Source organism: Amblyomma mixtum, chromosome 9 (assembly GCF_055824585.1).
Source record: "Amblyomma mixtum isolate Tamu chromosome 9, ASM5582458v1, whole genome shotgun sequence".
Classification (NCBI taxonomy): Eukaryota; Metazoa; Arthropoda; class Arachnida; order Ixodida; family Ixodidae; genus Amblyomma; species Amblyomma mixtum.
The window spans coordinates 27,050,865-27,122,953 of record NC_143020.1 but is presented as its reverse complement, the minus strand read 5'-3'; the positions used below and the strand labels follow the sequence as shown (position 1 = coordinate 27,122,953).

Below are 72,089 nucleotides of genomic sequence, written 5' to 3'. Positions count from 1 at the left end.
CAAATAATATATTAGCTTACCGATATTCAGATGACTTTATGCAACCCTTGCGGGGTCCGGAATAATGTGCTGTAAGTTATAATTTTTTTGTGACGACGGGAAGTAAGGGTGCAGATGAACTCAAATGATTTACAGGCCGAACTTGAGACCACAAACTCAAACAGCTCGACAACAGCGAAAACGGAAAGTGCGCTCGGTGGACAGAGGGTAAAGAATGCCTGTCGCTTTCGGCCAGAAGAGCTCTCTCGACAACAAAACTAGACGAAAACAATATTGAAGATGTGAGAAACTGGTGTTCGCGATGAAAATAGCTCGAGAGAAACTAGATGTCGTATTCTGAACGGTCAATAGTGCATTTATGTCTTTTTTTCAGTCACTAACACACACCAGCAGCTTTCCAACGTTTGTGGTAAGCGACCCAACTGTTTGGTGGTTGGCTACCGGACCTCACCATTGGCCGCCATTGACTCTGACTCTGATATGGATCTGATGGTGACGTGAATCGCAGAGCTCTGTGAACAGCAGATGGCCGGAAGAAACCATTGGCCGCCATTGGCTGAAATAGGCAGTCAGTGGTGAGGTCTGGGTGCCTACCACCCAATGGTCCGGTCGCATCTGACAGACGTTTGATAGCCGCGGGTATGTGTTAGTGACCAATGGCAGAGGACCGAATGGAAATGGACAATAGAAAGTTATAGAATACAGTCCCAGGGGTTCCGCATTCTCTAACGGTTCATTTCCTTTACATTCCATTTGGTGGTCGGTCGTTGGTCGCTCCTCCCACTGACAGCACTTTACAGCAGTCGGTACGCCGGTAGTGACAGAAACACGCTCTTGATACCGCTTACGATATAAACGCGTCTCGAGCCTGTGTAGCACTGACGGACTGGTGCCGCTAAGAATGACGCAGAGCGAGGACACGTTTGGCACGCCAGACAAGCTTTATGGTCGCTAATTCCGTTTTAGCGAAGAGACTGGGTGTCGTTTATGCGGCGAATTGGAGCAGCGTGGCCCGTTTGACTCGGCCCGGGTCGATGCGGGGGCGCCGCTACCAGGCCAGCTGTATCTGTTTTTGGCTGGTTGTTTTCCTACCTGATGCTGCGTTCGCCACATTGACCTCGCAGCCATTTTAAAAGAAAAATGAAATCGATAGTTATAGATAGTTCCCAGGTGCCGTCTTGCATAGCAAATGGTATAATAAGCCCGCGTGCCGGATGAGTTGAAGAAACGATATGAAAAAAAAAATGCGACAGTAAAAATATTTCAGGCGCTATGTTCGGGACAGGCATGAAAATCAGATCACCAGGGGTTTCCAACTGGTTCAGGATAATGCCACTCGGTTATTTATTCTTTATGCCGTCTTTCTACTTGTTATTTTATGTCCGTCTTATTCTGGATATTGTATATTTCTTTAAAAATATTAAGTACTGGGCACCTCTTCACAACTCTTCGCAATGAAGGATGAGTGATAATCATAACTAAATTAAATAGCATTTTGTCCTAACCTGTTATTTACTATTATTCATGACGCTCAACGACGATAATTATACGGTACGATTGTTTGAAGTGACTAAATTTTTCAGAACAGTTTTTCTGGGTTTTTTTTTCTGTCTAGTGCCGAAATACCAGGTCACCGTGTATCCTCACTTTTGGAGGGGCGCACAGATGATGGCACAAGGGTCTTGAAAGTCAACAACGATATAACCCTGAACCTCAAGCCGAGCTCTTTTCTTCCTGAGGATTTTTTTGTGCGAACATATCACAAAGGGGTGGCAGAGTATAAATACGTAAGGACTGTATCCTTCATATTCAACGTTTTTTGAAGGAACACTGCTGATAATCCCCTGATGCAGGAATGCGGCTCTCGTGGTATTTAATGGAATGCCGTCTGAATAAATAAATGCTGTCACTTTCATTTACCAGTTATGTAGACTACATTACTCAAAGCGCTTTGAATTGAGGTGTTACCACAGTTATGTCACAGGTTTTACATTGCTGCCATTTTCAGAGAACACTTGAAATTTGGTAGCAGCTTTATAAGTTATGTAAGAATGCCGACGCTTTTTCAGTTCTCAATCTGTGTCTTTCGAGACCTAGTGACTTGCGGTTGCCAAAATTCAAAGCAGCTAATTGTATGTCCTCGTGTGATTTGCTGGAAGCCATGACAAGCGTTTGCACACTGTGACGCACCGCGATGTGCACGTCAACATCTGTTTTTCCCTTTCTTCCGCCCTGAGCTCAGGCAACTGGATAGAAAAAAGCGTTTGAAAAAGCCATTCCTGCCATTCAGTACTTTTGCCATTCCTCTGCGTCGACGATAAGGGATTGTAGGAAAGCCCAAATTTTCATTCTCTCTCCATTCATACCGGGGCAGAGAGGGTAGCTGTTAGTAGCAAATCTTTGTTAATTTTAATCACAGACAACTATTGGTAAATGTTTTGATTCGCTTGAACAAATAATTGACTTGTCACTAAAGCCTGGCTGCTTTCCTTTGTTTGGTGGGTTTGGCTATAAAGATTACCATAAAGATACAAAATAAGAATTCCACTCCCTTCGCCCTCATCTGGAGTGATTAAGCAACAATAATAGCGAAATGTAGTTCAGGGACCAGGTGTGTTCAGGAACCATGGACAGTAAACAGGCCGCATTCACGCATCACAATTTCCTTTCTAGCGGCGTGGACACAACACGACATCTAGCAGGCTAACACACACACACTACGGAACTCTTACCGCAACCTAGAGTGAGCAAGCAAGGGTAACGTAAACGTCCTAATCCAGGTTCCGGTACGCGTGGCTCCGTCGTCTTGTCGCTGAGTGGTTCACGTGGACCACTGTTGACGGTTGTCGTCGGCGACAAAACCCACAACAGCATGCAGAGCTCTCGAAAACGTCTCCCACGAGTTACTGAGAAGGACAATGCAACGAGCAAATCTAAGATTACTAAAATATTCCTCATTACATATATGTCCCAATCTGCGCATTTCTCCTCTCTGAATACCTCGTATAAAGAGGCAAAGAATAGGTTGGGGCAACCGAAAAGGAAATGAAAATAATAAGCCCCTGCCTGCACCAAGTACGTACAACAGGCTTAACCCAATTCAAAAATAAAAGAATAGGCCCGTGGGTAAATTGTAATTTCGCCACCCGTGGGTGGAAAAGTAAAATAAAAGGGAAAGTTACCATAGCGACCCACAGCCGGGGGAGCGGGCCCGGGCAGACTCCCCTGATCTCCCCTGGGAAGTAGCGGAAGGGATGGGCAAATGGATGGGAAGAATGGTTGTAGGGAATAGGTTGGGACAAAGGCTGGGAATGGGGACAGCGATGTTTTTGTTCATATCCTTCGATTGTCTCGACTCCATTTCTGGCCTGCCTGGCCAGTGCAGGGACAGCACCGAGATTGCCCAATGGTGCGCCCCACTCACGGGATGCCCGACCACCCACCATACGCAACGGGCTCCGACCGTCGGAGACAGGAAAACCTAACACGGGGTCAGTAGCTACCTGGGGCTCCTCCACGACACTAGGAGGCTTTTCCAACCTGCCGGCTACTCGCCGTCGAGTGCTTTTCGCGGTTTTTCAGACACCGGAAGTATGTGTGATGGGTCCGGCCAGTAGAGGCCCCATTTCGTCAGCCTACACGGCAGCACCGGCCCTCTGCCTCAGATCTGACACACTCCGTGACACACTCTGTGCTTCCTACCATCCATCCATGCACTTATTTCCTCCCCTAGCTGGCTCTTCTCCTACTGAGGAGAGAGTGTTCAAGGCTGGGCGACCGGGCCACTAACCAAGAACGTGTCTTAGGGTGAGATGACCCGGGCTTACTCCACCGGTACTCCACAACATCGACGGTTTTTGCCAGACTCTTCCGAGATCGCACTAGGCCCCCATCCCCCAGCGTCCCGCAAGGCCGTTAAGCCTGCGGCCGGCCGTGAGGTCGCTTCCCCGAGGCGCCGTGTCCTCAGAGCCTGGCCACTATAAACCGCCGCATGGACCTGGTTTCTCCGTAACCAGAAACCGGCGCGTCGGTAGCCAGACTTGCACGCCCCCGCGTGCGGAGGAAGGTAGTATGTATTTGAAAACCTTTAGATGTTTGGACATGCCTTCCGGGCCGGATTTCGTGGGTCCAGTCTGAGTATAAACCCAGGCCTGCCTCCGCTCAGGCATCGGACCTCACGCGCGCGACTGGCCCTCAGAGTCGCCTGGGAGTCGCTGCTACTCCCATGGGGTTTTGCATCCCCAGAGGATGGGTCCCGGCCGTCCCATCCCCACCGCTGTCGTTGCACCGAAACAAAACGTAGCAGCCCAAACCGCACCGGTCCGTATTCAGTGGCGGGGGGGGGGGGGGGGGGGGGGGCACTGGCAGGCCGCACAGTCAGATTTAGGCAGTGATTAGCAACGAATATATTGCGCGTTTTACCTGGTGCTCTTACTGAATGAGATTTCCATTCCTTTTTAGGCATAGCTTTTGTCGCTGTACAGTTCGTGTATGTTTTTGCGGAACCATTACATATGCGTGTTCCGTCATTGTAACGCAAAGACGGCGGCACTGCTGATATTTAAACCTTTTTTCTCATGAAATAACTTTTTTTTTCATTATAAGAGCGCTATCTATTTGGGCTGATAGCATTCGGCTGTTGCAAATACGGCCTATTGTCGAGTACCGTTCCCGAAAACCAGTCTTTTTTGGCATACGTACGTACGTACGTGTGTCCCTGAAGCCAGCTTTGTGGCAGGCGGCCCACCATATTCTGCATATCCTGCCCAAAGCCCTGCATAGTAAGTGCCTTTCGTGTAAGAACCTTTAAACGAAATGTCTTTATGGTAAAGGGCTTTATCCCACATGCCTTCAGCATGCAAGGACCTGAAGTGCCCACCCTATCTAGTGCTACCGCGCGATATTACGCGCTCTGCCATGCAAAACCGTCTGCTATTTTCTCGACTTATTGAAGTTTAGGATTAACTCTTTTTTCACCGATTATCTAAGCAAGTACATTTTAGGCAACAGACCGTAAGGTAGTCGGGACACTTTATGCTGTCGTGCTTCCATGCTTCCAGTTCTCGCGAGTTGTTGCGGCTATGTTTATAAAGTGTTTAAGCTTTTTGTATCTGTGTCCGTCACCCTCAGTAATGTTGCGGTACTTGTTTCTGAGCTGCCAAGTTTTCGCTTAGCATTTTTTCTGAACTTTTTCCCTGTTATATTTTCTACTGCACTTGTATAATCACTGCCACGTAGCTACTACGCCTCTCATTTGCCTTTTGATTGTTTCGGCCTCTACATAAATGACACAAATTAGTATCAGGCTCCTCGGTTACATTACTACTGAGATTGCCTTGGTTGTCTCCTGGTGCGTACATCTCATTTGGCTTTTCCATGAATACATCTCTGTACAGTGAGCCCACCAGCATAGTTAAGTATTCGTAAATTCTCTGCATATTATATTTCTTTACTGTGCATCTAACGTTTATTGTTTGCCTTTCATCGACCTGCTAGTTCCTTTCTCGTTCTATTGATGCGTGAAATATATTGCTGGTAGAAAGTGGAAGTGCGTCAGATTTGTTGCGGAAAGAAAACAAAGAAAGCTTACAACCCTCTTTCCTCATTTTAGCTCGAACCTATAGGGCAGCTAAATTGCATATATGGGTGACTAGGAGACTATGCTGACGTGGTGTCTTGCTGGAAGGCCAGTCAAGCAAATTCGTATTGAGTCATGGAAAGTGCTACTTGAGAGAGCAGTGGCTTGCATTTTTCATGGCGGATAAAGAGGGTGGTTTCGTTGTGCTGCCTAAACCCTTCCTGATGTAAAGGGCATCTATCCCTCTTGGTTCGTAAATCCATTGTACCGACCTCGCATGGTTTCCTACGTTCAAATGAGCAGCCAAAATTTCATGCCAGGCACTGAACATAAAAAATTTTGTGCAATGCATAAAAAATATTGTGAAATTTTGAATTTGCACGTCTTCTTGTACGTGCGGGGCCAATAAACACAGAATAGCACTTGGGTGTTGTCAGCCGTTGTTGCATGTGTTGTGCGCAGGACACGCTGGGTTTACTATAATCCAGCCGCTCTAATCCAGCTCTCACCTGCGCAATCCGCGACTGCTCTGTTCCACAAAATTTCATTACCCCCCTCTTCACCTCCCTATTTGCCCCATCAGCTTCATCCTCTTGCTCATTGACGAAATTAACGTGTTCTCTGTATTACTTAATACTTTGAGGAAGTATAGTTCAGTAGGGTGGCTTTTTGGGCTTGTTGGTAGTATGGGCTACCGCCATGAAGAGTGCTCACTGTTATCTTCGGAATATGTAAGGGCGATATTTCATGAAGTATTTTGTAAACTTTTCAGGCTATGCCTTTGTTGCATCAGCCTGCACTAGTCACAGAAAACAGCTCGGTGAAGACACGCCTAAAACTTACAAGATGATCCGCGTCATGGCGAATGAAATGGCACACACGTAAGTCTTCTCCGAGTGCCTGACAACACTGTCCTATCCGCTTTGCTCAAGCTGCGCTGAAAGTTCTGCTTGGTAATAAAAGGGTACCATTGAGATATGCCGCAAATTCATTACTCTTGAGATCAACGATAGCCAGTATTCGTGGCATGGACGCAAGAAATTTAGACTCATGCACTTATTCCTGGTGAACACATGCGAGTTCTCGAGAAGGTGCAACGCGATGAATATTACAATCTGAGCTACAACATTTAAAACGCATGAAAGGTGGTCGTGACCTTCAGTGGGTTGAAATGACAACGTTTTGCTCGCGAGATGCATGGCCTTATTGACTCTGCAGGTCAGTCTAGCTGGCGCTGCTTTTGAAAAGCTGATCTCATAAAAATTTGCTTTTGCTAGTACGTGGCTCTAACACTGAAGAAACTTTCCATGCAGATTCTGACGTCTATCCTGACGGGGCACATTTTAGGCTAGGTTTTGGGTCAGCGATTAGTTAGTCATTGCGTCGATTGTGAAACAACTTCAAATCAGATTACGGAAACAATTGGTCTGTGCAAACACGCGTTTTGTCTCGGCAGTGCCTTGCATGTTCAGTTGGATATTGTTACTGGAGTCAAGAGAATGGCATGTAGCAGTGATTGCTGATAGGTGTGGTGGAGCAGCACAGATCTGGAAAATGTTGATCCATGGCTGGTAAATCTTGTTTTGCACTTCGCCGTGCAACTCTGTGGTACCGTTGCCACCCTTCCTTCATCTATTCCACAAAGACCAACCAGTAGTGAAGGAGACAGCCGAAAAACCATCAATGCCTGGGAAAGAAAATACACCTTCGCAGATTGGTGTTAATATAATGCTTAAAAGATAAGGTTTAAGATTGACACAGGAGGCACTGTACCGGTAGGCTGCCGCGAAATAATACTATCAGTTGTCGGCGGCTTGAGTGGTGATATATGGCATTCTTTCGTGTTACAAATGAGGCCTGCATAGGCGACTCCATGAATCTTGGCCACATCTTTGAGAGACTTCGGGCAGTGCCCTAGCATGCTTCCCTTTCTGCGGCAGCTGGTAGGCCGAAAGGAACGTTTGCTGAAAGCGATGCAATTTGGCATACGGGCCATAGAGCTGTGCACGCGTATCTGCCGTCCGGATACCTGCTGCAGAACGGCTGATGTGAATCGTGGCCCAGTTATCATTTTTTTTTCAGGGAGAAGGTTATGGTGGTGGCATGATGTATTTCAGTTGGCAAAAGTAATTAATCAACAAGTGTTTTCTTCTTATCTTTCACACTGTCGCTTCGCCGCAATGCTTGCTTTGTTACCAAGCCTAGTGCAGCGAATGCTACTCCTCTCTTCCTGCGTTGTGAATTTTTCAACGTACTAGGTTTTGTTTTAGAATTCTCGATGTGGTGATGGGCCTGTAAACGAAAATATTCTCTAGCTATGACTCTCAATGATATACAATCTAATCACTGGATGCGGCCTTACCATCGATTCCCTTGCAGCACAACTAATAGGCCCCAATAATAGAAATGCATTCGGAAAGGCTGGGCCGAAAAAAGACCAGGGTGAAACCATCCATTACCAATATTGGGCCAATTATATGTGCTGATTAGGAGACGTCTTAAGAATTCACATGTGTATGAGGGCAGTGTAATTAGTCATTTAGGAATAGTGAGTTGATGCTTACTGCACTTTGGTTTTTTCGAGAAGCGCATAATCTTTTCCCATCCTTTGTTTTCTTCAAATAAGAATAAAAGTGCATGGATAACGGTATCTACTATGAACAAAGTACGGTCGTATGCAATTGTAACCCATTACGTGTATTTGTAACCCATTAATGGCTTTGCTATTGGTACCTCTGAAGTAGCTTTGAATCTTTAAGCTAGTCGGCACTCAACATAGCTCCCCTAATGCTGAGTTTTAGCACAGCGCAAAGCTCATACCGCTGTCATGGTCCGCTTATATGGCGACTGAAATCCACATGCAAAATGGCAGGTGTGTACCCGCACATGACCGTTTGTGTCATTGCGTATACGCACAGTCGTGCCTTTCGGAGGCGTGCCGATGCAGGGAACAGGAATCGCGTTTTCAAAAGCTCCTTACTGTTGTTGAGTGCCATTAGGCTAGCAGTGTGTGTCGTCGGATTGTGTAAAAAATTTTGATGCTGTTTTCTATTATTAGTTTCCCGAATATTGGACACTGTAAAGAAATAGCTGAAGAAAGGACGGCTAGATAACATATGAATGTTCCGCACAGCTGACGGTTGTATTTGCGAGCATACGCAGTGGTTCATGCGTGCGACGTCTCGTGTGTCGGTGAGGAAACAATTACAGTTACAACGCCGCGTAAAAATATTGTTGTAAATCAAAGCTTTACACATTCTTTACAAGAGTGAAGGTCCGACACAGCTGCGCGCTTTACTCCTACAGGTAAGTACTTGTACTTCCATCCTGACTACTGGCAAATGCTCTCTTGTGTGACTTTCAGGCATGAATGTCCACATGACGGCATGGCCGTCGAGGGAATTGTGAAAGCCTTTAAGCCGGATGCAAACGGATGTCCGTGGGAAGACGGCTATATTATGAGCTACAAGGAGGAGGACAGTCGAAGCATGAAGTTCTCTTCATGCTGCTCTTACATGATAGCTCAGATGACACGGTACGAACGCCAAATCCGCGAAGACCTCTCTGTGCGTGCGGGGAGGAGGAGACTGGGCGACTGTCCATTGGAATAGCTTTATTGCTCGATAACTATCTTTCTTCGCTTGCAGCCGAGAGGAAAACTACTAATTTGCCACGAGTGCGCTTGGAGTTTCCTTAGACAAATATGCCACCGTCAACACGCCTAACACGAACGCTCGAGCGCGTCTTCCACTGACATTAGCGCCACTGCGCCTCGGCCGGTGGGTCTAAGGGGTGGATGCAGGGCACAAGCTGTCTCCAACCTCTGCAAAGACACCGTGCAGCATGGCGTCTCAGCGCCCAGCGCTCAGGGGCTGTAATATTAGTGCAGGAAGCACAATCGAGCGTCCGTGTTAGGCGTGCTGACAATGGTACATTGCAATACAGATAACATGCATTTTTAAAGTTCAGACAATAAGATGTCAGGTTTTGGTTAAAAAGTAAATCTTACGTCTGATGGTAATAAGGCTGGGAGGAGCAGAACAAATTATGAGTAGGGTTTTGAGGCAAAAGCGGGCGCGCTCAGTACGTCGCATGATAAAAATGTAATTCAGAGCTCGACGTCACCGCTTCTGCTAGAGTTAATGTGTTGGAAGCAGCTGTTGTTACTCAATTTTGGGCTTTTACACACGAAATACCAGTAGAATTCGCATATCCAGGTGACGGTAATTACTATCTTGTTATTCTGTCAGGTGTATTGTTTTTTCCCCAGAGCGCGTAGCAAGCTATGGGTAAGAAAATGATAGGTGTAACGTTAAGAGACACGAGGAGGGCAGAGCGGGTCACGGAACAAACCCTGGTTAATGAGATCCTGGTCGAAATGAAGAAGAAGAAATGGGCTCGGGCAGGTGTGTAATGCGAAGGCAAGATAACTGATCGTCCTGAAGAGTAACGAAATGGATTCCAAGAGGAGGCAAGCGTAGCGCGTAGCGTAGCGTAGACGGCGCGTAGCAGGTGGGGGCGGAAAGTTATGTGGGCGGATGACAATAAAAAGCTTGCGAGGATAGAGCGGCCGCAGCTGGCCCAGGACAGGGCTAGCTGGATAGATATGGAAGAGGATTTTATCCTGCAGTAGGCGCACTCAAGCTGATAATAATGAATGTTTCTTTTCACTTTCAGGTCGTATGAAGCCGAATGCTTGCGATGGAACGATACCTCAACGCGGATTAAAAAGACGAAGAAGCCAGTCAGACTACCAGGAGAGTTACTGAGTAAAATAGTCAATGCCAAATAGTGTATCCAGATTTGGAGAAAACTTACGTCATGCCGGTACGCTAATCACTGATATAGTGTTTTCGTTAGACAGGTTTTCATGCACAAAGATGTCAGGAGGTTTACTTTGCTTGCAATATTCCAGGAGTTTGTAACCGGGAACTGTAAAGCTGAGTGCTTCGTTCCAGGAGAGCAGTTCGCTGCGGCAGACGACCACTGGTCCATATTCCTCTTAGATGGCACTCCATGCGATGACACCGGTAGGGTATGGTTTCAGTTTACACTACTGAGCTCCCATTTTCTAGACGAAGGAAAAGCCCGAGAATTGCATGTTGAAAATATAGAATGGCATGGCGGGCGGTGGAAGTTGTTTTTGTTCTGGCCAAAAAATTTTATTACGCTGGGCAAAGAGACCAATAAAAAAAAAACGCCATGTGTGTCAGAATGATGAATGAATACAGAGCATCGATTAATAAGCGTAGCAGTGGCGTGGAGAAGCGCCTTTTCCGCTATGAAAGTGTTATTTAGGTGGACGTAAAAGTAAGAAACGTCTTCATTTTTAATTACTTTTACAAGCTATCTTTAGTGACATTATATAAGGGGTGGTAGGAATTTAGGCCAACAAGTCGCAATGAGCATGCAGGTTTCTGAATGAACTTTTTTGTGCATTTTTGATGTTTGCCATATTGTCACGGCTTGACGTACAGGCCGGCGGCGAGAACACTTGAAGACAGGGAGCACAGAAGAACAGGGAGGTCCACCAGCAGCAACGTCGTCGTCGGCGCGCGGCAAACACTCCTCGTCTTTTTCTTCCACTCGCGACACTACCTACCCCTATAAAGAAGCATCGTCCCGATGCTAACACGGAAGCAAAGGCACAGGGCGGAAAGCCGCACACACGCACAAAAAGTCCTGCTGGCCAGTGTAGAAGGAGGTGGGCAAATCCGTTCGGGGGCAGACGATCATCGCCCGAAGTACGGCTTAAGCCGCACTACGTGCACAATTTCAGGGCGGGGTGAACGACGTGATGACGGTCGTGTTCCTTCGGGCAGCACCTCGTAGTTGAGTTCACCGATGCGGCGAAGAACTGTATACGGCCCAAAGTACCGCTTTATGAGTTTGTCGGAGAGACCTCGACGGCGTACCGGCGTCCACACCCAGACCTTGTTTCCAGGGTAAAAATGGACGTCGCGTCGATGGAGATCGTACCGACGAGCGTCGGCATGCTGTTGGTGTTGGATGCGGAGTCTAGCGAGTTGCCGAGCTTCTTCCGCGCGCTCGCATACTAGTCGGGCACCATCGTCTACGTCGACAGGCGGCTCGTGCGGTAGCATAGCGTCCAGCATCGTGGTGACCTGTCTGCAGTGGACCAGCTGGAAAGGGGTCATACCGGTCGTCTCCTGGACAGCGGTATTATAAGCGAATGTAACGTAGGGCAGTACCGAGTCCCAACTGCGATGGGAGACATCCACGTACATGGCGATCATGTCGGCCATGGTCTTGTTCAGCCGCTCCGTCAGCCCATTCGTTTGCGGATGGTACGCAGTAGTTCGGCGGTGGCTGGTGCAGCTGAGACGGAGGATCTCCTGTGTGAGCTTGGCCAGAAACGCGGCACCCCCGTCAGTGATAAAAACGGCAGGGGCACTATGTCGGAGCACTATGCACTCAATAAAAAATTTGGCTGCCTCAACAGCTGTCGCAGACGGAAGTGCTCGGGACTCCGCGTATCGCGTTAGGTAGTCCGTCGCTATAATAACGTACCTGTTGCCCGATTGCGACGTCGGAAATGGACCAAGAAAATCCATTCCGACAGTGTGGAACGGAGCAGGTGGTGGTTCGAGTGGTTGCAGAAGACCAGCTGGTCGTATGGGCGGTGTTTTGCGCCTTTGACACTCTCGACAAGTTCTTACGTAGTGACGGACGTACTTGGGAAGTGTCGGCCAGTAGTACCGTTCTCGAATACGTGAAAGTGTCCGGCTGTAGCCAAGGTGACCAGCTGCAGGATCGTCGTGGCAAGCTTGGGCGACATCGGAGCGCAGGTCTTCTGGCACAACAAGGAGCCACGACCTCGGGCTGCTGTCGAAGTTCTGCTTGTACGCCGTGCATTATCTTGAACGTCGGCAGCATGCGCTGGAAAACGCGAGGCACCGCAGATTCGTGGCCTTCCAAGTGCGCCATCAGCTGAGCAATCTGAGGATCACTGCGTTGCCGAGCAGCCATATCTGCCGTGTCCAATGCCCCAAGAAAGCCGTCCTCGTCGTCATTTTCGCCTCCCGGTGCCGGCTCCACAGGGGCTCGAGACAAGCAGTCAGCATCATGATGTTTGCGGCCGGACTTGTAGGTGATGGTGACGTCGTACTCCTGTAGCCGAAGGCTCCACCGAGCAAGGCGGCCTGCTGGATCCTTAATATTTGCGAGCCAGCACAGCGAATGATGGTCGGTGACGACACGAAAAGGGCGACCGTACAGATAGGGCCGGAATTTGGTGATGGCCCAGATGGCAGCGAGGCACTCTTTTTCAGTTGTCGAGTAATTGCCCTCCGGCTGCGAAAGAGCTCGGCTGGCATACGCAATAACCCTCTCAGCGCCGTCCTGGAATTGCACCAGCACTGCTCCTAGTCCTTTGTTGCTGGCGTCCGTTGTCGGTGATGCATGCGGTGATGCATGCGGGCCGGAGAGTAAGCGTGCCTATCTAGAGGGAGAGAAGTTCAATGGAACCAGCTGTGGCTATTACTTGTTCGCAATGGGCGCAGTGCACAGTTGAAGGAGTGTCTTTACAGCACGCCATGAAGCCCACATGCATCGGGATTGCTCATCACTGTTAGTTCTGGAATACAAGCTTGGTGAACTTTGAAGCACGGCTGCCACATGACGTGCATGCGTGAATACAAGTTCGTGTTATTGAAACCAAGTCTGTTTCGTAGCGAAGCGGTGGAGGCTAAAAAAGCCTCGGTTTAAAGAGAAGTTCTATACTAAGTAAACCTACACTGATACGCTAGCGTCGCTTGACAGCAAATATGCAATTGTTACCGAGCACAGAGCAATAATAAGAACGAAAATTCAGTTACGTAAATGTGAAGTACGCGTGGCACCACCGCATGCCGATTCCTGAAACTGCACATGGACAAGATTGGCTCTCCGCCGGTCATGTGGTTCGTTTGGTGGTTCAGGTGATTCGTTTAACCTAAAAGGGCGAGGAATTAGCGTTGAATACTGAAAAACTAACGCTTCAGCCTCATGATTCTGATAGACACCACTCGGTCTCATTGAAGCGCCGGTACGAAAAACGTCTCCAAGGCGTCGAATTCAGGGCGAGTTGTAGAAGCCACAACATTTTCCAGCATAGCAGCATTAACAGGCTATCACAAACATTTCTGATTCTAAGACGCTTTGCATTCACTTACTTTTCGTGGCGTGAGGATTCTATTTATTTCAATAAACCGTTTTGCCCCATCAGAGGTGCTTCAATGGATACTTCCTTTGGGTAAATGGAGATTTCGTGACGCCGAAAGAAAAGACAAGGCCTCCACCGACAACAACGACTGAAGAATACCGGCGATTACCTCAAAACAGGTGTATTAATTCGTTCTGCGCTGCAGCAGGGAACATATGCTGTCACCCAGACTTCATGCACTTTTACGTGGGAAGCTCCCAGACACCCTTAGAGCGTGTGGGGGTACCGGTCTCGGACTCAAAGGAGAAGCCCTCGACTCAGCGTGGCAAGCTCAGCGGAGACCAGCTACCAAGTGACAAGAGGTTTTTGGGCGTTCGGTGCCCAGCTTTCGCTGGTCGCAAGCCAGAGAATGGGTCGGAGCCAAAGGTTCAAAAACAAAACAAAGTTTATACAGCAAGGAGACGATACAGAGGATTTCACAATCACTAGTACACGCACATACAAAGTGATTATCAGAACAATGCAACCTCGTGCAAAGTTAAACTCGAGAGAGAATACAATATATATGCAATATTGCACCTAAAGTGCACTAACACAAGAGAGAGAGGTAAACAAACAAAACACAATTTGTTCACCGGGCACTGCGGCAGACCGACGACCAGAGTTCCACGACGATGCCGTCCCGCAGAACTGGCGACCGTTGCCTCGTTGGTCCGATGCTGGCCGAGTGGTGTTTTCCCGGGAGTCGAACGGGCGCGCTTCGATGAAACTTAAACGGCGGTCCGGACCGACTGTTAGCGGTCAACGCCTTCTTTTATAGGCTCGCTTCCACGTCTGTTTGTTCTACGCGCCAGAGTAGGCGCGCACATACACGCAGCATTTGCAGTGCTGTCTCCCTTCCCTCTTCTCACTGGCCGCGCGTCCCCATTGGTCAGAGGTCGGGGGTCGCATCTCGAAGTTTCGAGCGTGTTCTTGAGTGGCGCCGTCGCCGACGGGCGAGGGGGACGTGCCTTAGTGCACGCAAGGCTACGCCCTTTCCCCCCGTCAGCTGCAGAAGCAACTCGTCTGTTCCAGAGAATTCGGCGTGAATGACTCATTCCTTCGGCGCACGCCGTGGCGGTGGAGAGAGAGGCACGCGTTCGGCGGGGCTTTCCGTCTCTCCCGTTGGGCTCGCGCTGGCGAGACGCCGTGCGCGCGGCGGTTTTTCTTTGTTTGGTTCTAAAATGCGCCGAAGTTTGTGACACTGCCCCTTCCTTTAAGAATATTGTGTAACAATATTCACAAATCACAAAATTCGCGCGCTCATGCATGCGCCCACAAAGTCAGTGGCGGATGCCAAAATACATACTACAATACCAGGATGCTTTTCACATACATAATACAGTGCAATGGGCAGACTGCACTTCAAAACTTCACTTCACAACACTTCAAAACACGCCGCATTTCGGCGGTATGATTCGCGCGCACATGCATGCACTCACAAACTACATGTGAGAATATACACGTCAATACCATGATGTTTTCAAATACACAACAAAATGTAGTGTTCACAATACACTTCAAAACACGCCGGAATTCGGCAGTACAATATCTCAACATTACAAATAGGAAGCACACAAGTATGAGGCATACTTTCGCCTATACTTCCAGGTTTGGCCTACAAAGTTGGTTCGGAACAGGAATGTTTCGCTCAAGCTTACAGTCGCGCTTTTAATTCTCTTACGCACGCGACTCTGACCTTTCTTTCTGTCGCGAGCTCTGCTCTTCTTTCGCCTCATGCTGAGGCTTCTCTTCCGAACGCGGTTTTGGCCCCGCTTCCTACTCGTACTCCTGTCTGGTTTTGTGTCCAGACTTCGAGCCCTTCCTCTTTTCTTGCGGCTAGCGCGTCTGTTGCGAACGAATTTAACGTCAGTTCGCTCATGACGGCTCCGCTTCCCGTCTTCTCCTTCCAGGCGTGCGCTCTTCTGTTTGCGTTTGCGCCTCCAGGCGGAGTCCTTACTGCACGCTGGGCTCGTTCGTCTCAGCTTCTTTCTCACTTTGCTGCGATGTTCGTGCAGCTTACTTGCATCCCGCTGAGCTGTCTTCAGCTTAGTTCTATTCCTGTCCATTCTCTTCCTGAATTTTCTCCAGGGCTTCTGTTTTTCGGTTTCACCTGCTTCTGTGGTGGCCGACTCATTTCTCTTTCTTTTTTCCTTCTTCCAAGCTCTTCTACGGAGCACACCTGCTTGAATGTTAGTTGCGTCATCCGAGTTCTTATCTCGCGATGAAGCCATTGGTCCAGCTCTCTCTTCTTCTTCGTGGGCTGAACTGTCCTCTCTTTCCAAGTCCTTTTTCTTCTTTCGGAGCCTTCCTTGTGAGGGGCATTCTGAGCATATCTCATTAGCCCTTGATGACTTATTCTCCTCACTTTCGCTCAGTGTTGCTTCCTCAGCTTTCTCCGATACTTTTCTGAGCTCGTCAGTTTCAGTACAGTGGTGCTCCATTACTTGCACCGCACTCTTTCTTTCCTCAGAGGGAAGAGACTCCTCGCCTTCCTCATAGGCAGAAATTTCCTCGCCTTCCTCATCGGGAAAGCCCTCCTCGCTGCTCGATTGTTCACTCGGAACGGCTTCCGGGTCTTCACTAAGTGCGCTCTCCTCCGTTATTACAACGTCTGAGCTTTCACACTCAGTGCCCCTTAACCACTCTTTCTCGTGGTCTGCACTGCACGACTCAGACGCGTTGCACTCGGACTCCTCCATAGGGATCCGTACTGCTTCTTCGTCCTCAGGGGGCAGCCCTAGGGTTCTCTCTGACTGAAGCGTCAGGTTGGCCTTTACTTCAGTGCCTACTACCTCAGCAGTGGCGACACTTTTACTTCCCTGAGGAAGCGACACTCCGGTCTGTTCTTCACTGTCTGTGGCTTCGGTTGCAGGAATAGGCTGTTCCAGAACCTCAATCTCACTAGCGAAGCTAGTTACAACCTCTTCCGTGGTTGCTAACGAATTAGACTCGTTAGTCTTCCACCCGGCCTCTCCGGGGTTAAGCTCCACTGGATCTCTGACGCTCCTCGAACGCCGAATTTCGGCAAGCTTCTTCTGAATGATTGCCATCTCTATTTCAAAAGCTCTTTCGGCTGCTTCTTCTCGCCTTTTCCTTTCTCTCTCTCCTTTTTCGCGTTTCTTTTGCCTTTCTTTCTCAGCGGCTTCTCTAGCACGCTGTCTTTCTTTCTCCCTTTCTTCTGCTTTTCTCTGCCATTCTCTCTCTCGCTCCAAAGAGAGCTTCTCCGCCTCTTCTAGTCTCTTCTGCCATTCTCTTTCTCTCTCTTCTCGAGCCCTCTCTCTTTCTTTCTCGGCCTTCTCTCTTTCCTGGTCCACCCATTTACGCAGTTCGGCTCCGGTCATCCCCATCTGGAGACCGGCCTCTACTAGCTCCTTTAGCTCCTTAAAGCTCATATTTGGAGACCGAACTCTACATTCAAGGCAATGAATACCTCTACACGGTGAACATCACTAACCGCTTCGGCGCGGCACCTCACAATATCGCTCTGCTGCTAACACTCGTTTACGATTCGTAAACTCCTTCTGACTCTTTCTCCGTTCTCTGTGCTTGCAACACCAAACGTCCTGTCGCGGACTCCAGAATATATTGTCACCCAGACTTCGCGCACTTTTAGTGGGACGCTCCCAGACACCCTTAGAGCGTGTGAGGGTACCGGTCTCGGGCTCAAAGGAGAAGCCCTCGACTCAGCGTGGCAAGCTCAGCGGAGACCAGCTACCAAGTGACAAGAGGTTTTTGGGCGTTCGGTGCCCAGCTGTCGCTGGTCGCAAGCCAGAGAATGGGTCAGAGCCAAAGGTTCACAAACAAAACAAAGTTTATACAGCAAGGAGACGATACAGATGATTTCACAATCACTAGTACACGCACATACAAAGTGATTATCAGAACAATGCAACCTCGTGCAAAGTTAAACTCGAGAGAGAACACAATATATATGCAATATTGCACCTAAAGTGCACTAACACAAGAGAGAGAGGTAAACAAACAAAACACAATTTGTTCACCGGGCACTGCGGCAGACCGACGACCAGAGTTCCACGACGATGCCGTCCCGCAGAACTGGCGACCGTTGCCTCGTTGGTCCGATGCTGGCCGAGTGGTGTTTTCCCGGGAGTCGAACGGGCGCGCTTCGATGAAACTTAAACGGCGGTCCGGACTGACTGTTAGCGGTCAACGCCTCCTTTTATAGGCTCGCTTCCACGTCTATTTGTTCTACGCGCCAGAGTAGGCGCGCACATACACGCAGCATTTGCAGTGCTGTCTCCCTTCCCTCTTCTCACTGGCCGCGCGTCCCCATTGGTCAGAGGTCGGGGGTCGCATCTCGAAGTTTCGAGCGTGTTCTTGAGTGGCGCCGTCGCCGACGGGCGATGGGGACGTGCCTTAGTGCACGCAAGGCTACGCCCTTTCCCCCCGTCAGCTGCAGAAGCAACTCGTCTGTTCCAGAGAATTCGGCGTGGATGACTCATTCCTTCGGCGCACGCCGTGGCGGTGGAGAGAGAGGCACGCGCTCGGCGGGGCTTTCCCTCTCTCCCGTTGGGCTCGCGCCGGCGAGACGCCGTGCGCGCGGCGGTTTTTCTTTGTTTGTTTCTAAAACGCGCCGAAGTTTGTGACATATGCAAATCATTGAATACTACAACATTGTGGGCAACTGAGCGAATGTTCATCCTTCAGAATAAAATGGAGTTCTACCGTTTGGAGAAAAATTTCCTTTTCCTGGGCATCTTCCTTCGAGATGTCTTGCCATTGTACATAAAAGGATCATGCGATAGCTGCTTATCCTGTTTGGACAGTGCGGACAGCAGTTGGCTGTCGAACGACCGTCTGCGATGACCATTCACGCGTTAGAGCTTCGACACTAACAATTCTCATTGTCCGTACTATACTAACAGAATTTCGGCTTATGGTTGACCAAAGCCTCCTTGATATCGATGTCAAGTAGATCATCTTGTTTTGAGGTAATCAAGCTCGCTCCTTCTGCTGTTTCTTTTTTTTCTTCATGCGCTGGCCCTGGTGCCTTCCCATTAAGAGGGAAAACGCCCATAACAGTCGGCATGGAAAGTAAAAAGGAGAACTTCTTGTACTGCTTTTCATCGCGAAGCATTGCCTTACAGACGAGCACTCCGAAGTAATGCTAGCAGCTCACGCAGTGACATAAGCCCCTCTGCAAACAAGTAGCGTGACGACGCATCCCTAAAACTAACGATGACGTCGAAAGTGCTCCCATTGCGAAGTGTACAAAGCGGAAAAGGACAAGACATTTAGTTGGCAAAGAACACCTGCAGTCGCTTGCAAGATGGAAGGAGATAGTCTGCCCGCTTTACTCTCAAGCCTAAAGCTGTCTTTTCCTTCTGATAACCAGGAGACAGTGAATTCAAGACAGACGTTTATTTTCGCAATAAGGTTGAAAGGAATTCACGAACTTAGCTGTGCGAAAGATTTCTCTATCCTGTACCATTATTTTTATTTCAGGCTAAGGGATCGTTACGCCAGGAAAAATACAATGGGCCGTTTCAGCCGAAACCAACACCATAACTTTGAAATTGTGCCAGACTGCCCCTTTGAGCATAGTAGATAGAGAGAGCTCAGCTGTTCATCAAAAACAAGCAGCAGCACAACTGATTTTTCTTTGACGGCACAAAGTGAAATAATCTTGTAAGAAGCTTCCCATATATGGCCTGAAGAGTGCCTGTAGGTTATTCTGCAGCAGAACGTACGTATTGTTGCTACTCAGACGTTCCAGCACATTGTCTTTATATTTACGCAACGCTGGTTGCGTTGAGCGCAACGTTGAGCGCAACGCTGGTGTTACCCTTGACTGCCGAGAGTGGGGGTTAGGGGGCAGGGCGGAGATGAGCTGTATGCTACAGGTGGGATTAGCCTTGCTTATTCTGGGAGTATGGGGTGCTATCGCTATTGCATTACTTGTTATTCAGTTGTGCAAAGGTTCCAGGCAACCTGATAAAGCACCTGGAATGTCTGAGGGTCGAAGGCCCGTTACTCGTGCCAAGTTCGGCGTCGGTGGTGCAGCTTTTGGATCTTTGAAAGTGTTAAGCGCTCAGCGTAGACGTCGAAGATTCGTCCTATTCCCTTCCTGCACGAGAGCCTTATGAAGAGCGTCCAAGAGGGCATTATTGCGCAGAACGTAGAAGGAGCGGTCAGGAATGCCTCCAGAATCTCTGTGGAGTGCTTCCTTGCGCTTCTTTCATCGTATCTTTCATCTACTGTAGTTACCTAGGAGAACAGGGTCTTCGTAGAAAAGTCCGGAGTCTGCATCAGATCGCGAATTGCTCCGGTCCTCAGTAACATCTTTCTCTCGAAGGTGGATAAGACACTGGATGCGGATTTGAGAGATTTCACAGCAGCTGTTTTCAGGTATGTCGACGACTACCTCGTCATCAGAGAGCCGAGCAGTATTAGTACCGCGCCCACCATTCTGAAGATACTTATAGAGGGGTCAAGGGCTCAACGTCATATTTGAGTTGCCAACGGACGGGCGCCTACGATTTTTAGAGCTTGAGCTGAGGCATAGCAGCAGTCATGTTTAGGGATGTATTTACCAAAGGCAGGAAAGCCCCTTCTTTCATTCGGTTCGCAGCTGTCAAGACTGGAAAGGATGGGACAGATTTGTGAGCGGCACCAGGAAGAGACACGAAAGAAGGTCGCGTGCATCCTGTATCGGCATTGTGTCTCGCGTTTTCTAATAAAAGATCGCAGCGGGACACAATGTGCTGGTGGTGCTCTCCGCCCATCATAAAATTTGGAAAGTGTGTGCTGCAGTGATAAAAACGCTGGAATAGGTCTCTTACAGTAAGGAGTTCAAAGGTGCACTGTGCCGCAAGCCGACAAGTTCATAAACTGCAAAAAGGGGTGTTGTAAAGAGTTCCTTTGTCATGCGGAATGATATATTATGGTCAATCGGCTAGGTGCCGAAACGAAAACTTCCTTCATGATGAGGAACAAAACAGGAGCAAGGATTGACTCCTGTGCCACTCCTGAGAGGACATCCAGGTCACCTGGAACGCATTCATTCAAGGCGACTCATTACTGCCGTTTATTCAAATATGGAGAAATTCACGAGCAAATTTTGTTATCAATCCCTACTCCAATGAGTTTATTCACTAAATCTTGTTGAGGGACGATATCAAAAGGTTTAGAGAAATCTAGAAAGAACGCATCTGTTTGACCTGTAATGTTAAGTGCACTGCCTATATCGTGAGTTCTCTGCTAGCTGAGCTATTGTGGAGCGACCTTATATATTTATTGGAAACAGTTTTGGCAATCAAAATACAACATTTCTATGCATTGAGGCATAACGAGAAAGAGACATACAATGGAAGAGAGAATAACCAAATCTAAAAGTGACATTCATTGGGCACAACAAAATCTAAGCGTTGTACTTGTGACAAACACTCCTTTTTATCTTAGGTGTAACTTTTCACATTTAGGTTGTTGTAAGGGTATCTTTGGTTAGGTGAGTGAACAATGAAGCAAAAAAATAGTGGTGGCATTTTTTTAGGTACAAATACTAGTGAATGGCAAATTCACCTACGCTTTGTTCAGCGTACATCTATATGTTACTGCCTGGGGGCATACAGTCCAGCTGCATCGTGACTTATTGTACACAATTTTGTCCGTATTTTGTATTGTACACAATTTTGGTTATGGACAATTGCGGGTGCCTGTTAACCAGTGATTTGTTTAAAGACTGCGCAAACAGAGAGAGGACACGGAAAACGAGAAAATACACACTGCGCTGAACTTTCTATTTAGTTTGTTGAAATATAACCAAGGTTTTTTTATATTATAGGAAAACCACAAGCAAACACATTATCACAGTGGTTCACTTTTCACCGATAAAAATCGCCTCTTTGACGAACGTGAGTTTATGAGTGATTCTCTGCCCTATTAGGCACTTGTTTGTTTAGAAGACAAAGCTACTGAAGTCTGGCTAACACAGCCACTTGCTTTCCTTGATATATGATAAGCTTCTGCGACTTCTCTTGTGTAACGACCATTTCGCACATACAAAATTGGTGTATGGGTGAAAAATTGCGTACACTAGCTCGCAAGCGAAACAGCTCTTTGCCAAGCTAGTCGAGTTTTTCTATAAAGAATTGTGATGATCTGAAAGTCTCACATTAATACGCAGGCCTGTCTATCCTATATAGGCGGTGCCTTTGGACAACGGTATCTGGTCGACGACAGTAAGCTTACAGGGCCCAAACTTGGTTTCGTGATTTAATTTTGCAGCTGTGAAGTGATTTTTATCGGTGACAAGAACAGCGCTGTGTCAGTGCGCTTTCGCTGTTGTTTTGGTCTGACTATATAAAATGACGCACATTTTCCAATAAACGCAGTTGAAATTTCAGCCCAGTGTGTGTCTTCTCGTATTGCGCGTCTTGTCTGTGGTAGCGCTGTTTTTAAACAAATATGAATCACGAACTCACACAATCTGCTGTTCTTCTATAATCAACAGGGTTCATTTAGTAGGCACTTTGAAGAATGTGCAACCATGGAACAAACTTTCCGAAGCTGCAGTCAACGTCCGATACCTAAAGTGACAAAATAAACGTCAATAGCGATGTTGAATGTTATGAAGCAAAGAGGAAAATTTCGAGATATACTAATGCCGTGTCCGTTGCACAGGATGAAAACACTTCAGCTCAGGTATTATAAGCCATAAAGTTATATGGACCAGAAAAAAGAGACTGCCTTACTGGTACAAGAAGCCTACTAAAGGTGTGGCTTTGAAATGTATAAATTTGCGGACAAAGCATTTCACTGGGTTCAGGTAGGGGCAGCGCTGTTTATGCGCAAGATTATCTTGCTGCGTGCTCTGAACTCAAGCTTCACGAACTAAGTCTTTGGGAGCCGCTCGCACTTGGCGCACGAAGCAGCGCCTACCACTGGAATTCCAGCTGCTCTTCTCTGTTCAAAAAGACAGATGATACTGCTGCGAATCTTTGTAGCGTTTGTTTGTTGTGTTTATTTGTTCATGCTTCAAGGCTGCGGGCACGCCGCTTTATCGCTTCGTTTGTGACGCAAGACGCGCCTAGAATTATCTCGATTGATCGCATCCAGGCGGAGCCGATTCTGCTTTGTGCCAGAGAGTTCTAGAACCTTCCACGCTTTATCTCGAAGGTTCGCTATCAGCTTTAAAAAGAGCACGGCCGACAGCGGCGGGCATTCTGTTCGACGACCGCCGAGCACGCTTGTTGCTACGCCGCCGCCGAGTGATTCAGGTCTTTGCGGACGCAAGTCAGCCCGAATAAAGAGTTTCGTTTCGAAGACATTCTCGCTGTGTTCCTGTTCGCCGGACTGCAGTCACCACTACGTGACCCACGCTTGACACAACCGCAGCCGCAAGGTACAATGATCCTCCAGACCTATGCTTGCATTTGTTAACGTTGTGCGTGGAGATATGTTAAAGACGAAAGCAGTTGGAGCACATGAGCATGTCATAACTGCGTGTCCATGCACTCAGCCTGGGAATGAGAAGACCACCGCCGAGTAGTGGCCATACACACAGCGCCTACATAGGCGTACGCCGCAGCTGCCATCGAAGCGCATGACTTAGATCTGCCATCTGCCGACGTGGCACTTTTGGGAGCTGTTTGGCCCACGGTGGCGGTGATTGGCGCGCTTCAAGGCGTGCGAGGGAGAGTATAAATGCAGGAAGACACACTCACCGGCAGTGCCGCCCACGTGGCCACGAAGAGGTAGCGCCAGCACACGCCACAGATCGCGGTTGCCTGCTGTAAGACTGCAGCCACATTTCTTGTAGCTGAGTCTACGTGCCGGTCTACGGAACGGCGGCGGCGTCCGGCCGAGGCGAACGTCCCAGGTTTCCGCGTAGCACGAGCTATCGCGACCTTCTTTTCGGCATTTGGTGAGCGCTGTTCGAACAAGTAACCAAAAGCAGCGATGGTAGCCGAGCGCACTGTCGCTCGTCAACAAATTATAAGGAATTAAAATCTCTAATGACGGAGGCTCCCGAAGACTTTGTTCGGCTGCTAACATCTTCGAGAAACCCTCGAAATCGCTCCTTGTTTCTTGCAGTGCATTTCATGCTTACTTCTGCTCTCGAGGACGAGATAAACGGTAAATTTCCTGTCGTCACGTTTTTTTTTGTTCCAAGTTCCATGACTGAAAAATGTCTATAAAATCACGTCAAAACACTAAATGTTTTGTAGTAATCTGCCTGCATAGTCCTATCGCTTTCTAATGATTTATTGACTCGTGCTGGCAGACTAGCCGCAATGAAATTTTTATCGCCCGTTATGCGAAAAAATTAGAGGAGATATCTTAGGCACATGGCTTTCGCACTGATTCCTCTCGTTACAACCATCTGTTTTCACTGAAGCCTAACATACTTAGCTCGCATTCCGATATGAGAATCAGCCTGTACTCAGTTCGTTAGTGGTTTTATTATCCATTTCATGAATCCCTCCTAACTTGCGCTTTAACGTACAAAGTTGGCGATACATAAACAGATTATGATTTTCTAAAATATACTGAAGCGCTTTGTGATCTTGGGAGAAAGGCAGTCAAGAGAATGGGAGGTGGGGGGGGGGGGGTAAGGCGTGGTTATGAGGAGGTGGCGGAGCTCATTTAAAGTTGCACGGTGCATTCGGTCCGGCAAGAGAGGCATTGGCAATAGAATAATGTGTTCGGTACAGGAGCTGTTATACAGGGTGTTTTTTTAACCGTTTAGCGATAAAAAGGCGCTGATAGTATTGTGAATGCCGCCTTCATGGAATGTATATTCGGCTCGGCGGACACAAGATAAGGACATAGGGGTCAAATTTAATAAATTAATTGGCCAAATTTCGTTACTTACCTTTTTAACTCTTCACTTTACGCTGCACATTGCAATCGCAATATTGGAGACTGCAAAAATCCAAAGCAAATACAATTTCAGCATGTGCCTAAGTGCAACAAGTGCTGAGATTTTCGCGATCGAATTTTCAGCCTTTTCGTATCCGATTCGGGAACTGAATGCACAGAGTGCGCCGGAAATTAAACACATGATACTACGTAAGAGATTGACGAAATGATGACGACAACCAATGGCACCAAGGCTAGCTCCGACTGCGGCAGGCAGGCGCTTGAGAAGAGCGCATAGTCACTTCCTTGGTTAGCAGCATGCGCTCTTTTTTCGTCATTCGCATTGAACTTCGAGGTACCTTTCCTGCCAGATACGTACGATGACGCGCAAGATATCCCTTCCCGCTCTGGCTCTCACCAGAAAGGACTGGTGGCTTATTGGGTTGCTATTTATTGTTTTTCACCAGGATCTCCACTGGTCCGCTGCCGGCTGTCGATTCCGTTAACAGAACGAACACGACTTATGCAATACTATAAATATGAACTCTGAATGCGCCTTGGAATGGCAGGGCAGCTGCAACCATGATACTTGTTTACCGGGAAGGTGCAGATTGTTGTCGCCTGGGAAAAAACGAACGGCAACGCCCGCCTCAAGACTACGCCTCAGAGAATCCTCTCCGCTCGGTTCCGTCACATGCGATGTTCGCTAATATGCACAAACTGTTCCGGACCATAGAATCTGTGCTTCATTCAAGGAAGGTAAAGGGAGCTATCCTGAGTGAAGAATTCGAGATAAATGTTCTCGCCTATGTTCGTGCACACCCGGAAGCCAGCATCCGAGAAATCGTCGAGGCTGTTGGATCCTCCCGCTGTACAGCCTTGGGAGTGCTCAAGAAGCAAAGTTTTTGTCCTTACCACATATCGCTTTATCAGAATATCAGTGAAGACGATTATAAGAAGCGGTATGAATTCAGCTGGTCGGCGTTGATCAAATATTACCAAGACTCACATTTTTAGGAAAGTTATGTGAATGGACGAGACCCAATTTTGCCGTAATCGGAAAGTCAATGTAGACAACGCCCGCTACTGGTCTGATCAGAACTCGCACTGGCTCGGGGAACACTACCACCAAGTCCGGTGGTGAGTGAAAGCCTGGTGTGGCATTTGCTAAAATCGAGTAGTGGGGCCGTACTTTCTGGAAGAGAATCGAACAGCAAAGTCATACGCACAGAGCATTCTAAGTGGTGCTGTCAGCGATTGCATGTCCGGGATTCCGTAAATTCAATTCCACAGCTCGTGGTTTCAGCCCGACGGGGTGCCTGCGGACTTCTCGTCGCGTGCAAGGGATTGGCTCGGTAGCAACTTCCTCGGTCAGAGGATAGGGCGTGGCGGAATCTTCTTCTGGCCACCTAGGTCACCCGACCTAATTTCATTAGACTTCTTTGGGGTTACGCCAAGTACGAAGACTAAGCAACTGAACCTGAATACGTGGCAGATCTCAAACAATCATCAAGGCATGTGCGAATATACCCCCGCAGGTGGTGAAACGAGCGCTGAAGTCCGTGAAGGAGAGATTCATGGCATGCGTGGTGGTTGAAAAATAAGAAAGCACAAGCAAACAACTTACACACCGTTCCTTTCTTGGCCGAGCCAAAGCGGAAGGGAAATTTTCAGCGTTATCACGGTGCTGCTTTTTTGAAGCCACTGATGCCATAAAACGTGCCTGATGGAAACGTGTCTAAACGTTAATAATGCCTTCAAAACAAAAACAATGAGTTTTCGTGTTAGGAATAAAGAGCTTAAAGCGAACCTTACAATTAAGTTAGAAGTCTAGAAATAGAGGTAGTGGACGACAACAAAATTCTTGGAGTATGCTTCTCTCCTAGCTTAAGCTGGGATACTCATAGGAATTATCTATGCAGAAAACTGTCTTTAGTTACGGGGTTGTATCACACTGCTGCAGTGTACTTCATTTGAGAGCCAAACTTCAGATATATCAATCTTTATTTAATTTTCATCTAAACTATTGTACGTTGGTATGTGGTACAAACACTAAGAGAAATTTAAACAAACTTCTAACAATAGAAAAACGAATAATTCGTCTTGTTGCGAACATGGATCCATTGGTCACTACAACAAGTACCTTCAGATGATTTGAAATAATTCGTTTTGAGGATATTTATGAACTCCGCCTGATTGAAAACATTCTAATCTTCTCCATTAATACAATCAACCAACTAATGTCAATAGCATCTCTGCAGCACCGAGACACTAACATAACAACAAGAAACAGAGATTTGTTGGAAATCCCAAGGTTCCGAGCATTTTATAAATATCTAGCCCTGTCACATAACCTATCATTTATACTAAACAAAAATGCACACATGTTAGGACTGAGTACAAGATGTTTGATTGTTTTTTATTGTAATTGCTATGTTCTGGTAGTGCTTTTGTTTTGTTACACCCTTATTATGTTTTCTTTTTTTCTTTCTTTCGGTTCTTGTAGTTCATTTCTACTATTTGATTGTACAGTGTTGTTGCCATGTTCTTGAAATATGTTTTCTGACGTATGATGTTTCACGTAAGTTGTTTGCGTGATATAACTTCAGTACTCAGGATCTTGTATAAAACCTCCATTTACTGTTGCATAATAGAGGTAAGATGCCTGGTTTAAATATATTATGATGTTACTGATACTGCTATGTCACTGTCTTCTTGGCCTTAGTCAAGCTGCAAGAGCGGCTTTTAGCCAAGGAGACTCTTCAGGGACTTTCTAGAAAATAAACATTTTAAAGTTCAATGCGAATGACGAAAAAATGGCTGAGGCTCAACTTGGTTAAGCCTGGAGAATGCGAAGCATCATCGTGTCGCGTAATTTGGAGGCGCACAACCACAGCCACGGCGCGAGGTGGGCCCCCGTTTCTCCACTGCCGTGACGTCATCGTGTCACGTGGTGTGACGTCATGTATCACGAGATTTGGAGGCGCACAACCACAGCGACGGCGCGAGGTGGGCCCCCGTTTCTCCACTGCCGTGACGTCATCGTGTCACGTGGTGTGACGTCATGTATCACGTGATTTGGAGTCGCACAACCACAGCGACGGCGCGAGGTGGGCCCCCGTTTCTCCGCTGTCGTGACGTCATCGTGTCACGTGGTGTGACGTCATGTATCACGTGATTTGGAGGCGCACAACCACAGCGACGGCGCGGGGTGGGCCCCTGTTTCTCCACTGTCGTGACGTCATCGTGTCACGTGGTGTGACGTCATGTATCACGTTTTGGAGGCGCACAACCACAGCGACGGCGCGAGGTGGGCCCCCGTTTCTCCGCTGTCGTGACGTCATCGTGTCACGTGGTGTGACGTCATGTATCACGTGATTTGGAGGCGCATAACCACGGTGAAGGGATGAAGTGGTAGCTAAAGTAGTATGCTTCGCATAAAAAGAGCGCGTGCTGCTCACGGAAGCAGTGACTATGCGCTCTTCTCGAGCGCCTGCCTGCCGCAGTCGCGGCTATAGCCTTGGTGCCATCAGTTGCCGTCATTATTTCGTCAATCTCTTACGCAGTATGGTGGGTGGCATTTCCGGCACACACTGAGCGTTCATTTCCGAATCGGATTCGAAAAAGCGGAAAATTTAATCGCGAATAACTTAATACTTGTAGCACTTAGGAACGTGCTGCAATTTTTATTTGCTTTGAATCACTGCAGTCTCCAATACTGCCACTGCAATATGCAGCGTAAAGTGAGGAGTTAAAAATAATGAACGAATTTTTGCTAATTAATTAACTAACATTGGCCGCTATTTCCTGATCTTGTGTCGGCCGAGCCGAATATGTACATTTCGTGAGGACGGCGTTCACAGTACTATCAGCGCTTTCTTTTTAAAAAAAAGCTGTAAACGGTTAAAAAAAAAAACACCCTGTATATTTTGAGACTGTAACCAGCCACAAGCAATAACCTTCCTTAATTTTAATGATGTCAAGAAAATCTCTAATGCTTTGTTCCGACCAAATGAACATCAGCATTTTACATAGACACTTGCAACTGTTAGAAAATATCTGTGAACAATAAATATAAATAAATCATTAAAAGTACTGGTAGCACGAAGAGTCTTAAATGCAGTCACTATCTAGTTTTCGTTATTGAATATACAATTTCTTCTGATTTGTTCTGTAATGGTGTGTCGTGTTATTAAAACCTGAACTTGTGGAGATCAATGATCTTGTGTAGATCAGTGTTCAACCTTCAGTGCAAAAAGCGTCAGCTCTGCTGTTAGAACAGTGACCTACCTTTGTATCTATTTTGTCTTTTGTATTTTCCTTAGCCCTCCACTACGGCGTCACTGAGCCTGAATATCTTCAGGACATTAAACCTCATAAACCCAAACCGAAACTATAGACGAGAGCGAGCTGACTTGTACCTTTATAGGGCTCTGCAATATTAATGAAGATTATGCGTCCTCTACTCTAATTCAAAATAAGACGACATTAGCGTCGTTTAGGTAAAATGTATCACCTTGATAGATAAGAAGAACAGCAAAATGGGCGAGTAGTTGTCGGTGCATTTTCAAGAATCAACGACATGAGCACGCCAAAGACATGTAGAACCAGTCACGCTGAAAACATGTAGCCATACACTTTGTGGAGTGCGAAAATTATAAAGTGGTTTTGCGTCGGGCCGCATACTTTCCAGAAATAAAGACGAGACTTGAAGGCTGATTTCCGAGGCCTGCAATATACACAGCACTAATAACGCACTCAACAGCAGTTTGTCTGTAGCTCTCTTCCCACAAGAATAGACATTTTTTAATCAGGCAAGATGAACAATTCCTGGTGGCTCTGTAATTGTATGTTTTTTTTTGTTATTCCTGCTCCCCGTGCTTCCTGTATATGCTGCCTAAACTGTTACAATAAATCCTTTGTTTGCTATTCAGCCTAATTGTGTGTTTCGTTCCCTTTGCTCGATTTAATCGCGGTCACTTCCTCTCCTTCAAACCGAAACTTGCATGAACTCGCGCCAATGATTTGTATTTTTCCGCCTCCGACGCATTCATCACACGATAATTTCAAGATCGATGGCACATCACATTCGTGATAACTCGCGCAGGTGACAGGTATTTTTAGCAATCGAAAACGCTTACTTGCTTACGCTACAGGTGAATTACGTGAGCGCAGAATTACGACACTCTCTAACCGCAGTGACAAGAAAGTGGGCTTGTATGCACTTTTTTTATTGCTCCTCGTGGAGTACATGCAGCAATATATGCATATGCACGTGCAGGTGCAGTTGACTGCGGACCGACATCTGTTCTCACTCAACGTCATAAGGTCAAAAAACGAAGAAGTTCCCCTGATAATTTCGTACCGATAAACTCGAAAAGCCATGCCGCGGTCTTAGCGGCAAGTAGACAGTGCAATGACAGTTGACATCTGGGTGTGATGAGTGACATCTGGCTGGGATGAGGAATGAGTGACGTCTGGCTGGGATGAGTGCGGCCGGGCGCAGGCCGGCCACACAACGATAAGACAAGGTCAATTGAAATAGGTCGCGAAGCCGGGGCTTGAATGCGGTCCAGAACCAAGTGCTAGTGAAATCAAATTAGTGGTGGAACTAAAGCGCCAAAATGAAATGAGTGTACAAACACGACTAGAAGAGGAAAATAATTAGGACACATTTTGTGTTTCAAAAGCATTCAAAAACAATTGCAGTGATTCCGTTTTAAAATGTTTTAGTTGTGTGCATTTTGTTAGAAAGTATAGCGCTTGCTTTTTTAAAATTTTATGACAGCGTTCGCTCAGAGCAGCGGCAATGGCAGCGGGACGATGCCAAGGTTGACGGTTCTCTGATGCAATACCTTGGTCATATCTTTTGACCATTCGGGTGTCGGGTGTCGGGTGTCGCGCTGAAGCGTCGCGGCGTTCAGCAGTTTATTTTTCCCGCCAAGCAGCACGTGATGCTGACGTCACGAATATGACGTCACTAAAACACGTGATTTCGACGTCGCGTTTTTGTTTTAATTATGACGTCACTTTTTAGTTGTCCACGCATTTCGAAGACGGCGCTGGCTGCGCACCACAAGCCGCCATGTTTTGAACGTATGGGCTTCTATGCAGCCTACGATACCATAGTACATCTACCTTGGATAAGACGCTAAAATGAGGCGGCGGGTGGGAACCGCCGCTGACGAATACAATTTCACGAAAGCGGAGGAGTCCGGGAAGTACAAACTTTCGGTGAAGCTGCCACAAATTTCCAGTTTGAAGTGTTGGATGAATGCAACATTAATGTGCATACATAATTGTACACAAGCACAGTTGATGACACATTTTAGCTGGGATTGCTTGTACCAATGTCGTTTTTTTTTTGGTGGAAACCAATTATGCCCCGTAGACGTAATATTTAATACTTTGAAAGACCAAAAATACGCTCACTAACTAATAACGATATTCTTTTCTTGTGTGACGAGGCCAATGAGACAACGTGAGCGCTGAATGAGAATTGTTTTCAAAAAGAAGTGTGCTCCGAGTGAAAAGAGACACGCAGACAGTTACGCTATATTCTTTTTTCTACTGGCGGAAAATTTTTACGACGTGACACTGACAATATTATAGCTCTTTTAATACTGAAAACTGTGTCGGTCGAGACACCACCATAAACCACGTCGTATATCAGGACATCATTTGTGAAGTCGAAAGGTTGTTTTCTATATCCAGAAGTGTATCCAGAAGAGTAGAGGCCAGAAGTGTATCAGCGTAATGGCGGCATGCAAAAGGACAGAAATGAATGTCAAAGACATAAAATCCTGGCAATTCTATAAAGTCACATCATTCTGTTCATAAAGGTCTTTCTCCGCACTTTTGGTACGAGCAGCTCATCTCCGTAACAAAAATTGCCAAGCGACATGACAAAAAGTGACAAAAATAAGGCCAAGTGACGTGAATGAAATGGCACTGGGGTATTTGAAATTATCCTACGTGAAAAAGAGAAATTTTTTTCTTCATTATAAGAATAAAATGAGAAACCGCACACAGAGAGCGCTAGAATCAGCCACTGCGTTTGCAGGTGTCTGTAGTGATTGCAAGAGGGCTGCTAGCAATGTCCCTCAAAATAGTAGTTATTTTATCCTTACTTTCACTGCAATCACTGCATGCTGCAATTGGTAAGTGTTCGTTTTGCTTTGCGTATTGCATCTTGCGTATTAATTTCTTTAACAACTACCAGCACTGTGGGGATAAACATTAGAAACTTTAACAAGTTACCTCTTGCGGGAAGAAAATTTGCGCAATATAATATACCCTACAAGCCGGCCAGACCAAATCTAAAAAAAAGTTGCACGAAAACGCTACGATTCGTCCATTTTAGTGTGGCTTATTTTTGAGCTCACTGCGTTTGCAGGTGTCTGTAGTGATTGCAAGAGGGCTGCTAGCAATGTCCCTCAAAATAGTAGTTATTTTATCCTTACTTTCACTGCAATCACTGCATGCTGCAATTGGTAAGTGTTCGTTTTGCTTTGCGTATTGCATCTTGCGTATTAATTTCTTTAACAACTACCAGCACTGTGGGGATAAACATTAGAAACTTTAACAAGTTACCTCTTGCGGGAAGAAAATTTGCGCAATATAATATACCCTACAAGCCGGCCAGACCAAATCTAAAAAAAAGTTGCACGAAAACGCTACGATTCGTCCATTTTAGTGTGGCTTATTTTTGAGCTGTATTTGTTTATTTATGACATACTGCAGGCCATGAGGCCCAAGCAGCAGTGCATAGAGAAACAAATCACAAATTGAGCAATAATAGCAAAGTGCAAACAGAACACGAGCAGGGCGAAATGACATGGAAGAGAAAAAGAAACTAACAAAACAAACTAAAAAACAAACTAACAATGGTCACTTATCAAGTCAAGAGACCGTACACGCGAAGCTGGTAAGCTGTTCCAGTCACTGATGGTATGCGGAAAGAAAGAGTGCTGAAGTAAGTCAGTCTTTGTAAAGTACGGGGTCATAGAAAGGGGTGGGAGTACCGGGTTTTTCGGCGAAAGGGCCCAACAGACGGGTGCGAGATATTAAAGAGGCTCCCTAGGGGCATTTTTATTTGAGTCAAATAGCAAGTGCTTGATGAGAGCACAGGGCATGGCCGGAGCACCCTCGTTATTGGATTTAAAATGTTTATGAGTTGTAAGAAGTGCGACATTGTTGGTATTAATGAAAAAAGAAAATTCGCGGATTACCTAAACGAAAACGACATAAAGCTGGAAGGTTGCGTTAAAAAGAAACGCTGACTTTAAACGCGAAATGTTTAAGCAATACAATATCAATTTTAAGACCAAGGTGTCGCAGTGTTCTATAACTACCGCCAAGTCAAGTGAAGAAGCGCACAATGAAAATAAAGGCAACTCACACAAAACACGCACATTGCCTCGGTTCATAAACTTTCAAAGTATGGCTGCGCTCATACTTTGTTTTTGAAGCGTATGTTTTAATTTTATAGCACTTTTTAGGCACATGGCGTAATTTTAACAGCACGGGCATGAACCTTGCATGTTTTCCGTCTCCTGTGTTACAATATGAGGGAGCATAAAATCATTAACTTACCCAGCCCATTGATGTTTTTTGGTGACCTGTGAAGCTGGGATATAAAGACTCCATACAACGCACTGTGCTTGGGGCTCCCGTAAACTGCTTTAAAAAATTTGTTGTGTATTCGGCAAATAGAAAGGGTTCACTCTATCACTTCCAGTACAAGAATCGAGTGCTCACTGCTAGAACACTTCGCATGAATTGCCGCCGTGGTGGCTCAGTGGTTACGGGGCTCGGCTGCTGACCCGAAAGACGCGGGCTCGATCCCGGCCACGGAGGCCGTATTCCGATGGTGGCGGCATTCTAGAGGCCCGTGTATTGTGCGATGTCAATGCACGTTAAAGAGCCCCGGGTGGCCGAAATTTCCGGAGCCATTCACTACGGCGTCCCTTATAGACTGAGCCGCTTTGGGAAACTAAACCCCGAGTAATCAGATCAACTTTGCATGAATGGAACTGAAGCTAATCGGAACGAAGCGACAGTACGTTAGGATTGCTGGTTGACTCTGTGGTACGCGAACGTACGGCTGTGAAGGTTCTCTTATCTTGTTTACGAGATTGCTGTGCGAGATACATGCAGTTTTAAGGACGCTGGTCGCTGATTACATCCAAAGGGGCTTTAAAAAAATTATCTTAAAAAAATTTTAAACAAGCTGACGTATTTATATGTTCTAAACTGTTCAGGCACGTGAGTGATACAATTCATCGTTGTAAGCATACTACTGTGGCTGGCTGCCGTTTGCAAGAAAACAAACACAGAAGATTACTACAAAATAAAAAGACATGACAAAAATATACTAAAAAACAAAGAAGGAAAGTGCCAAGACAAGAGAACTCTTGAAAAATCTAGAGACGATCAGGAATGGAAGTGGCATGACCGGCGTCCTCTGCATTTGCTTCCCCGTAAACATAGTTCCTACAATGTGCGGTGGGCAGTTAAAGTCCTTGCGTGTTCTGAACACGAAAGTATCCTTTCACTTAAAGATGTTTCCATAAAGGCATTTGGCTTAAAGGCCTTCATCACAAAGATGTCTGATCTCAAGGCCGTTACCCCGAAGGCATTGACCTTGATGGCCTTCACCCAAAACGTCATTATCATTGCCATTTTTTATTAATGACCCTCATCCCTTTTTAGGAACCATTTACCAATCTAAACCTACCATAAGCACTATAACTGCTAATATCGCTAAGTATTACTCTCTCGTCTAATGTCTTTGCCCTTTGCTTCATTACCTATGGTCACCTATTGCTATCTTGCGGTAACATCACAATGTTTTGGTGCCACTTTTCTAGGTCAACGCCGCAGGTTTAATTATAATGCTTTATATATGATAGCCATATATTGCTTTCGCATTAAAATGGATATAAGGCCTCGAGAGATACGGTTTTATGAAAGCATCGAACAGTCTCTATCAGACATCTGATGCTTGGTTGGGCATCTAGTCGACAAGGCAGTCGCTAGAATTGCTACTTTTGACCTATGAAATTGTACTTTATTTCTAAATTAGAACCAAACATATATTTAAAGAACTAAGAAAAAGGAAATGTCTTATGCAAACCTCTTAGCTAAGTATCATAAGCTACTACAACACTGCAAAGCAAGATTTTACGGGCATTTCTGTAGTTTATGTCTTAAGATGGTTTCGGCTATAAAAGTGAACGATATCAAAGAGCGCTGCTCATGCGCAGGAATTCTGGACAAAAGTATTTTTGAGTAAAAATGGTTTACGATAATAACTTTTTATATATATTAATATTTCAATATAACAATCAATATCTCCCGACATCTGCGCTCAGCAGGCATAAATGTTTTGCTACTAACGTAGTTGCCATCGTTAAAAGCGTTCTCCATTGGCTTTAGTGGCTGTCTTTATATGATGTGAAGAGTGGAGAAACTTTAAACGAAAGTTTCGCTACGCATTTCGATGAATGGACCAATACTTTGCAGCTTATTAAAATACAATATTCATTTCTTATTTATCCACTAATCCTGGACTTGTGTGCATATTTCTCTAAATATTTTACTCGAGCGGACCTCGCGTCCTAAACATGGTAAGAATAATAACGGCTTAGCATTTCTCGCTGTATCAGTTTTGGAACAACCATAAAAATAAAGCGTATGGGCGCATATTAAACTTCCATGGCTCACAACGCAACTTGTTCACTTCACGCTGTTTGGTCTAAATTTGCACAGTGGACCTAGAGTCCTCCGAGCTAAGTTACGCAGCTAAGTCGCTGCGCAGTTACTAAGCATACCAGTCTAGTTATCCGATTCTATTTCAACATTATTCAATAAATACTAAAGCGATATTCAATCCTGTTTTCTCTTTATTGACCTTTATTTCTTTGTGAGTAGGTTATGAAAGGCATTTGATTTGATTACGTATCGGTTGTTTCTGGCACTCTTACAAGATTTTTCTGCCATAATTCCGCAGGCTGGAAACGCCTTGAATTATTTAAGCACAATGGGTCTTCGCTTCCTGCCTAACTTGCACAGAAGAAAGACCGTACAGGCTCCAAGCCTGCCAACAATATCTGAATGAAATTTTAGTTCCTTGTAAGCCGTTACAAGATGATCAATTTCAATTGAGACTCAGCAAAGGAGCGTGGGGATTGAGGCACGAGTTACTTCAAGTGCTTCAGAAGCCCTGTCAGCAGTAAGGAGAATACAAAGGCTGTGAAACTTCATTTTCGAAAGCCCTGCTTTAAAGCTCTGCTTTAGTCGTAGCGCCTACCTTGCGGTATAGGACGTTGCTGGTTGCATAATTTTTCCTCAGCCTTTACTACCTCCCGTAAGCGTGACAAAAGACCAGGGTAATTTGGACAGGGCACAATAATTGCATGGGAAATGACGAGGGCATCACGTGATTTGCATACACAAGTAACTTCTTTGTAAGTTTCCGTATAGGTCACTGAAGATCGAACGGCGTCTTGCGCCTAAATCAGACTATTGGATGGTTGTGGCCTCTCGGCGCATTTCTAATAGCGAAAAGATCTTTCGGTTTCGTTTCTCGACTTCACTTCTTCTAAATAAAAAAGAAATACTCCACAGCTGTTTCGTACCGGGACGAATTGATTTTGTATTGAGACTAAAACAACGAGAGTGCTACCTTTATTAGCCTAGCTCCCAATTTTTGCGTAACCGGCGGCCTGTTCGCGTCCTCCTATTTACTTTCCCTTCCCCAGACGGGGTGGGGACGTTAATTATTTAGAAATTATTTGGATGTGCGTGAGACGTCGGTCTGGATGTCCGCGCATGTTTCCCTAAAAGCGCTCGCTTTTTTTTATTGTTCGATCTGGCATCCACATGTATGCTAAGCAGCTGTGTGCGTGCGCCTCCTTACCAGCAGCCGCTCCAGTGTTAAGGCTGCGAGTGGTGACGCGGTGGATCGGTTACATTACAAGGATGTACAGGGACGCAGCCAAAACAGAGGTGGGACATTGTATGTGATGTAAGACTTTCTGACGGCCTAGTTAGTACATGATCTTTCATGAAAAGCTGAGCACTGAATACACGCTTTCTTGTGAACGTCTATTTAGTGCACAGCTTTAAAAAAAAAACACATTGTCCCTGTTACGTGTCACGTTAGCTGGAGGTCAGAGCTTGCAAGCTAGCTCACGAACGCACTACGTGATAAGATGCACCAGTTCAAGCGGAATAATTTCTCAGACCATAGAGTAATCATTGCAACTTTCTCACAACGACGTCGCGTGAAAGGGTTACTCATACTTGCGTTAATTATTGCCTGTACGGATTCACGCTGATCACTGACCGTACCGTTGGGCTTCACGCCGGTTAATAATTGAAATACCACTGTGAAAGTGTCGTTAGAAACGTGAGGCATATTTTACCTTACAATTTTGTACAGCTCTCGTTGAACAGAAATATCCGGCCTACCGATGGAATTATTTCAAATGTTATTTTCATTGCATGCCTATTTCACAGTGCCAGAACATGCGGCCGTCGTGTACCCGCAGCTCTTCGATGTCCGGGATGACCTCGGAACAAGGGTGCTTAGAGTAAACGACAAACTTACTCTCAACCTCAAGAAAAGCGCCGTACTGCCCGACGATTTTGTATTAATAGAGGACTGGGAAGGCGTGCCGCGGCATACATACGTAAGTGCAGTAAGATTTTGCATTCATAAGCCACAAGTGAAAAATTTAACCTCAGCAAGCAACGCTCGAATGTCCTCATTGTTAGTACAAGACGTTAAGGCGAGTGTTTATTGCTCATGTTCTGTCCAAGAACTGCAAAGGCTCGAGGCGAGGATAGAAAGTTTACTGATTTCTTCAAGACGGCGCCTGAAATAAAAAGATAGCCAGTGGGTATGTGCTTGAGCATTGGTTTTTGTATTCGGCTTATTTTGCTGCGGGGAACTATAGTTTTGAATATGTGACAAAAGTTTGAGTTTGGAAACTTCTATGGGGTGCCGGCGTTCGAATCCTATCTTTGCAGTAATCACGACAGTCAGCGAAGAAATGCGAGCCAGAATGGTAAAGCGCATAGAAAATTTGACGAAGAGAAAGACATACGTCAACCTAAAAATAAACCGATTGAATGATGAAAGGTAGTTCAATACTGGAGGCCTCTATGAAACGGCCACTTTAGTAATCGAACTGGATACCTGCTCTGTCTTCTACTAGCTTCGGCTAGCATGGGCCCCCTTCAGAGCCGAGACGTTGGGCCATTTCATCGTGTACGCAGGGCGCTCCGCTTCCGCTTGTAAAGACAGCGAAGGATGGGAATGACAATCTAAAGACGTTGTAGATAAGAAGATTGTGAGTTGTTGAAGAAGCGAAGGAAAGGAGCAGAATGCGATAATTCAGTGGGGACCATTTCATCTGTGGAAACGTATCGAAGAGCGAGTGGTAGGGAGGGTGGTATGAAGAAGCTTAAATTAAAGTCCGGGGGGGGGGGGGGGGGGGGTAACAGTAAACTTAATGCACTGAGATGCAGTTCTCGTAACATCCCCCTCTTTCTCGTTGCTGTAAAGTAGAGTCTGCATGCTTCTGTGCGCGCTGCGTAAATCCCGAGAGCCGAGAATGCGTGAGTAGCGTAACGTGATTAATAGGCTGTTTCAAAATTGCAGACTTTTTTGATGTTAAAGGTAGTTGTAAACATGAAGTGATTTTGCAGTGCGACGTAGCACTGTCTGTGATGAATTATAGATAGTGCAGGCCGCATTCATGAAATGGGTCATGTCCATGTCATTCCGCGTCTCCCCACACCAATAAGCATCATTTATGCCGTCATACTCGTGGAAGTGCTCATAAGTCAGCGGCAACAACGTGTGGCAAAACACAGCCATAGTATCCGAGGCACCGCTTCGGCGAAAGAATGTCCGCTTTCTAGGACACCCTTTTCCGCCGCCTTGAGCTTTATTATGAACGGCTCGTGTCTTAAAGATTACAAGATGAAATGGGTCTTACACAGACAGACCCAATCTTCGCATTGTTAGCAGAAGGTTCGAAGACTCGCACCGCATGCTTGCTCTAATGGTACGCTATTAACGCAGTTTCGTGAAGATCGCTCCAGGTTCGGCATCTTGTTCGCCCATAGGATCGCCATAGTTCCCGGACTACGTTGGCTTGAGTTTGCGGATAATATATGGGAGTTGAAAGCATTTCGCGCTTAAAATTCTAGAAAAGAACGGGTACTTTTTGAATAAGCACCCCGAACGGATTCAAGAATGAAGTCTAGCCCATATGCTGTATGCTGCGGGCTGCATGAGCATACGAGCATGAAGATTTATTTATTTATTCGTACCTGAAAGGCCTCATTGAAGGGGTATTACGTGAGGGGGTGGAATACTCAGCAGTACATTTCTTCGATGGAAAATTTGAATGATGATGAGTCGGTTTGATCCACGATGGCCTTTGGCAGGTCATTCCAGTCCCTTGCTGTATGAACGAAAAATGATGACAGATGCGCAGAAGTGCGGGCAGGGGGAGGATAGAGGGCCTTCCCGTGGTTTGTGCGATTGGAGATGCGATGTGCGGGGCTGATAATGGAGTTAAGCAATGGATGATAATCGAACTTATGGAATAGTCACAGTCTGGAAATTTTTCGGCAGTTCGCTAAGGTGGTGAGATGAGCATTGCTTTTTAGTTCAGTTACACTTACATGATAAGAATAGGCTGAGAAAATGAAATGAGCTGAGCGATTTTGTACAGATTCTAGAGTAGTGGAAAGGTTATTTTGATGAGGGTTCCAGACCGCGCATGTATATTATAATTTGGGACAAATAAGTGTTGAATAAGCAAGGGATTTCATTGATGGGGGTGCTTCATGAGCTCTCGCGGCTGACTGCTTGTAGTGAAGCGCTATAGTTTGTCGTCAAGCTCAACGTGTTCGACAGCCTTAGAAGCCGGAGCGTGTCGAAGGGTTCGCGATGTCGGTTGGGGCATGGATCTGAGCGTGTGGCGAAGACAGCTAGCACATTGGCGGCCCTTAGAAAAGACTGTAAAGATTGCTGCAGATTTTGCGACCATCATTTAGGAAAACCTTGACGGTAAAACGCTGCACGGTACGTAGAAAGACTATTGCACCTAAGTACAGACGCCCCGTCTATTACACACAGTAAATTATAACGAGTGTCCCTTTCTCTGCAGTCCTCCAGAAACATCAGCCCACCTCTACATTGAGAACAGCAAATTAGAGAATCATAGGATACTTAGGAAAGTAAAATTTGGCCGCGTAATATTGTTTTGTGTTAACGACTTAATGCATTATCGCAAAGAACAATATGTCTGCCGTATTCAGATAACTAAATATTTTATGTTGCTCATAATACATTGTACTTATAACCGGTTTGTTCGCAACTCCTAAACGCCTGACTTTTCTCCCTGATGCCGATGATTTCCACCCAGATAGCAGTTCGATCAAACGTGGTTCTCTGAGCTTCTGAAATGAAATCTTTCCTGAACAAGCGATTACGAAATTCGGAAAACCGATACAGCTCATTATTGTATTAATATTGCGAGCAGTAAGGAATGAGCAGCCTTCAAGGTGCTCCGCGGCATGTGACCGTAACTATTCCAGAATAATGTGGCAGCTGGATGTGTGGAAAATAAATATTTTTTCTTCTGGCGCGATTAACAAAATAAAATATGAAAGTAGTTGAACATTCTACTTGCAGCGCCGAAATATGTACTGAAATAACGATATTCTCAGAAGATAGGATAACACTAATATCTACGGGATTATAACGGCACAGTCTATATTGAGAAGGGTGCAGGACTTTTTGTTCTATGGTGAATAAAACACTTTACATAAACAATTATGTAGAACGTTGGCGCCGTGAATTTCGCGAAAAAAGAACTTTGAGCATGCTTTACAATTCTTAACCTTATTTTTTATCACATTTATATTGTCCTAGTTTAATGTGGATGCCTTAGAAGAGGACTTGTACCACGACGAAAAGCATTTTGCGTCAGTCATGGTTTCCGAGGAAGACGGCTCGTGGAAAGTTGTAAGTAATCTCTGCGTTTCCTGTGGTATGTATTGAAGGAGCAATAATTCGGCCAGCTAAAGAAATGACTTGATTTTCGTGCTGGCTGCGGCAACTAGCTTTCTCGTAATTTTATCCTTTACTTTGCTCTCTCGCTCTCGAGAGTAAAAGAGAAACACTTCAGAAAAGCAGTGCAGTGCATCCTTGCAGACATTCTTGCGCCTGGCCAAATCAACACTGGCTAATTGTAATCTACCTTTTATCTGTTTAAATTACGAATATTTGTTCAATACTGAAAGAACCAAATCCAAATGAGACTTCTGCGATCGCATTTACTTGATCTTTGAAAGCGAAACGAAAACGAAAACCTTTTAGGTACTTCAAGGAAGTGTGGGCGATTCACCCCCTCGATGCGCCCCTCTAGAGAAGGATACAAGCAAAACTAGGGTCCTTTAAGAGCAAGCGAAGTGATGTTTTGAGCCGCCAATCATAGAGTAAAGTGCAACTGGTAGTCTAGTGTTGGGCAGAGCTTATATCAAGAAAAGAAACATGTTCTAGAAAGGCAGGGGCAGAGGTTTCTGTACAGCGGCAGGCTACACAAATTTTCTGTGACACTACGGCCGAATCTGGTTCATGACAGTTGTGAGGGACAGTAGGAAAACAAGCATTTCTCCGGCAGCGAACTTCTGGGACGATGACGGATATGGAAACGCTCATTTTAACGTTTCATGAATATGACGCAAGAAGCTCGGAATATATCTTTAGAATAGTTGGAGAAGAAATTGAAATTCTGAAGCTGTCAGAATGTTTAGACGCAACGTAGCCTCACGTAGTTCCCCGCATTGGGAGACTACTACTTCCAGTGCGATTTCAAAAATCGGTGAAGAACACTCCACTACATAAGCTGCCACACTGGTAAATTTTACGTACCAAGAGACATTAGAAACCTGCCGTTGTACGACAACAAAGCCGTGTACGTGCTATTTTGCCCAAAAAGGTATCAATATGCCAGCCAAACTACCGATCGCATGAGTCCAAACTATTCTTCATGGAATTTTCTTACTGAAGGGAGCTGTTTGTAGCGGCCTGACAGAAAGTAAAGATACTAATATCCATATAAATCCAAGCAATAATAAAATCATGCATAAAGTAAGAGGAAAGGGTTATTTGTTTTATACAAGAAGACGAACAAAATCTAAATCAGTTACTTGAGGAAGAGCTTGATGCGTTCATACGGCTACCGTTTCTCCCGGCGCTTCGGCCGCTTTGAAATTTGTTCTCGCATAGGGCTTCAGTGCTTTCTTTTGTCATCAGATCGAATGAGTAATATCTTGTCAGTGATTTGTTTCATTGCGATTTCACGTTTGAAAGAGTCGCGCTGAAGAAGCGTTACTACCACTCCTGTGACTTGTGTTTACAGAAATATTTCGGCCAAGTCAAGGCGTTTTGTGTTCTTTACGCTCTACTTTATTCAAAATTCTTTTCCTGTTAAGGAAGGCGTGGTTGGACCGAACTTGAAGATTAGGCCAATGGAGGAGATGGGACGTTCCAGTGAAGGTCATTACGCTCACCTTTTGGAGCCCATTGAAAAGGAGTCGTCTGATACACCAACAGTACTTGGTAAGGCTGTGCTTTACTCTCACTACCGTGCACAGTGGTATACCGAATTGGAACAGGAAATGTGTTGCTTTTGTTGCGTTGTTGCGCAACGAAATGTGTTGCGTTTGTTGGCAACCTGTACTGATTTTGATTTTAAATTCGTCAACGCGAACTCAAGTGTAGCGGCTGGCATTAAACACCGTACTTCGGCACGAAATTCGCTAGGTTTTTCCATGTGTTTGTCGCCTGGCACACAAGACAAAGAGTTAGTTGAATCTCTGGAACATGTCGATAGATATGCTTTGTTTCCTAGCAGAAACAAATCGAAAAATTTTTTTCAATCGCGTTATACTTATCCCACTGATTACTTAAAGAAGAAAACAACCAAAGGCAGGATGCGGGGTGTGGTTGTAGAGGCGGTGAATGATTCACTGAGAAACTCGCTGTGCCCATGGCTGCAGAAGATAGCTCATGGTGTGGAGTGAACAACTTCACAGATGACCCGAGCTTCTAAACGCGCCCAAGCTTCTGAACCTGCTGAATACCACTTTATATCTTCAAAGAGTACAAGTAGTGAATACGTGTTCAGTGCGCGTACATTCGAGATATTTTATCTAATGTTGAGCAAAACAAGGAATGATTATCTGTACATTCTATAATTTGCACTGTACGCCTTGTTTGATGAAGTCATGAGCGGAGACGTTAGGCAATAACCTCTGGCTAGTTTTCTAATTTCACTATAATGCTCACAACTAAACGCAACTTAAATATTGGTATGTGCTAATTGCATATAATACATTCAATTCAGAAAACTCACATATTACTTCAGATTCAATACACGAGTGTAGGCACCAAGAAAAGCTCCCAAACGATTCATTTTTTTGGGAGAGCTGAAGTGGCTTTAGGTGATTTGATCGTCTCGTCGAAAGAAGGTTATAATTCAGCTTGTCTTTTTTTCTCCCAGGGGAAGCCATCCAGCAACCAAAAGCAGCGCCTACAGAACGGGCAAGAAGTAAGCGATCGTACATCAGTATCTTTCAATGATACTGAATTCTTATTAGCTGAAATTCATTCCCACAAGTTTTTATGCCATGCTATGTTTGGAATAAAAACCTATTTCTAATTTTAGGCTTATATCATATTCCGATTATATACCCTGAAGTGAAAGTGGTTGTGGACGCTACGTTTCGTGCCGGCTTCAAGAGCAAAACAAGAATGATGCGCTACCTAGTGATTGAATTCAACGTCGTAAGTGACGCCTTTGCTATGTCTGTACATAATGTGCGAACGTTTTGTAAAACAGCACTCGTAAACATAAGACAAATCAATGCTTCATGCGCTGAGAGTTTTGTTTGTTTTTCAGATCAACCTTCGCTATCGCACCGTATCTCAGCCAGAAATCAAGTTAATATTCCGTACTGTGCAAATTACAAAGGTGCGTTTAGTTTTTTCTGAATGATCAATTTAAGCAAGTTAAAACATTATTGCTTGTAAATTGGGTGAATAATTGAGAGAGTGTTTCCTGTTGGATAATCCACATCTGCTTCATCTCAGAGGGAAAAGGAGACGTACTACAAGTTCGTTTGGGAAGGGCGCAACGTGATCAATGGCCTGGATTCTCTTTATGCCTTGGTTAACTTCACTGACGGAGAGAAGAAGAAGGATTACGAAAATTTTGACATAGTATTCTTCATCACAGGGTATGTATAACGCACGAATGAAGCTCCCCTTTGAGACCATATCCAGCTATATAATCGCTGAAGAATGAAGCTTTCTGCTCGATATCGTCTACTGATGTACGCATGAATCCTAGTGTAGAGTAACCATTGGCCAAGAAATGTGGAATGGAGCCAAGCATGCCAAGAGAGAGAGTGATTTTATTGAATAGTAAAGGTATGCCTGGTTGTTAGCCTAGCATGCTACTCGAGAAACATGCCAAGCTACAACAAAATACTTGATTCGAAGGCAGGAGGTGCTCTATTTAATTAAATGGAACAAAAAAGAAGAAGGCGGAAACACATTACACGGCGAATGTGCGAGCCTAAGATGCAGTGTATTTGCGATGAAAAAGAAAATAAGTTTAGTGCAGAAAACAATTCATACAAATTTGCAGAAAAAAAATCATGTATTACAGATCAATTTAGATGCGCTTGATTTTGAAGAGAACACATTGAATCGTAGAATGTAATTTCACAGTGTAAGCTGGACTTTATTCATGACCCCTCTGAAGTAAGCTTTGGTAAGTGGAGCTTCTCTGTCACCTACCACATTACTCTTCAGGGCCACTGTGAAACATTGGGGGGAATTTAACATTTGTGCTATTGTTGTATAATTGAGCATGGTGTATAAGTGATGAAGTACAGAGAGCACTTAATAAGAAGAAGGAAGGTCGGATTGCAATGCTCTGCGACCACGTACTGCTGCCTGCACTCACGTCATTTAAAAATCAATTTCGCTTCTATTTGATGGCCAAGAAAAAGGGAGACTGGAAATATGTATTCCTGTAATACAGAGTTTGTCGTCCTATTTAAGTGATACAAAAAATCGCTGATGGCCCTTTTGATCACGGAGAGTGTTCATATTGTATCTCTGGTGAAATATGGTTTCGTCTACACCAATGCAGCACCTGTCACGCTGAATGAGTAATTTAGCTGCGTGGCTTCTAGGCTCTGTACACGATCGTGCTTGGTTTAACAAATAACTTTGTACAAATTAGAGAATTTAATAAGCTGTGCTTAAAGAGGCAGGCAGATTCGCCATTAGCATAGCCTCTTTGCATGTTGTGTTTAGAAAGTAAATATGCTTTCTTGTAAAATCAGCAATGAACGAAATAATTCTTAGAGAGCTTTTCAACTCTTCTTATGAATAAGCCTAGCTGCAGACATTTTTCTAGGAGGTAAATGAACTTGACTTATGTTGTCAAATGCAACACAAAGAAAAATCTCATAGAATAAATAATTTCTGAATGTTACGCTATCGCAACGACACATCACAAGCGAAGAAAGTTTGTTAAAGGTATGTCTTTATTTCCGGTATTTCAAAAGCAGACGTGCTTGCTCACAGTCTTCTATCGATAATTTACGTTACATAAAAGTTAGAAGGGAAAGTACGAAGGTGAATTTTTTAGTATGACTCACTCCATGCTGATATTAGCTTTGCTTAAATAAGGCTGTAAATGGGCAGAAATCCCATGTCATGCAATATCGTCAGATGTTTGGTCAATAGTTAAGAGTGATTTTTGCTGCGTAACTGATGAAAAAATGACCACATTGTCTCGAGAAATTTCCGCTGGATTTCCGCCATGCTTTTGCTCTCGCAGGTACGATATGGCGGCTGTTCAACTTCCTAGAGTGGAACAAAGTCTGCAAGGTGAAGCTCAATTCCGTTTTGATCAATGAAAGTAGCATTTCCTTCTGAAAATGTGCCTCCGTCACGGTATACCGTTCTTTGCCAATGCATTAACCCGCAGTCACGATTCTATGAAATCTAGTAATACCAAAAAACAAATCTTGCCGCCATTTTTTTATGAAGGCTAAAATATATTCCGCCTTGCCGTACGTCTTCGCTTAAGAACTTGTACCCTTAAATCTAATCCAATGTATTTGATTAAAAAAAATCAAATTTCTTTCCCAAAGTTATGTTCTAATAATTTACAGTGGAGGGTGTTGATGTAAAGAAAACGGAAACTCGACTTATATTGAGTCTTTCCATGAAACAGCGAAGGATGTAAGTAGTGACATGTTTAACCTGAGGTCTTATTGAGAGGGCCATAAGTGTTTACTGGATCATGTCAATGCCTCATATCAAAAACACTTTTTTTTCTATTTTTTCTGCTTATTCTAAAATCTACTTAAGGCTATGCCTTCGTCGGATCGGCGTGCCTGAGAACAAGAGTGGGACTTGGAGAAGACGTCGCCTACACGTATATCGGCATTCGGATCATTGCCCACGAAATAGGACACACGTAAGCTTGATCCAGTATTTTGAAGTTTTTTTTCTCTCTAAGGATTCATGATGTAACTAATGATGTAAGTAATGAATTGGCACAGATGTACTAAAAAATGAGCTGAGCAGTTAGGAGGCCGTTAACAGGTTTGAATAAAGCAGTAAACAAGAGCAGCTAGCAGTGCACATTCTCATTGCAATGGTGCCCTTTATTTAAGACAGCATTGCATGAACATGTGTGTAAGCCTCATGGAAACCCAAAAGATTCACACTAAACGATTTCAAACCATAAGAATAAGCAATTAATCATAATGCGTGGTGTAGTGGCGAATTACGGGTCGGTATTGATGCAGTCAAATAGAAGAGTAGACATTTCCTCCGTCCTATTTGCTCCTCACAGGCCAATGCAGTATACTTGCCTCCTAGCGCTCCTGTTCCATCCTGTAAAGTTCGGTCTGATGAAGACACGCACCATGCTTATCGGCACGCGTACACAGTCCAACATCCATAAAGATCTCACGCTGGTCGACTAAAGGCCCTGCCACAGTATGCCCGAATTGTCGCCTGAATTCGGCAACCTTGCCATTTTAACATGGGCGGGGAAATTTCAGACGTCGCGTCCAGTACACGTGGCCAATAAGAGGCTACCGGCGGCTGTCCTCTGCCGACCGCCGCGCACGCCCAGATCTTTTCACAGCGATGTATTTGAAGGGGCTCAAGACGGTCGGAGGCCTTCGAGCGAGTACCCCGTTACAAAGGCAGTAGCGAAGAACGTAAGGTAAAAAGCTCTGCTGTTGTGCTTGAAGAGTCAGCTCGAGCATGTTAAAGAAACCGTGAGGCCACCCATAGCTTCTAAGAGGCGTTTTGCTTCAATCTTCTGGCCATCTTTCGGAACGCTGATTGCCGGGAGAAAGGAAGCTGAATTACACTCTGCAAACCGAAAAACTAACGAAAATGTGCGCATGTAGTTCGAAGTCATCGCCCGTCAGCTCAAGCGAACGGATATCCACAAGACGCAGGAGAAGAAACTTCGCCACCTAAAGCGTGGTGCGAAGCAGGAGCTGTTTTCGGGACTCGCGCACTGCCCTTGGCGTACTGCTCCTGCGACGACAGTGGGCCCGGCATTGCAAAAGAGGCTTCCAGAGCCCGACGCCCAACGCATTTTCGACATCCTTTCGCAGCAGTAAAGGCGCCTTGCGCCAGCTCGTTACATGCGTTGTCCACGGAGAACTCCAACGGTTCACTCTGCCTCAGATCGAGCCTCTTTTCTGTCGTTGGACAACATTGTCATGGATAAGATGAGCACGGCTGCGCATGAATAAAATGTTCCCGGTGCCCCGACAATGGTTACACCCACTTAATTAAGCACGTTCCACGTGAGGCGAAAGTTTATCGAATCCCTAACCGGACGCTTCATCACGGTTAATCCGACTGCGTCCTATCCCATACCTATGAGAGTAACCCTGTCCTATGCCAGCTACGACCACCTCATCCCCGAAAATCCTTTATGTCATGCGCCCACCTAGCTTTCTGTCGCGACTTGCTACGCTTGGATCCTCTTGGTATCCTGTCCATTAACCTTAAAGAGCATTTGCTATCTGGCCTTCGTATTACTTGCCTGACACAAAACACTTTCCAGTTCTTAGGACTGGTACCTGCCTTTGTTCTCGAGCCTACTCTGCCTTCTTCTTGTCCCTTACCGTTACACCTATAATTTCCCTTTCCATAGATCGCTGCGTTGAACTCACTTTTAGTTAACCTTTTTTGATATCATCCATGTTTCTACCCTAAAGGTGAGTACCGATAAAATGCAGCTCTTATATACTGTTCTCTTGAGGGACATGGGCAAACCGCCATTCATGATCTGAGAGAGCCTACGAAATGCGCTCCACCCAGTTTCCTATTCTTCTAGTTATTTCTCTCGCTATCCGGGTCTGCGGTCATCTCGTGCCCGAGGTACACATATTGCCTTGCCACTTCCAGCAGCTGGCTACCAATTCTTAAATGGTGGTCTATTCCGATAATGTATTTTGGTTTTCATCATATTAAATCTAAGACCCACCGTTCTGCTGTGCCTGAATAAATAATTGCACTTGTTTTGGAGTTCGCCTCCAGAGTGATTTTTCAAGATAATGCCATCAGCGAATTGCAGATTAGTGAGCTGCTCACCTTTAGCTGTTATTCGCGACGGCTCCGAATCCAGGCCTCTGAATGCACTTGGCAAATAGATGGCGAATAGCATTGGCGAGATACTGTCTCCCTGTTGGACACATTTCCTTATTGAAATTTTATAGCTGATTTATGGAGCACTATGGTAACTGTGCAGCCGTTGCAGATACCTTCCAGTATTTTTACATAAGGCTCATTTACACCCTGGATCCTTAATGCCTGCATGGCTGCTGAGGTTTCTACTCAATTAAATGCTTTATCGTAATCAATGATGGTTATATATAGCGGTTTAGTATATTCTTATGTTCTATATTCTTATTTCTCATGTTCTCTCATCCGACTGAAGGTGCGAATATAGTCCTTTGGCGACAAGCCTTTACGAAAACCTGCCTGATCATTTTGTTCATTAAAGCCGAAGGTTTTCGTGACTCTATTAGCGATTGCCTTAGTAAGTACCTACACTCATTGGAAATAAGGCTGAATATTTGTAATTTTTCAAAACCATTTACGCCGCCTTTTTATGGATTGATATGATAGCTTTCATCCCAGCGTCTGGTACGCTCGAGGTCGTAAGGCATTGAGTACAAGCGTGGCCAGTTTTTCTAGCACAATCTCACCAAAAATCTTCATCACACCTGCTGTTAACTGATCCTCACCAGTTACTTTCTCGCCTCGCATAGCTTATGCGCCTTTCTTTACGTCCTAATTCTTTAGTGCCGGGATGTCCCATTGTTGTGCTCTACTGGCTCTCTCATTAATGTTCTGATTGCGTTGGCTACTGTATATACTTTATAGAACTGTTCGGCTATTTGTACTATCTTATCCATATTGCTAGTGACATAGCCCTCTTTGTATCTTAACCTATGCATCTCGCTTCTACCAATGCCTCATTTCCTCTTATCGTTTTTGGGCTACCTCCGTTCTTTAGAGCATGCACGATTCTCTACATATTAAGTAGTAGTATAAAACTTTATTCCGCAAAAAGGGACGGGGTTTATGGGTCGGGGTCTTGAGCAGCAGGTGGTGTTCCTAGGTACCGGATAACATTGGTTCTTGCTGCCTAACACCTCAAGGCGCGGTCCTGTCTCCCCTGCTCTTCAATTTGGCAATGCTTCGTCTTCCCTCCAAATTGTCTTCTCTGCCCGGGATACATCACTCTCTTTATGCGGATGACATTACAATCTGGGCCACGCAAGGTAACCTGGGCCACATGGAGTCCTGCCTGCAAGCAGCGGCAACCCTAGTCGACGACTACGCGGCCTACTGCGGACTCCAGTGCGCCCCAGCTAAATCAGAATTTGTGCACTTACATCCCTCCCCTCGGGACACAACACCGCTTCGCATCAGTCTCCCCTCGGGACCGATCCGGGAGGCCAAGGAGATCCGCGTCCTTGGCCTCTTCATACACCACCAACGCAGAGTCGACACCACCCTAGCCAAACTTCGCACGGTGGGAGACCAGGTGGGCCGCATGGTCCGCCGGGTCTCCAACAAGCGGGGCGGATTACGAAGCAAGGATGCACTGCGGCTTGCCCATGCTTTCGTAACGAGTAGAATCCTCTACTCAACTCCCTACTTGCACCTGCGCAAACACGATGATGACCAACTGGAGGTCATCCTGCGGAAAGTCATCAAGCGGTCTCTCGATCTCCCGGTCACCACGTCCAACCAGAGGCTTCTGGCTTTGGGCGTGGTGAACACATTTAGTGAGCTTCGAGAAGCGCACTTAGTCAACCAATACACGCGTCTTTCACAGACCACGTCCGGTCGCCGCCTCTTGGACCGGCTACACATCAAACATGACTACCACATTGAGGAAAGGGAGAGAGTGCCAGAACCCTGGAGACGCGCCCTCCGGGTTCGACCCCTTCCCCGCAACATGTCCAGAGAAGACCATAGCGGTCGTCGCCAGGCGCGCGCGGAAGCGTTGGCGCGATACTATGGTAACCAAGAACACGTGTATTACGTGGACGTTACCGCCCACACCACGGGGGGTGGTACACGGCCGCAGTCGTACACAACACAAACGCAGTTAACGGGCTCACTTTCAAAGCCTACAACGCAACACACGCGGAGGAGATTGCCATTGCTCTGGCTCTCACGAATCCCAAGTCAAAACACATCATCACCGACTCGCGAGGGGCCTGTCGGAACTACGAGTTGGGCTGGGCTCCCCCGCTTGCCTGGCGCATACTGGAATATAGCTGTCGATGCGAAGATCCAACTCCACGCAACCTGATTTGGGCCCCCGGTCACCAGGGACTCCAGGGAAACGAACAGGCCGATCAGGCCGCCCGCGCACTCTCTCCCCGGGCTATCTCCCTGTCCTTAGAAGGGTACTCCCAATCAGACAATCTGGCCCTTACATTCAAACAAATCACCGATTACTACAAGGAGGAGCACCGGCGCTACCCGGCCCCTTGTAAGGGTCTGGATCGCGCTGACGAGCGCCTCCTCATCAAAATTCTTACTAACACTGTGCTGTGCCCGGCGGTGCTTAAATATTTCAATACATCCGCTGATGGCGCGTGCCAGTTCTGTGGGGAGGTGGCTGACACCTTCCACATGGTTTGGGCGTGTCAGTCAAGCCCATCTATCCCCCCCAACCTCAACCCCACCAGAGAGGACTGGGTGGCGGCCCTGCTCGGCTGTCAAGACCTAAAAAGCCAACAGGCTTTGGTTCAACGGACGCGGGCGGCGTTGCTTGCCAATGGGGCACCGGAATAGGGGCTCCACCCAGTATTGTAAGGGGAAAGGGCCAATAGGGTCCTACCCCAATCATCTTTGTGTAAAAAACTTAATTTCCCATAAATGTTTTTCACCACCACCACCACCTCGGCCCGCTCAACCAGCGCAAGCTGAGCTTGCGGGTCGGAGCTGGACAGAAGCTCCTCCCACTGCTCGAGTGACGGGTTTGTATTCGGCTCTATCGGACTCGCCCGACAGCCCCATGTAGAGTGGTAGAGGGTGGCTATCGCTCCGCATCGCACGCACTCTGGGATATGCAGCGTAGGCCAAATCTTACTGTTTATGTAGCGACTTGGGTATGAGTTTGTAGCCGTCTCCATGTAGTTGCCTGATGTCTTGTGAGTGTCTTGTGGGGAAGCGGGTATTACGGCGTCCTAACTTCCAAAACATGGTGAACTCTCCGTAGCTGTTCGGAGTAGTGTTGGTTTCCTCCTCCACAACTTCACCAGCGCTGCGACGAGGAACAAAGACAGAGAAGGAAGGACAGGGACAAGCGCTACTAACAACTTTGTTGTTTTTAGTACCGCTTGTCCCTGTCCTTCCTTCTGTCTTTGTTCCTCGTCGCAGCGCTGGTGAAGTTGTGAAGATGTATCAACTAGCTCAAACCACGATTTTGCTCCAGTTGGTTTCTCTCTTGTCGTCGCTCGCTCGGTCATATTAAACTTCGTTAAGACGGCTACTTGCGGTTTAAAGGCGAAAGCCTTTAATGGCTCATGCTCGCGGTGTCCGTCCTTGCTCGCGGTGTCCATCCGAGCGCTGGAATTGTGCTATCTGTGGCCTCTCCTCCACGTAGTGGCGCAACCTCCTCCGTAATTTCCTTTCCTCAAATTCATTTTCTTCATTATGTTTCTTCTTTCACTCCCACTTCCTCCCTTCCTCTGCAAACGGATGACGGGTGTCCACCGAGAAATGCGAGACAATTACTGCGTAATTTCCTTTCCTGAAATAAAATTTTCATTTTCTTCACTATGGCCCCTGTTCGTCTTTCTGCTTTCCCTCCCTCTTCCTCCCTTCCTGTATGGTACGGTTCGGGTGTCCGCCACGACGGTTGCTAGGCAACGGCTCATACGGCCGCATCAACAACACAAGCACGCGATTGATGCGTCCACTGACCCAGGGAGCCAGCAGTTTGCGCACTTCGTTTCGTTAAAATGATCGGAGTTGAAAACGTCAACGCCAACGCCAATGAACACAATGAGCGCCGAACGGGCAACGGCGACGGCAACGCCGCGAAACGGGCGCCAAAGAGCTGCGCTCTCAAACCAATAAAAAAAATAACCGAATACAATCTGTAAATTCTAAACTGTGCTCGGCGAAAGCCTTGTAGTCAGCCCACTGCCGCTTCCCCGAACCGCTTGACGTGTGGCGGGCTTCCCGCATGTGCGGGTTTTATTAATATTCTTTGGCGACTGCGGTCGCTTTTTCGATTGTAGTGGTTGAGACCGCAGCTCCTTGGCGCCCGTTTCGTGGCGTTTCCATCACCGTTGTCCGTTCGGCGCTCATTGCGTTCGGTGACTTTGGCCTTTACGTTTTACACTCCAATCATTTTAAGAAAAGAAAATGCGCAAACTGGCTCCCTGGGTCACTGTACGCCTGAATCGCGCTGTTGTGTTGTTGATGCGGCCCTATGAGGCATTGCCTAGCAACCGTCGCGGTGGGCACCCGAACTGCACCGAACAGGAAGGGAGGAAGAGAGAGAGAGAGAGAAACAACTTTATTGCCATAGATTGGCGGGATTTAGGGCAGGTGGGCTTGGTGTGGCCCCCAGGTGGGGGCGACTTCCTGGGCCCACGAAATGAGTGCCAGTTGGATGCTCTTGTCTGGCCTTTTGAGGAGTTGGTTCCATCCGTCTTCGGAGGGAGCTGGCAGTAAGGTTCGAGATTGCGGATTTCCCGCGCAACCCCAGAGGATGTGAGCCTGGGTGGCGATTTCTCCCTGGTAACAATTTTGGCAGACGGGGTCGTATTCCCCGTCTGTGATAAGTGAAAGTCTAGAATGGCTAAGGATAGAGTGTGTCTGTAACCTGCGGAGCAAGGTGGCTTGCGCTCGATTCAAGTCGGGGTGTGGAGGCGGGAACTGGCGTCTCATCTCTCTGTAGAGGTTGGTAATTTCGGCAAAGGTCTGGGGAGCCTCGGCAAGAGCGTCTGGGTCCGTGGGGCCGGCCGCCCGGTTGGTTAGCCCTCGGGCTAGTCGGTCGACCCCTTCGTTTCCAGAGTTTCCCGCGTGGGTGGGTACACAGACCAGGTTGATCTTATGGTCGGGAGTGCAGCCGCGAAGGATGCGTGCAGCGGGGTGGCAGATAAAACCTGCCGAGTAATTTTGTATTGCTCTTTTGGAGTCGCTGAGGACTGTGCGCGTACGTGGGTCAGCGATGGCCAGCGCGATGGCGGTTTCTTCTGCCGCTGTCGGAGAGTGAGCTAGTACTGTGGCGGCGGTGACGAGAGTAGACTGTGGCGTGGTGGGAGTGAAAGAGGGGCCATAGTGTAGAAAATGAAAATTGTATTTGAGGAAAGGAAATTACGCTGTAACTGTCTCGCATCTCTCGGAGAACACCCGTAATCTATTTGTGAAGGAAGGGAGGAAGTGCGAATGAAAAAAGAAACAGAAAGAGGAACCGTAATGAAGAAAATAAATTTCAGGAAGTTAATTTATGGGGTTGGTTGCGCTGCTGCTTGGAGGAGAGGCCACGGTAAGCACGATTCCAGCGTACGGATAGGCACCTCGAGCACGGACGTACACCGCAAGCATGGACGGACACCGCGAGCATGAGCCATTAAAGGCTTTCGCCTTAAAAACCACACATGCGGGAAGCCCGCCAAGCGCCAAGTGGTTCGGCGAAGCAGCAGATGGCTGACCACAAGGCTTTCGCCAAGGACACTTTAGAATTTCCAAAGTGTCTTTAGCATTGTTCTTTATTGACTTTGATAGCTCTGCTAGTACTATTCTGTCTGTAGAGTTAAACGCCCTTTTGCTTTGGCGTTTCTTAATCTGAACTTTCGTCTCCTGAGATAGTTTGCCGATCTCCTGTCCAAACATCTTACCACCTACTTCTATGGCACACTCCGTAATGATATCTGTGAGATTATCGTTGATCGGCTCAACATTGATGCCGTCTTCCTCAGTTAAATCTGAAAATATGTTCTGCAGCGAGATCCTGATATTCCTCCACTTTCCCTCTTACCATTCTCGTTTATGGGCTTCCGCCTCACTATACTCAGTTTCATACATCAGGTGTTACGCTTTGAAAGATACGGAAGTAGTTCGTACAGAAAAGGAAATGGCAACCCGCTAGTTCCTCGAACAGCCTTGCTCAGCTAGCCCCACTGGATAAGGATGTAAAATTATACGTTGCCAGGTTAAATTTCCGATGGCTGCCTGTCCGGAGCCAGAGATTCTTAGCACCCTCCGCTGGGTCACTGGCCTGACCACTGCCTTCGACAGTGGGGACATAGGGCCGAGTGTTAATTGGTGTATTCATGTAGAAGGTTGTGGAAAAGTACAACATCAGGTCGTCAAATATTGCTTTGGTGAGGGAGTACTTTGTCGGTTCTGATCAACGATATCAGGCCGAACCCCAGTTCTAGTCATGGAGTGGCATCGACACGTGTTTTTTTTTTTTTAAGGCGAGAGCCTTTAATGGCCCATGCTCGCGGTATCCGTCCATGGACGCGGTGTCCGTCCATGCTGGCGATGCCCATCCGTGAGCTGGAATTGTGCTTACTGTGGTCTCTCCTCCGCATCAACAAAACAGCTGCGCGATTCAGGCGTGCACTGACCCGGGGAGCCAGCTCCCGCACTTCCTTTTCTTAAAATAATCGGAGTGTATAACGTCAACACCGAAACCAATAATCACAATGAACGCCGAACGGGCAACGGAGACGGCGACGCTGCTGAACAGGCGGTAAAGAGCGGCGCTCGAAAGCACTACAATAAAAAAAAGCGGCCACAGTCGCCGAAGACAGTAAGAACTGCACATGCAGGAAGCCTGGCACGCGCCAAGCGGTTAGGGGAAGCGGCAGTGGGCTTACCACAGGGCTTTCGCCAAACACACTTTAGAATTTCCAAAGCGTCTGCGGTAATTTTTTTATCCAGTGGATACCCTGCATTCGAACCTGGGCCCTCTTGCACGCGTGGCTGGTGTTCTACCTCTAAGCCATCGCTGCACTGGACGCCTACTACGGCCCAAATTAGTCCCTCTTACGCTCTTGCTTCTTTGTGCCATTGTGCGGAGGCAGGACAACTCTACCAAGCTTGTCCGTACTGCTTAGAGACTGTGCGCCGTTTCGGACCTGACGCAGCCTGTCCATGCAATGGTGAACGGCCATGACTTACTGAACAACACCTCTGGAGGATTGAGAACTATTTTAACTCCGGTTGACGCAAGTATCAGTCACCTTCGCCAATGCGCTACCACTCACTAAGCCCTTGACATCGAACGAGCTCCACTGACAGCCATTCGCCGAAACCTCTAGAGGAAGAATACCACCGGTGAATTCCAGAGGCAAGGCCGCTGAGTTGGAACATGCAAAGACCAACTTCGAAAACACCGAGCCGGCGATACATGCACGGCGCCAGGAAGCGACAGCAGCCGACATGTTGAGTCTCAATCGAATCTCATGAGACAACTGACGGAACTCGGGTGACCGCGCCATTCGATTCCGGTGTCTGTTATTCACTAATAAGCAGTGCATTCCAGCAAGAACTTAAAATATTACAGGGGCACTGAAGACTGCTTACGTGCTTTGAAGGCGAAAGCATTGTCTCATCGTTAGTTCTGCTGCGAGGTTCATCAAAGTTCCTGCCTTTGTAATGAGATATCTACTTATCAGCATACGCTAGCTAAATATTTATTGGTTAGAAGTAACGAAGTTTTGTGGCCTATGATTTGCGTGCACGCTTCTAAGTCTGAAGGTTCTTGGTCCAATTTCCGACAACTTGCGAAAAAATTTTACGTTTTCTTTTTTGGTATAGACAGCAGTATATTATGGCCTACTGCTAACCTTGCGAGAGCATGCTGCCGTCAATAAGAAATTTCGTGCCATGGACGGCACAGATGCCGGCTTTTGTGCTAATCAGACATATAAGGCTTTCGCATCAAATGGTTTGACACTGGACGGGGATCCACAATCGCACTCATGGGGCCACCTAACCCCCTCTCGGCCGCGCACAGGAAGAGTCGGCATCCATAGTTTAATGTATACTTCGGCGTAATTGTGGTACTTCTGGGGTGCTCGAGAGTTCATCTGATGTCGACTTTCTCCAAATTATACTTTCATTTGGGCAAGTTGATTCGTTTTGCTTTAAAAGAATATACTTGCACAAAAAAAAAGAGGAAGAAAAAGACGTAACGACAGGATAGAGCGCAAACTTTCAATAGTTTTATTTTTTAAACAACAGCTACATTTATAGCCGAGCCATAGCATGTCTCGGAAATACACACTTGCGCATTCAATCAGCAAAACCGCCGTCTTGTAAACATATGAAAGGGCCATGTTTCAACGTATCTAAAAAGAGTGAACCAATGTTTCCTAGCTGCGTTTAAAAATGTCACTGAGGAAGATGATGCAAGAAGTACAACCACAAACACGTAAAAAGAAACCGCCACATGCGTGACGACGTATACGCAGACACCCAATCACAACTACACTCTTAGAAAAAAGGGACTAACAGGGGGCGAGAGGTTAGCCTTTTTGGGGACTAACTGACCTGCCACTGGCATTCGTCCTTTTCAGGACCAACTGCAAAGGGTGTAACTGTTGGTCCCCTAGAAAGGGTTGCAACAGTTAGTCCGCGGCAGCCGACGTTTAATGAAAAAATGCAATCGACGCGAGATATCCAGCGTTATTTAGAGCGGGATAGTTTCCGACAGAACCTGACACATATAACAACGATAACGAAAACCGAAATAAACAGACATGAAAAAACCCAGGATTCAAAACGACAACCATTGGATTAGGAGCAGAGCACGGATATGACTAGGCCACCACACTAGACGGTCAGAGGTAGATAATGAAAGCCTTATATACGAAACAAAAACACTGCCTGTCTTTACCGCTCGCATGGTTGTCAAACGTATTGCATTTTGGAGCACAGTATGGTGATTTTGCTCTCAGATGCTTTTGCAACAAGCTGTGGTAAGCCTTAATATGTACGCACAACAGTCTAAACCTCGCTTTGGCCGAAAAAAGAAGTGCTGAACTGTGTGTACATTACGACCGGCACTTCACAATCACAACAGCAAATTCCAGAGGCCCGTGTACTGTGCGATGTCAGTGCACGTTAAAGAACTCCAGGTGGTCGAAATTTCCGGAGCCCTTCACTACGGCGTCCCTCATAGCCTGAGTCGCTTTGGGACGTTAAACCCCATAAACCATAAACCATAAACCACCACCTCTTTTGTTTTCTTTTTTTGCGTATAAGGCGGTCTTATTTCTGGCAATTGGGAGCTTCACATTGCAGTCCTTTGAAAACAAATATAGGAGGCCATGGTTCCCTTTGTTTTTTGTTACTAGCGCACAGCCATAACGGAGAATTGCTGCTTGCTACTCACCGTTTCGCCAAGTCTCACCGATGCTTGCACAGCATCACATAAGCTCGTAAGCAAACGGCAACGAAATGAAACTACGTGGAGTTGCTCAACCATAACCATCACAACTCACATTCGACACGTATTGAAGCTCGTAGTACTTGTTTATGTACTTTCACAGCTGCCAGCCGTTTCGGTTGCATAAAGCCTTTTTCTCACGCAAAAGAGTCTGTCCGCTTCGTCATGTGCAGCGGCGGTGCCCTCACTGGCCTCAGGCTCCGTCCTGGGCTTCAGAAATCGAGTACTATTGCAGTCGAGGTCTCCACGCGTGTATTTCGCGTGCTGCTATGCTGCGATTCACCCCCTGTTAGTCTCTTTCTCGGCAGTTAGTCTGTTGAGTTTGCACACGGCGCGCATTTGTGGCAAGAAGAGTGTCGTGTGCTAATTTAAGGACTAACAAGCCGTTTTGAGGACTCGAGTTCCCTTTACTCCCCCCTGGGCCGGTTTCTTTCGTAGAGTGTACACATGCTATCATGCACACATGCAGAAGTAACAACGTGTCTTCATAGCAAGGCCGAGTCATATCTAGCTGAAACTTGTATCAACACTAAAGCAACAAATGACCGCCACTAAAACCGATCAACACCAAGACGGAAGGCTAAAACAATCTCTGTGAATGCAACTAGAATTCCTAGGCAGAAGCCGCGTCATTTTTAAAACCCGCAACTAAAGCTAGGCGATGCACTAAAATAATGCATGTGACATGTCGCATTATTTGAATACACAGCTCCGCTGTAGTTGATTATTTTAATGATTAACATGGATTTTACATAGAAAATCTAGTTGCATTTTGTCATTATTTTGCGCTCGTTCACTATGATCATACGTAATGTTCGAACGTGCATTAACGTTCTTTTCTTCCAGTTTATGTCTTTCGTATTGCGCACGAGGCAGCGGGCGCGCACGCACGCACGTACACACACACACACGCACACACACGCACAAACACACGCACACACGCACACGCACGCCCGCCCGCATACAAACACACACGCACGTACGCACACACACACACACACACACACACGCACACACACACACGCACACACACACGCACACACACGGACAAACACACACACGCGCACACACACGCACGCACGCATACAAACACACACACAAGCACGCACGCGCGCGCGCACACACACGCACAAACACACACACACGTACGCACGCATACAAACACACACACGCACGCGCGCACACACACAGGCACGCACGCACACACACGCACAACACACGCACACACACACACACACGCACGCACACACACGCACGCATAGAAACACACACACACACGCGCGCACGCACACGCCCACAGCCCACAGGCGGGCGCGTTGGTATGGAAGCAGGCGATGGCTGTGCGAGAATGAACGGTCACAACATAATTTTTATACGAAAGCCTGGGAGAGCATACAGTTAAGTTCAGATGCCGTCGGTTCGAATGCATGTTGGAAGCTAGCCTCCAACTTGACCTGCACCTACAAGCTATATACAAAGAGAAGCCATGTGACACTACCTGGAATGCTATAAGACCAGCGTTTGTGATGTAGTTCTGATCGGAGTGTCGGGAAAACTACGTGACATGGGGGTCGGCCAGTGGCAATTATAAATAAATGAACATGTATAGCATTGGGTTAAGTGGCGACGCTCGCCTTGCTGTGTGAGTAATACGGGCGCTTCATGGCGTCGGCTTCACGTTGTCGGCTATTCTTGTACTGTGACTAGTAATGCTTTCGTATTAAAAATTGATATAGGTATTAGAAGCAGCTGGCGAGAAATCTTTAATTGCAGTCAGGCACCTGCCAATATTCCTAAAAAAATAACTGTTCGTACTTTGTTAGTAATTTACTAGTTCGTACTTTGTTAATAACATTACCAACACTAATATTACTCTTTCACAAACATTAAGCTACAAAAAATTTAAAACTTTGTGGCAGTCTACCCTTGAACGCCTTCTATATCACGGCCGGCGTACTAGTGGCGAGGTGGTAAAACGGCCCGTGAGCAAGGCGTGAGAGCTTTCACGTACGCTAGGTCAGTGGAGTGCTTTTGTGAGATTTACTTATTGTAGCCGTAGAGATCACCCTGGCCGCTGCCGCATATCGTGTTTATTCCGCCGCTTGCGCTTACAAACACAAACTTTCATTCGCAGGTTGGGTTGCTCCCATGACGGGACTTCAGTTCAAGGCCACATCCCGCAGTTTACAGCAAACTCAAATAACTGCCCCTGGGAGCAAGGCTACTTGATGAGCTACATTGAGGAAAATGCAAATAGCATGAAATTCTCGACATGTTGCGACTACTCCATGTCACTAGTTGCCTGGTAAGTATGTTTTTATGTTGTTTTGCCTATTCTGAAAGGGCTGTGTGAAATATATTTCATATATCTGGGCAACAAGAGTCTCAATATTTAAGTTACATAATAAAAAAGTATCAAGAGTAGTAGAAATCCTGGAATTCATTCCCTAGGAGAGAGTAAAACACCTTAAAAATGCGTATTGCCAAAATCCTGAAATGATCTCTATTTTGTGTGATCGCAAAGTCATCTCCTGCGCAAGAGCCTGCGCAGGATTGTCGCGCCAGAGTAGTACCGTCAGAAGCGTCAGAGTGAAGGAGCCGCCGGCTGACGCTGGTTGTTTAACTAGGCCATAGACTTCTTTAGAGCAGTTTTTGTTATAAACCACTCATTTATAGCTTGATTTGACTGCACTACAAAAAATCTGGAGTGAAAACAAAATTTTCTCGTGTTGTTTTCGAAAAAGACAAAGTGGTGGGGTGATATGCAGAAGCCTTGCGAAAGCGTGTGATACAAAAGCGTTCGGTGCCTGAGCATTACCAAAAATTTTTCGAAACGGCTTTAACGAAGTTTTAACGAAGTAATCGCAGATTCTCCAGTACAGTCCGCAGAGACCGCCTTCTGGTGGAGAGATTTACTACGAAGCCGGTTTCCCGATAGCGAGCAGCCTTCTCATAATTGAGCAAAAAAGAATTTCCTGTTCTCTTCTAGAATACTATGTCCGTCATAATTTCGACGTTTTGATTGTAATTAACAGCTTATTTAAGTTTTCTGATCAGAGTAGAGGAGAAATTTATTTTGTAAATTTATTGCATGCCTATATGTGAATGTTCCTCATATCTTGACTACTGCAGAACGACTGTAAGACCAGTGCTTTTGCGATCAATGGATTTAAATTCCCTAAATTAGAATAAAGCGTGAGGTAACTTGAATACGCGTTCAGTCAGTTTCTCGGAAAGAACTGGCTTGACAAGCCGCCTCCGACGCGCATAGACATAAATCATCACTCATCCGGTTTCTCTCGTATTTCTTCCTTGACACCTTATCGGTAGTGAAATGCGTGTTAAGGAAGGTTGCTCTCGCTTTCTTCTTTTGAAAAAACAACTCCCAGAAGGGAGATGTTTTTTTCGCTCAGCGTCACTTTGCACTATTTCGCAAATTTACCGCTCTGGTGAGGTGAGAAATGAATTTCATTTCACTTCCTCACACTGGTGCAACAAGTTGTTGCCTCGCTGAAGTGGGTGAACCCTCGGAAGAGCTTAGATCGCCACGTAAAAGCAAGCACAACGTTTGGAGCTAGTTATTAAAGATGTGGGCACCTTATTAAGCGAGCATGGCAGCTAAGCGCGACGGTCGGCATCCTGTCATCTCGGTGCCACTGAGCGGGCTTAGATAAAAATTTACGAGGCTGTGTCCACAGCCATATGCATGAATGCCATATTATAGGCTTGCATTAATGAATTTGCTCTAATCTAGCCCGCCCTCTTTAAAACACTCCTGATTCAAAACTATTACGTCAGCGTGGGTTCAAGACGATGTCTTTCCGAACGCCGTCCCTATGACGCCTTTCAACGCGGCGTTGGTGTGAAACGTAGCAGTATTCTGTTAGCGGGATTTTTTTTATGCGAAGCATACTACTTTAGCTACCACTTCAGCCCTTCACCGTGGTTATGCGCCTCCAAATCCCGTGATACATGACGTCACACCACGTGACACGATGACGTCACGACAGTAGAGAAACGGGGGCCCACCTCGCGCCGTCGCTGTGGTTGTGCGCCTCCAAATCACGTGATACATGACGTCACACCACGTGACACGGTGACGTCACGACAGTGGAGAAACGGGGGCCCAGCTCGCGCCGTCGCTGTGGTTGTTCGCCTCCAAATCACGTGATACATGACGTCACACCACGTGACACGATGACGTCACGACAGTGGAGAAACGGGGGGCCACCTCGCGCCGTCGCTGTGGTTGTGCGCCTCCAAATTACGCGACACGATGATGCTTCGCATTCTCCAGGCTTAACCAAGTTAAGCCTCAGCCATTTTTTTTCGCAACGCGACGGCACGGAATGAGCGCGAGACCGCGCTAACCACCGCGAGACAAACGCGTTTATGTTTTAGAAGCTGAGGTTGCGGAGTTGCATGGCCTCGAAGACATTTAGTTGTGGGATGAGAAAATAATCGGGCATGAAAAATGTAGCGACCATGAAAAATAATCATTCAGCTGTTGCAATCAGAAGTCTTTCTATGGCCCACTAAACACGTCGTCCCGTTTTTGCTGGTATTTAAAGCGGAAGCCTTTAATGTCTCATCGTTGTAAGCAGAGGTTGTCGACAGAAATGTCACGCTTTTCCGTTGGTCGAAATGGTCGCGACGTCACAGTGCGCGAATTTGAAACTGAGCCAATTGTACTTTGCCCAGTTTCCATGCGACCAATTCAAGCGATGGCATAGTGATGCTGCAAGTAAGTGGGAATGAGTTTAGTTAATTCGTTAATTAATAAAATACCCTAATTAACCTTTCTAGTACGACCAGACAAATAAAGAAACCGAGTAGGAATTGGTCGAGCGGGGGGAATCGAACCAGGGTCTCCGGAGTGCGAGACAAGCACGCTAACCACTCCGCCATGCCAGCGCGATGGTTTGGAATGAGCAACGGCACGTGTAGTGAATGCGGTGTCTTCGTTCACTCCCATCTTCCTCCCTTCCCTTACGACGAGTTTCAGGTGTCCACCTAGATGTGAGAGACAGATACATTTTCTTTCCTCAAAAAACAATTTACCGACGAGCAAGGCGTAGAGCCGAACGGGCGATGGCGTTCTGTGCACTCCCTGGTAGCGTTGCAAGACGCTGTCGCGTTCCACTCATAGAGACGAAGCTTAACATCTTAACCACACATCACTGACACTAGCAGAAACACCGCGCTTAAGGCTTTCGCCTCTCCGCGCTTTAGGTCAACAAAGCGCCCCCCTGAATTTTTTTTGGCACTGTATATTTGAAATTTTTTTTCGTTCCCTCGCTGCCGCTATTCTGTGGTGTCACTGTCATCGCATGAGATGGCGTTTCTTGGTAAACAGCTCACTCAGTGCTTGATGAAAAACAAAAATTGCTGAGGCTCAGCTTGGCTAAGCCTGGGGAATGCGAAGCATATTAGTGGCTAGGCTTGGTAATACATGGCTTTCCTTGGTTGAATACTTGGTCATTTTAATACAACCACTAGAAGCCTTCGTCGTGGGGGAAGACAACGGCATGGCTACAGCGGAACGCCGACTAACCCCGAGACGCGCGTTGGGTGAGCGCCTGGATTGCCACGGAAGCCGCGTCTGCCTGCCCGGTGGAGCTAGCGTTTCACCTACACCGAGTGTGAACGCGCGTTCGAAATGCGCGGGAATGCGCGGGTGTGACGGCTAGGGGTCCCACGGCGACGGCGCGAGGTGGAGGCCGGCTCTCTCATCCGATGTCACGTGGTGTGACGTCACGGTGTCACGTGGCGTGACGGCTAGGGGTCCCACGGCGACGGCGCGAGGTGGAGGCCGGCTCTCTCATCCGATGTCACGTGGTGTGACGTCACGGTGTCACGTGGGGGTTCCACGGTGACGGCGTGAGTGGTAGGTCTAGCAATATGCTTCGCATAAAAAAGTGACACACATGCTCAGTGAAGGCTCTCCTTTCCATTAATATGCTACCTTTCTTTTAAAATAAAATTTCGATTGATACTTGCGTCACATTGAGTCGCTGCCCCCTTTAGTCCTTGTTACCACTCAGCGCATTAAAGCGACGCAGCACTACACTCGAAACAGGCTTAAATTGGTGTTTATATGGCATTACCAGAATACACTGCACTTCCACCTTTACGTTTTCTGCTCCTGATCCCCGAAGACTTTAAGAGAGCTGAGCCAAAGAGTCGATAGGTCAAATGTCTTCTATTATGATAGAAAACATTGTCACTGGGAGAAAGTTTTTTACGCTGTAGGTATGGAATTCACCTGAAAAATAGCACCTTACGTAGTAGGCTTACAGTGAAATTCCTGCACCTTGGAAGGTACTGGTGTGCTTTCTATTGTAACATATTAATTGATTGGCACGCAAAGAATGAACCGAAATTTTCTAAGTCAGTCTCCCGTTTAGTAAAGAAGATCCTCCGCTAAAGCAGATAACATGTGTTTTTGCTGCTTATCTTCCTGCGTGGAACCAACATTCTTTTTTTGGTTTCGGATCAGCTGCCTCCGAACGCTGACGAATTAGGATGTGGTAGCAAATTTAAATATTTAGGAGTTGTGCGTTGGCTTTTGTGAGCTGGTTGGAACACACGTGACCTGAAAAACTAATCTGTGTTCTATGTTTTGTGCTTTTTGCAGGTCCACACATATAACGTGTTTGCATGAAATGAACTCAAACAAAACGATAAAGGGTCGCTACAATACGTCTGAAATTCCAGGCGAATTTCTCACTAAAGACAAGCAGTGCAAGATGACCTATCCAACCCTAACAAGGACGCATTTTATGGAGGTGCGTATGAAAGGTCTAGATGGGTGAGATTAACCTGTTTTATGAAAGCGTGTTTTTCTCTGAACAAGTTTTAAGCAAGAAATGCGTTTTGTTCTAAGTATTTAAATACCGCCTAATTAAACCTATTTTCAAGCTAAATATTCTTAGCTATAATACCTCCCTTAGAACCAGTACCAACGATAATATTATGCTCAAAGTGCTTCTTTAATTATAACTTGAAGTGAACTACAGAACGTATATAATGTTCCTGAAAGCCTCAAGGGGAGCATAACTAGCCTCATTTTTTTTGACGAGCAACTTCGTTGCTGACAGTGACCAAATATAGAGGAATATAAGAGACAGGGAATAGGGTTATCACGAAGGATTAATCATCAGCTTATCAAGAAGGAATAATTACAGCCGCGAACGAGAACTTCAAGAAGTGGGCATCAACAATTCCTGTTTATCTCGGTGCTTGTTCCGGTGCTTGTCCTTCCGGTGCTTGTCCTTCCGGTGCTTGTTCCTTCAAGTTCATTATAACAGAGAAAAATGGACGCTTCTGGAAGTGCAAAACATTTTGTGATTGTTGAGAAACGTCTGGCCTCTTCCAAACAGGCATGAAGGCGCGGTAAATCACCTATTAAAAATGCTGCGAATATAATGTCAGATTTAAGGGTGGGTTTCGTTTGTGCTTGAAGTTGAAAACATAACACTGATCTTTTGCGTTAATAAAACCCCACAGGAAAAAGGAATACAAAACTGCAAAGCCTGGTGTTTCGTGCCCGGAGATCAATATAACGCGGCCAATCACTTCTGGCCTATGTTACTGATTGACGGCAGCAATTGCAGCTCTACCGGCCGGGCGCGCCACTGGAACTACAAAGATTGGGTAAGCCCGAATGATTTATGCAGTGGCCATCGTATCAAGTCTGTGTAAGCCAAAGTAGCGTATAAATTTGATTTTGCAGATTGTATGAAAAGAACACCCTGGAAATCAACGCGCACGCGCACAGATTTACCGCAGTCTAGTTTTCTCAGATTTACAAGCGATAATATCCCCTTTGGGTTACATGGTTGTCGCTAATGGCGGCCGATAGATTGTATAGGCGAGCAGCATTTGCATACAATTTACGGCACACATTTGTGGATGCTTGACGCAACCATAGGAACAATGCGTTGGCAGCAGGAAGGAAAAAAGTAGCACACATAGGCTCCTTTGTCTCTCGTCCTCTCTTCGCTCGGTTTTACTCTTTCCGTCGTTTACCAGCCAGATCGTGCGAACATTTTGTTGAAAATATTTTATCCTGTCAATAAATTGCGGGAACATTCGCAAAAACCTCTGAGTTAATCGGCTGGGGTTGAAACGCCAAATCCGCAAACTACACGAGGCAGTACTGCTTTGAACTAAATAAATGCCTAGTAACAAGGCAAGAAAATAAGGATTAGACTGACTACTGCCGCAAAATGTGTCAAAAACACTGTTTACTTTCAAGCTTGGCAATATTTATGGCCGTGTTTAGACAACACCATTAAGCCGAATCGTGCGATAGTTTTTTTTTTGCGGGTCTAGAATATTCGATGAAAAACGCGCTAAAAGTGTCGAATAAATTATTGCCTACTGTTGACCAGCAGTGCTTTGTTGCCTTAATATTGCATGCCACATGTAGTGGCGCATAATATCCTTGCTGGTGGTCATATTTAGTGAGATATTAGTTGCTTACAAATCGCTGTCATTAAAATATAGGTGAAATAATTGGCGTGGGAGCAAGTAAAGCTCCTCTCATCACTACACTAATGTTTTTTTGAGAGAAACGCTGACGCGATATGCACTGACCCAAATAAGGTAGCAGTCAATAACGACAGCCTTCTTAACGGTCATAAAACCTCAATTGCGTATTGGTGCAGATGGATTTGAGGCTTTTGGGGGGATAAAGCTTTCGAGATTTAGGGCTCATACGCTGGGTGAAATTTAACTAGCGGATATCATGGAAGATAGAACATACGCTTTCGTAATTTGGTTTCTGTATTTGAATAACCGCATTTTTTTTATTTCGACTATACCGTTTAGTACCATCTAATAGCGACGCAGAAATGAATCAGCAGAATGAAATGATTTGGAATCGGCTATAAATTGTCTAGTGTATAGAGACGAAATGACGAGCGAAAGACATGCATCCATTGCAAACTCATTCCTAACCTGTAGTGTAGACGATGAACGAATGGTTAAAATACATTATTCAAGGATGAAATGGTGTCTCATTAGACTATACTTGTTCTGAGGAAGGATAAACGGCTAAGATTTTAAAACTCGCAGCTTGGAAAGGCTTTCTGGAGGCAGCATTGAGCTTAGTTATGCGGGCAGAAAAGGAACTAAACACGCGGACGAAGATTTCAATACGGGGGAAAATGGTGGCATTCAGTATGGCAGCATTATCTGAACATCAGGCGTGTTTACACCTTTCGTTTTACGAAAGTGTTAGAATTACGTATCACATGCTATACGACGGCATGCCACTAACGTTTCTGACGAATTTACAGATGCCACTCCGTACCAATCGTCCCGCTATTGAAAACTTCGTACTAACCTTCTTCCAATAAAAAAGAGTTTCAGACAGGAAAACGCCATTTTTGGCATTGCTATTGAGCACGAGTTTGCAGGAGGTAACCAGAGACCTTAATTCGAAAAAGTTGGGCTTAAGAGTTAAATAGGAATACCTTTGAAATCGGCGCTTCAGGGATCACGTTATCTGGGTATGCAACTCTCTGGAGAAGAACTGCAAAGCTTAAACAGTGATTTTGACTCGAAAAGCAAAAGGGTAGCTCCAGAATAGTGGTAGGGTTTTAACGTAGTCAAACCGAGTAGACGTGCGGAAGCATGTGTTTAGCCTGGTTGGCTCATGGTTTTGCTTTGCTGTGTCGGGAGCACGTCAGGCGACGATATTACCTCGCTAGCAGTATTAGTCAATAAAGACGACGGCGCGCAATGGACAGCGCGACTGTGTGTTGCAGTTTAAAACGAGCGGAGATCGAATGCTTCAATAGCAATGTGCTCTCGTGCAGAAACCAGCAAAGCTGTTCCGTTCGCGTCACCTCGAATCCCAGTCACGGCAATATTTGTCTTTATTTTTTATTATTTTGTTCAGGCTCGCAAGGTCATTTTATTGTCAGGCTTCAGTGACCGAACGGTTTTTTCATGTTTGGTAGCGAAACAAGAGCTTTCGCTATAAAACATCATGCGTAATACTAAAGTAACGTCTATGAGTGTTACAATAAAATAGCAGTTTACGATAGGCAGCCAGGAGCTCAAAGTGGTAAGACAATGTATCAACTAAGGCAGGTAGTCATTGTGGATCCGCACCAGGAGAGCAAAATAGTGAGATTAATAAGAATCGGTCGGAGCGCATTTGGCCGATGTTCTAAGAATATTAATAGCTGTTTACTAGTAGTCCCAAAGACAAAGTATATAACAGCTGTATCTTACCGGTACTCACCTATGGGGAGAGAATAATGATAGGTGTACCGTTAAGGTTGGTTGGTTGGCTTATGGGGTTTAACGTCCCAAAGCGACCAAGGCTATGAGAGACGCCGTAGTGGAGGACTCCGGAAATTTCGACCACCTGGGGTTCTTTAACGTGCACTGACATCGCACAGTACACGGGCCTCTAGAATTTCTCCTCCAAAGAAATTCGACCGCCGCGGCCGGGATCGAACCCACGTCTTTCGGGTCAGCAGCCGAGCGCCATAACCACTGAGCCACCGCAGCGGCCAGGTGTACCGTTAAGAAACAGGAAGAGAGGGCAGAGTGGGTTAGAGAACAAATGCGGGTTAATGACATCCTAGTCGAAATCAAGAAGAAATTAGCATGGGCAGTGCATGTAACGCGAAGGCAAGATAACCGATGTTCGTTAAGGGTAACCAACCAAGGGACTGGATGCCAAGTGAAGGGAAGCTGAGGGCGGCACAAAGTTTGTTGGGCGGATGTGATTAGGAAGCTCGCGGGGATCAGATGGTCGCCGCAGGCACAGGATGATAATGGCTAGCCTTTTGCCGTCAACTCTGGCAAGCGTTTTGCTCGCCGACAAGATTTGTTAGCGTCTGTTATCGAGAGACAAAGAAAGTGGAGACAATACGAGATTAAAAAGAGATGAGATACTGAAAGTAAATTTTGAAAGAAACATCTCATCACAATAAATAACCGTATCCACACATCTAAGATATAACGATTGCACAGCTACTGTAGTTGCCCATAAAGTCAGCAATAAGATTCCAATACGGAAAGGTGTCAGGCAGGGAGACACGATCTCGCCACTGCTCTTCACTGCCGGCTTACAGGAGGTATTGCGGGGCCTGAAATGGGAAGAGCTTGGGATAAGAGTTAATGAAGAATACCTTAGTAATTTGCGATTTGCTGATGAAATTGCCTTGCTAAGCCACTCAGGACAAGAACCACAAACCATGATCAATGAGTTAGACAGGCAGAGCAGAACGGTGGGGCTAAAAATTAACATGCAGAAAACCAAACTAATCTTCAACAACCTAGCAAGGGAACAGCAGTTCGCACTTGGTAGCGAGGTGCTGGAAGTAGAAAGAGAGTATGTCTACTTAGGGCAGGTAGTGACCGCAGATCCGGATCATGAGAGGGAAATAACTAGAAGAATAAGAATGGGTTGGAGCGCATATGGCAGGTTCTCTCAGGTCATGAATTGCAGTTTGCCAATATCCCTCAAGAGAAAAGTATACAACAGCTGTATCTTACCGGTACTCACCTATGGGGCAGAAACGTGGAGGCTAACAAAGAGGGTTCAGCTTAAGTTAAGGACAACGCAGCAAGCTAAGGAAAGAAAAATTATAGGTGTAACGTTAATTGATTTGAAGAGGGTGGAGTGGGTGAGGGAACGAACGCGGGTTAATGATATCCTAGCTGAAATCAAGAGGAAGAAATGGGCTTGGGCAGGGCATGTAATGCGAAGGCAAGATAACCGCTGGTCCTTAAGGGTAACGGAGTGGACTCCAAGAGAAGGCGAACGTAGCAGGGAAGGCAGAAAGTTAGGTGGGCGGATGAGATTAAGAAGTTTGCGGGGATACAGTGGCCCCAACTGGCAAAGGACAGGGTTAATTGCCCTGCAGTGGGTGTAGTCAGGATGATGATGATGATGATCGACTTATCTCTTTGCTATGGATCATGCATGTTAGCTTGTGTTGACTACTGAATGTTGATTACTGCATGTTGAGTGTTGGCTGCTGAGAAAAAAAATGTCTAAACGAGCACGTCCCCTCATATGTACTGCTCTGCTATCTGCTGTGAATCGCTGTAAGAAGGAGCAGTGCAGACCGTTCTGAAATAAATTTTTATTGCAGCGGATATTTTAGAGACACAATTTTGAAGGCTCCTTACACAGCGAGGAGCGTTTCGTGTCGGAATAATGGTGATAGCTGAAACGTGTTTGGCTAGCGTCTGTTATCTGCTGTCCTAGCAAAATCTTATTGAACAGCTTTCTTAAGATTTTGCACTTTGTTTCCCATAGGTCTGCATAAATGGAGATTGCGTCCCTAAGCGGTCAAGCTACCCGGCTAGACCAGTTGGTAAATAAAAATAAAGCACTCCACAAAACGTTTCCCACTTTTTGTTTCAAGTTTGTCGACGCCAATTTTCTTTGCTGCAGTTTACAGCGAAAATGCCTTCGTTAACTATAACAGCACGCCGGAAACCCAGATGATTTGAATAGTTCAGGCGTTAATGAAACTGTACAGAGACTTAAGTACATAAATTTAACGTTATACTTCCAGTAATCCTCTACGGCCGGAAAAAGGGAACATAAATAAATAAGCTTACATAATCTCTACAAAATCCCCGTGTACATAGTAACTTATGAGGGAAAAATTCAGGGGGCACGCTGGCTCTCTAAAGTGCTGCAAGGCGAAAGCGTTTCCTGGCTACTGTTTGTTTTATTTACTTTTTTATTTTTCATACTTCGTTTTATTTATTTTTTGCTCCTTTTCTTAATTTTATTGTTTTTATTTTTATTTTCACATCTTATTTTTATTGTTTTTATTTTTTATTCTTATTTTTAGTTTTTATTTTCCTTTTCTTGACTTTACTCCTTTTATTTTGTTTATGAAGCCCATGCATTCACTAGATGCGCCTTTATTCATGCTGGAACCTTGAGCCTTTTAAGCAGTGACGCCGAAAGGCGGACGAATCTGCCGACGCGTCAGTCGACACGGCTGCCGACGCGACTGTCGACACTCACGGCTGCCGACGCGGCTGTCGACACGGCTGCCGACGCGTCTGTCGACACGGCTGCCGACGCGTCTCTCGACACGGCTGCCGACGCGTCTGCTAACGACAGTATGAGGCATTAAAGGCTTTCGCCTTAATAAAGAATCATTAATTTTGTGTAAAACAAAAGTGATTGAACAAGTACCCAACGGCAACATTGCATATGAGCCGTTAGTGAGGAAATATAGAAGCATGATGTCCAAAACTTATAAATATAAGGACATCTATACCTTGTCTGTACGGAGTCCATAATCCTTCCACATGACATATATGCGCTTTTCATAAAGTTTAGGCAATGAGAAAACGTTTATATCACCTTGCTTGTAGCTGCCAAAGGAGACACGATACCAGGGTACTGTGTACCATGAAAATATTTGAGGTCGATCCCATCATGCATAAGGTCCTTATATGGGAACAGATAAACAGGTGGAGGCAAAAAATTCAGGGGGCACTTTGACTGTCTAAAGTGCGTAGAGGCGAAAGCGTTTTCCGCACCACTTCGACTGCCTCTGTGGCGCTGGTGGCGTCACATATAATTGAGTACTGATTACTAAGTGATGACAAATAACTAATTAATGGTTAATTACTGATTAATACCTGCATACTAATTAACTGCTAATTAATGACGCTTAAGCTTCGCCTTTAGGAGTTGAACGCGACAGCGTGTTGTAGCGCTGACAGGGAGTCCACGGAACGCCACCACCCGTTCGGCGCGATGCCTTGCCCTTTGAACGCAGCGCTTTTTGAGGAAAGGAAATCGGTGGACACCTGAACCTTACCGTAGAGGAAGGGAGGAAGTGGGAGTGAAAGAAGACAAAGAGGGCCCGTAATGAAGAAAATGAAAATTGTATTTGAGGAAAGGAAATTACGCAGTAACTGTCTCACATATCTCGGTGGACCGCCGTCAAAATTCAGGGGGGCACTTTTTTGACCTAAAGTGTGGTCACTGATGTGTGTTTAAGATGTTAAGCTTCGCCTCTAAGAGTGGAACGCGACTGCGTCTTGCAACGCTGCCATGGAGTCTAGAATGCCATCGCCCATTCGGTTCTACGCCTCGCTCGTCGGTAAATTGGGTTTTCAGGAAAAAAAAAACGAATGTCTCTCATATCTCGGTGGACACCTAAACCTCGCCGGAAGGGAAGGGCGGAGGATGGGAGTGAGCGAAGACACCGGATTCACTAGACGCGCCTTTGTTCATTCCGAACCATCGCGCTGGCATGGCGGAGTGGATAGCATGCTCTTCTCGCATGCCGAAGACCGGGGTCTGATTCACGAGCTCGACCAATTTCCTACTCGGTTTTTGATTTATATGGCCTGACTAGAAAAGTTAATTAGG

General features: G+C 46.1%; 1 protein-coding gene and 1 pseudogene across 1 annotated transcript; both read left to right on the top strand.

The window, feature by feature from the left end:
- Window positions 1–64: 64 nt before the first annotated feature.
- Window positions 65–10,414, top strand: LOC149328577 (A disintegrin and metalloproteinase with thrombospondin motifs like; annotated as a pseudogene).
- A 21,582-nt stretch (window positions 10,415–31,996) lies between these two features.
- LOC149328576 (venom metalloproteinase BumaMPs1-like) lies at window positions 31,997–70,088 on the top strand. Its single transcript, XM_089562278.1, has 14 exons — window positions 31,997–32,101; window positions 37,134–37,306; window positions 40,570–40,662; window positions 42,135–42,261; window positions 43,205–43,252; window positions 43,370–43,488; window positions 43,604–43,675; window positions 43,795–43,940; window positions 45,560–45,609; window positions 46,096–46,204; window positions 59,841–60,011; window positions 64,344–64,494; window positions 65,216–65,362; window positions 69,999–70,088. Exons 1-14 carry the CDS (start codon window positions 32,038–32,040, stop codon window positions 70,062–70,064), a joined length of 1,536 nt encoding a protein of 511 aa, XP_089418404.1. The 5' UTR covers window positions 31,997–32,037; the 3' UTR covers window positions 70,065–70,088.
- Window positions 70,089–72,089: the final 2,001 nt, after the last annotated feature.

Bases quoted from the DNA above. Each gene is read 5' to 3' on its own strand.
- LOC149328576 (XM_089562278.1), top strand. From the start codon at position 32,038: ATGTCCCTCAAAATAGTAGTTATTTTATCCTTACTTTCACTGCAATCA. The intron at 37,307-40,569 runs GTAAGTGCAGTA...ATATTGTCCTAG, and splicing joins GCGTGCCGCGGCATACATAC to TTTAATGTGGATGCCTTAGA. The intron at 42,262-43,204 runs GTAAGGCTGTGC...TTTTTCTCCCAG, and splicing joins TGATACACCAACAGTACTTG to GGGAAGCCATCCAGCAACCA.